General features: G+C 44.0%; 1 protein-coding gene across 2 annotated transcripts; it reads left to right on the plus strand.

The window, feature by feature from the left end:
• The first annotated feature begins 726 nt into the window (after positions 1-726).
• Positions 727-35,212, plus strand: FRZB (frizzled related protein). Of its 2 annotated transcripts, XM_054044559.1 has the most exons (6): positions 729-1,649; positions 17,477-17,524; positions 28,139-28,204; positions 30,697-30,901; positions 31,168-31,231; positions 33,801-35,212. In XM_054044559.1, exons 1-6 carry the CDS (start codon positions 1,190-1,192, stop codon positions 33,909-33,911), a joined length of 954 nt encoding a protein of 317 aa, XP_053900534.1. In that variant the 5' UTR covers positions 729-1,189; the 3' UTR covers positions 33,912-35,212. The 2 variants fall into 2 exon arrangements, with proteins under 2 accessions (XP_053900535.1, XP_053900534.1); XM_054044560.1 differs by lacking the exon at positions 17,477-17,524 and having other exon boundaries at positions 727-1,649.
• Positions 35,213-55,686: the final 20,474 nt, after the last annotated feature.

The following is a 55,686-nucleotide window of genomic DNA, read 5'->3' on the forward strand; positions in this document are numbered from 1 at the left end:
CAGATTTAAAAGTCACTATCACTGAACAAAAAAAACCTTCAGAAACAGACTTCAAAGAGAAACAGCAGAACGAAAATTCATTTGCAAATTTAACACCATTAATCTGGGCTTGAATAGGGATTGGGCGTGGCTGGCTCATTACAGAAGCAGCTTTTCCTCTCCTGGAATTGACACCTCCTTATCTATTATTGGGAGTGGACTACATCCACCCTGATTGAATTGGCCCTGTCAACACTGGTTCTCCACTTGCGAAGTAACTCCCTGCTCTCCATGTGTCAGTATATAATGCCTGCATCTGTAGCTTTCACTCTATGCATCCGAAGAAGTGAGGTTTTTACCCACGAAAACTTATGCCCAAATAAATCTGTTAGTCTTTAAGGTGCCACCAGACTCCTTGTTGTTTTTGTAGATACAGACTAACATGGCTACCCCCGATACTTCTGGCTTAAGAGTTTGTGGGTCTATGAGCTCCTACAGATCTGGTTCAAGAGGTTCTGTCAGGGTTGGCTGGGCGCTCCTGCTGCCCCGCACTTTCCAGTCGCTTTACAAGGACTAGCTTGATTTGGCTTCTCCCTCTCTGCCTTGCTGCAGCTCCAGCGAAAACTGAGAACTCGCAGCCTTCCCGAGGGATAAACAGGAGGCGGGGGGTGCGGGTACGGGACAAGCGCTGTCTTATACTGATGGAAGTTAATGCAGCCTCAGGTCATCTCGGCCCCCCTCCTCCCCGCCGCCCAGAGGAGCGGGGTTAAGGAGGGCCGGGAGGAGGAGCTGGGGCTCTCTGGCCAGGAGGTGGGAAAGGGAAAAGGAGCTGGGCTGCAGACAGAGCCCTCATTGCAAAGCCGGCCCGTCCCTCCAGCCTGCGGAGCGGGGCCCGGCGAGTCCCAAGCGCTTTTCCGCCCTGGCCAAACTTTGCCTGGGCTGCGCCCACGGGCCCTCCCTCGTGCTCGGCGCCTGCAGAAGCGGGGCGCACCCAGGGGCAGCTCCCCTCGATCCCCCGCTTCCGGCTGCGCCTTTCTCCGATCCTGCCGGGACCCCTAGCGCCGCAGGGGGCGGGCCCCGCTGCCCGGGGCAGGTGGGCAGCCAGAGCCGCTGTGGCGAGGGGCAGCGAGAGAAGAGGCTGTCGGGAGGCGGCTCCGCCAGGTCCGGGGAGCGCGTGTGCGAGGTCCCGACCCCAGAGCCCGGCGGGACCATGTTGTGCTGCGGCTCCGCCGCGCTCCTCCTGGCCCTGGCCGGGCTCTTCCTGAGCAGGGTGCCCGGGGCCCAGGGCGCCGCCTGCGAGCCGGTCCGCATCCCCCTGTGCAAGTCCCTGCCCTGGAACATGACCAAGATGCCCAACCACCTGCACCACAGCACCCAGGCCAACGCCATCCTGGCCATCGAGCAGTTCGAGGGGCTGCTGGGCACCCACTGCAGCCCCGACCTGCTCTTCTTCCTCTGCGCCATGTACGCGCCCATCTGCACCATCGACTTCCAGCACGAGCCCATCAAGCCCTGCAAGTCGGTGTGCGAGCGGGCCCGGGCCGGCTGCGAGCCCGTCCTCATCAAGTACCGCCACGCCTGGCCCGAGAGCCTGGCCTGCGAGGAGCTGCCAGTCTACGACCGCGGCGTCTGCATCTCCCCAGAGGCCATCGTGACCGCCGAGGGAGCCGGTAAGTGCCGCACCCCTCCTCTGCTCCCCTCCCTGCCCTTCCCCCCGGGAACCCAGCCCGCACCACTCCTCTGCTCCCCTCCCTGCCGTCACTCCCCGGGAGCCCAGCCCGCACCCCTCCTCTGCTCCCCTCCCTGCCGTCACCCCCGGGAACCCAGCCCGCACCCCTCCTCTGCTCCCCTCCCTGCCCTTCCCCCCGGGAGCCCAGCCGTCACCCCTCCTCTGCTCCCCTCCCTGCCGTCACCCCCGGGAGCCCAGCCCGCACCCCTCCTCTGCTCCCCTCCCTGCCGTCACCCCCCGGGAGCCCAGCCCGCACCCCTCCTCTGCTCCCCTCCCTGCCGTCACCCCCCGGGAGCCCAGCCGTCACCCCTCCTCTGCTCCCCTCCCTGCCGTCACCCCCCGGGAGCCCAGCCGTCACCCCTCCTCTGCTCCCCTCCCTGCCGTCACCCCCCGGGAGCCCAGCCGTCACCCCTCCTCTGCTCCCCTCCCTGCCGTCACCCCCCGGGAGCCCAGCCCGCACCCCTCCTCTGCTCCCCTCCCTGCCGTCACCCCCCGGGAGCCCAGCCCGCACCCCTCCCCTGTTCCCCTCCCTGCCCTTCCCCGGGAACCCAGCCCGCACCCCTCCTCTGCTCCCCTCCCTGCCGTCACCCCCGGGAGCCCAGCCGTCACCCCTCCTCTGCTCCCCTCCCTGCCGTCACCCCCGGGAGCCCAGCCGTCACCCCTCCTCTGCTCCCCTCCCTGCCGTCACCCCCCGGGAACCCAGCCGTCACCCCTCCTCTGCTCCCCTCCCTGCCGTCACCCCCCGGGAACCCAGCCGTCACCCCTCCTCTGCTCCCCTCCCTGCCGTCACCCCCCGGGAGCCCAGCCGTCACCCCTCCTCTGCTCCCCTCCCTGCCGTCACCCCCCGGGAACCCAGCCGTCACCCCTCCTCTGCTCCCCTCCCTGCCGTCACCCCCGGGAGCCCAGCCCGCACCCTTCTCTGCCCTTGTCTCCAGGAGCCCAGCCTGCACCCCCTCTGCTCCTGCTCTCCCATTGCCTCTGGGAGCCCTGCCTGCACCCCTCCCTGCTCCCCCCTCTGCTCGCACCCCTGGGAGCCCAGCCTGCACCTCTCTCTGCTCCCCTCTCTGCTCGCACCCCCGGGAGCCCAGCCCACACCCTTCTCTGCATTCCCCCCTGTACCCACATCCCTGTGAATCTAGCCCACAACCCACTCTGCTCCCCTCTTTACTCTCTCCCCCGTGTGCCCAGCACACTGTGAATCCAGTCCCCGGTTCTCATCCTTTCTGATCCCAGTCAACTCCAGCCTACCCCGCTTGTGATCCCCCTCTGATTCCAACTCCCAGCCCTCATGCATCGCTGACCCTTAAGGAGATCATCTCTGATCTCAGTCAACCCTAGGTTCATGGGCCCCCAGCCAGCTCCATCTGCCATCCCTCCTCTTCTCCCCTCTGACCTTTTTCCTACACCTGAATCTCCTCTCCTTCCTACACCTCTCCTCCCTTTCTCCTCTTCCCTTTGTAGCATCTCGCTTTCTCTTCCAGAACCTATCTCTATCCCTCCTTCCCCTATCTAGCGCCCACTCTCCCCCCCCTTGCTTTCCCATCTCACTCCATGGACACTGGTGACATCTGAGAGTGAGTAGGTGATGCTTGCATGTAAAGGTGCAGAGACAATGGACAAAAGTGCCCTGCAGTAATGTTATTCCAAACAGGGTGGACACTGCATCCACGTGTGGTTGAACATAACCCTCCCCTGCCACCTGTTCCTCCAATTCTAAACTTGTCACTCTGATCCTGTCTCCCATTTCCAAACCAAGCTCTTGCTCTCACTCCTATGTCTCCTACCATAGGCTAAACTTAGCTCTCATCTAACCCTCACGCCCATCCAACGCTACACCCTTCTGACAGTATCTTTATGCTCTTTTGTGTGAATAAGTTTCTGTTACCTCTAACTTATTACTCTCGTTTAGCATTTGTGTGGAGCTGATTGAGATTTTTGAGTGAAATTTGTTGTTGTTGAAAATGGCCTTTTTCCAAAACTGAAAAATTCCATAAGAAATTCTTACTTTTTTGAAAATTTTAACTTGAGTTTTTTTTTTATCGACATTTTTTCAATCAAAATTTTTATCAATGCCATTGCCGGGTAATCAACATTTCTAGTTTACTGAAAAATGGGTCTTTGGTAAATGAATACTTTCAACAACCGATTCAGAAACATTCTCTATTCCAAAAAGTAGCTTAATTTTTTTGTAAAAACTGTTGAAAAAATGAAAATAGGTCTCTTTCAAATCCTGTGAAATGGAAACAATTTCCCTTTTTTTTTTTTTTTTTTAGCTCAGCTTTAGTATTTTGTAAATATAACTACTATAGTAGGGCAGTAGCCACGCTATAAATGTACCCAATACTGTGTATACAATTCCCCATGCCCTCCACTCCCCTTTACCATGTCACTCAGACCCACTAAAACCATGTTTCCTTCTGGAATTGGCTGCACTCACTTTATTTTGCATAGACAAGAGCAGCTGCACATTTGTGCTTGTTGAACCTCATGCTGCAAGCTAGCTTGTGCTGATGGGAGCAAAGATGGCGATGCCCCTATTTCCATGACGGTGGCAACATGAGAGAGATTGTGGTGGCCACAGGAGGAGTGAGGCTCGAGTTAGGAGAAGCAGTTGCCCCTACCTGTTCCCATGCCAGCAGTAGCACAAGGACATGTGCAATGGCAGCTGGAGGAAGAGCAGCAGAAAGTAATTGTTGCATATTTATTTTAAGATAAACTTATAACAAATATTACTAGTTTTATGGCATACATAGATACTGGGCCAAAACCTCAGCTGTATTAGGGTTGCAGGCAGTGTGGCTGAAGGATGAGTGTGGTGAAGATGGCTACATGGTAACATGTACGTCTCCTGGTCCTGGGGTTAGATGAGGGTCAGTTTGGCCCCCAGCTCAAATTAGAGTAGCCTCAGAGCTGCTCTAAGTTGTGTCTGGCTGCAGTGGCCTCCCAGGAGATCATTAGAGGCTTCTAGAGCACAGCACACTCTCTGGCCCCATTCCCTTTCATTGGCCATGCTTGGAGCTGTAAAGGCAGTGTTGGTGATTGTTTCAGTGCCATGTAGGTGTTCCTCTTACTGTAGGAGAATCCCCACGTAGCCAGTTAAGCTGGCTTTCCAACTGCTTTGTGCTGCCAGAACACTGCAAAGCTCTCATTGGCTGGGCGCTGGCTTTTTTAATACAAAAAGGTATAACTTCACCCATCCCAGAGCAGCTACCTCTAGGATGGAACATAGAACCTGTTTAACATTGCACAGCAACACAATGTACTAGGACAAGCAATGGAGAAATAAACCCATTTATTTCCAATTGAAAGAGCTGAGATAAGCTCCATTAGGCAATATATAATTTGGGGATTTGGCTAGGACTGGAATTTGGTCAAGGCTCTGGCGCTAGAACCCTGCATATTTACAAAATGATCAATATCTCCGTGTTTATCTCATCAGAGAAATACACGTATCTCTGGTCACGCTTGGAAATACCATAGGTGATGGTGTAAGTTAACTATTGGTAAGTGGTTTGACTTACATGCCAAAGTTGGCAGAAGAGGATGGTGTAGTGAGAAAAGGAAGTTATAAGCTAGAGCAGGCTTGCACCTGTGCTTTATCTTACGCCTACTTACACTCTTCTGTTAGTTGCTCATTCTGTGGCAGCCCCATCTTTCAGCCCCTTTGATGTGTAAGTTACACCAGCTTGCACCAATTTGTTGATTCACTTATACCAACGTTGATGTCACCTCTGATTCTGACCCATAGCAAAGTGCTTTGGATGGAAGGTGCTGTATGTAACTCATTACTGTTATCATTCTTTTGACCCTTACCTTTCATTCCACTCCATATAAACCAAACCCCATAATTCCTCCTCCAACGCTTTCTCCATTTCCAGTCACATCTTATACCCTATTCCATTGCACTCTTCTCTTCATTTGCCTGTTTAACCTTTCTCATTCATCATTTCTTTCCCCTACCTGTATATTTGTTTGTTTCCATACCAATCTAGCTCCACTTCTACCTTTCAAATTACCATTTCCACCCCTTCTAACTCTCAGATCCCCCTCTACAACCCTTAACCAATACCTCAAGCTAACTCTGTTCCTTATACTTCCATAACTAACCCTTCCCCTCATTCGTTTCTAACCTGTCCTTCCTCTGTAATTGTACCCCACATCTAACTCCGCGTGTCTGGCTATAGATTTGTTGTTGCTGCTGCTTTGGGCTGCAGACCTGCTGGGAGGATTTCAGTGAGGCTGGTTTTGAATTCCAAAATTAGGAATAGGTTTGTGAATGTCTCATTTTGAAGCACATTTACAGACTCTTTCCTTAGCAGCATTGAGATACTTTCAAAACTGCCTTAAAAATGGATCCAAACTGAGTGAGGCTTGGCAAGTCAACAGATATTTGAAAGCAGTAGCATTCAAAACTGAAGGGAGGAAGTTTCTCTAAAATTGCCCCTGAGTTACCTATTGCTGAGGACCGCAGCAGCACAATAACCTCTTTGAATGATTCCAGTGTGAAATCCATGAACACTTCACTGACTGGAAACCTGATGACATTCTGATTTCTGGGATTTAAAAATTAAACCAGCATACTATCCATTGGACTGAAGATATTCTTCTGGGGAGGGGGAATAAATCCTCCCCTTTAAAAAATATAATGAAATATTCCTAATCTAGGAAAAGGTCAGAAGAAAACTGGTATCATCCTATTAGAGGATTGTACCCCAGTAGAAAACATCACTAATACAAATAACAGACTAGTTAATGATTTGTATACAAGGCATTTCTCCTAATTTTTTTCCTCTTAAGAATGCACTTTCTGCACCTAATATTGTTGTGAAATGCACAGTCAATGGAAATGGAAATTCACATTTATTACTGAAAAGGTTTTCATCATTCAAAATATTACCCACAAAGTAATAGGACTTTGCACTTCTATCATACCTTTTGTCCAGGGATCACAGATTTCTTTCTAAACTTTGACTGACTAAGATAAGTATTATTCAGTCCATTCTGTTGTAAAAGGGCAAATTAAGGATGGGGTTGTTAAATGACGTAACCAAGCTCATAGTCGGTGGCAGATTCAGGAATAGAGCCCCGGAGCCCTGAGTCCAATTCCTTTACTCTGCTCACCAGACCATACCTCCTCCCTTGTGAATAATTTACAGTATACAGACTCACAGTGTGAAATAACTATATTCTATCCCATTGTAGAAAATCTCAGTTTGCAGAGTTTCTCCCAGTTAATCAACAACATAGCAAATAGTATTTTTAATTAAAATAAAATTTTGGTTTTTTTACTCATTTTTGTGCATGTGGATTGGCAGTCAGATCAAGTTGTTAGACTCCTAGGGTGAGATCTTCCTCCTGGCTCTGGCTGGGTAAAAGGACTGGACTGGTTTTCTGTTTATCTTCAGAAAAGATTTCTTTTTGTTTGCTTTCAGGAGACTGATGTTCACGCATCAGGTTTATAATTATAATAGGAGAAAGGGAGGAAAAAGTGCATAATACAAAACAGTTTACATATAGGGAAACTGTGCACACTAATTAGCACTCAACATTCTCACCAGAAGAAAGTTAACTCTGGGCTCCATTCTCCCGGACCTGCACTTTTGCATAGTTTGAACTACAGTTGATGAAGTGCAGCATCTTGATACAGATTCTGAACAATGCACATTCTTCCTCACAGAGTTTATGTTGCACATGTCGTCAGTTGTCAAGTATGTAAATCAGTGAGTGTCTGTGTCCCAAAAGGTCAGGGAAGTGGCCCTAATTAACAAGTTAGATAAATCAGGTCTAATTGACTACTACATTAATGGGCATAGCAGCTTTGGCTTGTGCCAGTATCATTTACATAGTATATCACCGGGGACCTCTCTAAGCTTGTCACCCTAATAGGGCCCAAATATTTCCATGTGTGAACTGTCATTTGATCATTTCTCCACTCTGTGAAGAACAGAGAGGCTTTTCTTTAACATTGGTCTGGCAGGTCTGTCTTTCCCACCTATTTTTTCATTCCAGTAAACACATTTCTAGTGGCCATTTTAAGGAGAACTGTACAGTCGTTAAAATTAAAGACTGAAAGAGCCCTATTAAATCATCTTGTCTAGCTCCCTGCTCGGTACAGGGTTTTCCCATAAGGCAAAGTCCAACTCCTTTTGTCCATTTGAGTTCCCATGAGCCTGTGTTACCAGAGCTTGAAATATAACCAGACACCCAACTACTAAATCTACTGGACGGCGACGGGTACAAAAGATAATGAGGCTGGCTTGGGTGAGGGCTGGGGCGACACCCTAGCCTAGGGTTACCATATTTCAGCAAGCAAAAAAGAGGACGGGAGGAGCCCCGCCCCAGCCTCTCCCACTTCCCGCCCCCCCAGAACCCCCAACCCTCCCCCCATTCCTTGTCCCCTGACTGCCCCCTCCTGGGACCCCTGCCCCTAACTGCGCCCCAGGACTCCACCCCCTATCTAAGCCTCCCTGCCTCTTGTCCCCTGACTGCCCCAACCCTTATCCACACCCCCACCCCCAGACAGACCCCTGGGACTCCCACGCCCCATCCAACCACTCCCCCCCCCGACCGCCCCCCCAGAACTCCCAACCCATCTAAACCCCTCTGCTCCCTGTCCCCTGACTGCTCCGATCCCTCTCCCCACTCCTGCCCCCTGACAGTTCCCCCCCAGAACTCCCAGCCCCCCACCCCCCCGCTCCTTGTCCCCTGACTGCCCCCTCCTGGGACCCCTGCTCCTAACTGCCCTCCAGAACCCCACCCCCTACCTAAGACTCCCTGTGCATTGTCCCCTAACTGCCCCCTCCTAAGACCCCCCCCAACTGCCCCCCAGGACCCTACCCCCTACCTGTACCCTGACTGCCCAAAACTTTCTCCACTCCCTCCCAAAAAGCCCCCCCCCCTGAAATCCCGACCCCCCCCCCCCGTTTCTTGACTGCCTCCTCCAGAACTTCCCTGCCCCTTCTCCTGCCCCCTGGCCCCCTTACCCTGCTGCTCAGAACAGGGTGTTGGGCTCTGTGTGAGCCGGACACGTGGCTGCGCTCCCCAGCACAACAAAACCCGGTCCCTGGCCCTGCACAGTGCTGCCGGAGCCGGGCTGCAGGGGAGAGCTGCCGGCTCAGAATGCAGGGCGGAGCTCCTCTACAGCTGCTCTGGAGTCCAGCCCGGGACTTACCTGCAGCCCTCCCAGCCGCTCGCTCTGCTCTGCCAGGGAGGGGGGAAATCCCGGACATTTTGAGTGCTTTACAAATTCCCCCCGGACGCTATTTTTAGCACAAAAAGGAGGACATGTCCGGGTAAATCCGGATGAATGGTAACCCTACCCTAGCCAAAAGCCCATCCTTAGTTGCTGCGATGGGAGAGGCTGTTGTGATTCCTATCATGACCCTGCTTAGGGCTTCTGTCTTTCATATCCAGGCTATGATGTCAGACTGACTTAACGGCCAATTTCGTGGGAGGAGGAAGGAGCTGTTTGTGTCTTTTCTCTACTGTTACTCCAGAGCCCCCTACTTGTGGAAGGGATGATATGGCCACTACTGTACCATTCACTCAGACTCACAGTTACTCTGTGCCACTCCCATCCTCTGCCATTAACAGCTATTGCTTCCTTTTCTGAAGAGAGAGAAGGGAGTCATGGGTTTGACAGACCAGTCAGAGCAGAGCACCCCTGTACAAATGGAAGTAGGAGGCAGTCACCCATCTGGGACATCCCACCCTTAAATGGGGATATCAGGTTAAGCACCACCTCCTCTGATATTACTCCCTGAAAACCTCATATGAGTTGGGCAGTAATGGTGTCCCTAGCCTCTGTTTGCCAGAAGCTGGGATTAGGCGACAGCGGATGAATCACTTGATGATTTCCTGTTCTGTTCATTCCATCTAAAGCACCTGGTATTGGCCACTTTTGGAAGACAGGATACTGGTCTAGATGGACCTTTGGTCTGACCCAGTATGGCCATTCTTATGAGTCAGTGGAGAGGGTGGAGTCCAGTCTCCATACAGAAGGAGCTAGATGGGCAGCCACAGAGCAGAGGGTCTCTATGTAAGCTCTGAGCAGATGAGCAAAGATTTGGCCCTTAGATTTGTGCTATTCCTTTATACTGTTGTAAAAGAGAAAATCACCAGGTCTGTATTTAGAAGACACTGTCACTTTAAATACACCAATGTTTATAGCTGACTCTGAAGGCCAGTGTGAAATTGTATATCTTTGATTAGTCTTCAGGATCAACCAAATCAAGACAATCCTGGAAGGAGAAGAAAATGATATTTGCAACGTGTTTACATTCCAGTTGTCGGAGCAGAGAGTGCTAAGGTCCAAATTTACATCTCTGGCCTTTGATTTTTGTCGCCAGCTTTTGCGCATGTAAGCGATTTTACGCACAGATGTGGGGGTACACCATTTTGTATGTGCTAAATTGCTATTGTGTGCACAAGTGGCTCTACCATTCATGCCAGTCTTGTTATCCCATTTGCTTCCTCCACCCATTGTTGTCTCTGTGTTGTTCCATGTTGACTTCCTGCTAGTTGAATGCTCTTCTCACCTCAGTTTACCAAGCAGTCACCCTCTGTTCATTTAGGTCCCTCTTAAAACTCACTTATTCTGCAAAGCCTGCAAGAAGTGAGTTTACAAACATTTAAAAACAAACAAACAAATGACCAGGTCCTCCCCACCACTGGATTACTCAGTGTGACCTGCCACCTGTGTGTCATGCTTTTAGATTCCAAGGGCTTGAAGGCAGGAATTGCCTTTATTTTTGTATACAGTGCAGCATCAAATATGTTGTCAGTGCTAAAGACCTGACTGAAGAAAATACCGAAAGATGTGCTTATGTCTATCCCTATTTATGACAGTGCTGAAGTCCCGAATAGGGATGCTTTTCTGAACAAATCGTAACAATAAAATGAGAGCAGATAGAAAGGGGCACTTGCAAAATAAGAGTTGGTTTAGGCTAGCTGAACATTTATCTCTGGAAATGTCCAATTTATAAAATTGGAGATGTTTGTGTGAAATGGCAGGAACGTAGTTGTTTAAAAAAAAGAAAAATTTTGTGTCATGGTGCACCTTCAGGATATGGAAGTGTAACTTCATAGATCTGGATATTTTCTTTGCCGAGTCTTGAATTATGCTTCAGTCAAAACAGTTGCCTTGATTGGAGTAGGCTGATTGCGATGCTGTTTTGAATATTTCAGAGAAATAATATATTTAATTCTTGGCTTTACTTGCATCCATCATGAAGGGGCCAGGTCCTTAAATTATTTTGGAGCATGCTTGTAGCATTTATAACATATTCTCCAGTGATACGCTACTTCGTTTCCATATGGAAGCTGAAACCATTCCCCTAAATGGTGGCCCATGTATTGCCTATCACATCAGTGGACTCTTGAGCAGTGTTAAGGTACGTGTGAATTTCTGCATTTGGAGAGAAGAGTAGACCAGAGAGTAAATCAAAGGAAGGGCTTCCCCAGGCTAATTAAACTTTGTCCATTTAGCCCAGAAGAGGAGCATTGTAGAATGGACATCCAGTATTACAAGGAAATAAAAACATGTCTTGAAGGTGTGTGGTGCCCTTGGTGAGATTGGGTGGGGGGAGGAGGGAACACAACTACAGAATGTAAATCAAGTAAAACAAATGCTAGGATCACTTTACTAAGGGGCACCTGATCGGAAGTCTGAGACTCTTTGCTGTATCGCGCCCCCTCCTCCCCGTTTTTTTTTATTTTTAAGGGATTCTGTGGTCAGAGTGAAACATATTTTGTGGCTCATTGGCTAGGTGGAGAAACACTAGCTTCAGTTAAGTCTTCCTTCTCTCCTCCCTATGTCCCTCTAGGTGTGTAAACACACACAAAGATATGTATCTAGCAGCAGTGCTGCTGCCGTACCCCCTGGCTTGAAGTAGTAACAACAAACACCAAATCCATGGTTCCATCAGCAGCACCCCCACTACAAAAATTGTTCCATCACCCCAGTACTAGCAGCACTTAAAACATAATTAAAAGCAGTAACTGTTCATGCTCATTATAACTCTTGGCAAATGTTATTAGCTCTGTTATTTCCAATCCAATTGTTTCCAGACTTCAGCTCAGAACATACTTTGCACAGCTCCATGGACTTCAGTGAAATTGTACAAGTGTATAAGTTAGGGCAGTATTTTGCATGTAACAAATCACACATTTCTCAGGGAAGACTGTGTACATGTCAGATTTGTCATTTTTAAATTGTCATTTTTTAGTCCTCTGCATAAAAAATGCAAGTAAACCATTTTCTTAGTTTCAGAAAAAATATTCACTTATAAGCTGAAAATGTACATTTCCAGCCTTACAAGAGACATTTTGAAAAAGTTATGAGCTAAAGAAGAGAGAATTCTAAACCTTACTAACAGTGTTGCTGCTGGTGACCGTAGACTGCCTCTCTCTAATGCAGGGGTAGGCAACCTATGGCACGCACGCGAGCTGATTTTCAGTGGCCCTCACACTGCCCGGGTCCTGGCCACCGGTCCGGGGGGCTCTGCATTTTAATTTAATTTTAAATGAAGCGTCTTAAACATTTTAAAAACCTTATTTACTTTATATACAACAATAGTTTAGTTATATATTATAGACTTCTAGAAAGAGACCTTCTAAAAACATTAAAATGTATTATTGGCATGCAAAACTTTAAATTAGAGTGAATAAATGAAGACTCGGCACACCGCTTCTGAAAGGTTGCCTACCCCTGCTCTAATGTATCTCTAGCATGAACTGTAGGAAAAAATGACTTTTGTGGTGTATGTATTGATAATCTATGTGCAAAGTCAAGATTTGTGGAATTAAGTGCCACCTAAGGCTGTGATCATTTTAAGTGAATAAAGCTAGAAATTTTTAATTTTCATATGAAATGCAAAATTCTGCTGGTGGATACTGCTGGTGGATCTTAACACACAGAGCTGCTGTTCACTCAATGGAAGATCTAAGCAGAATACCGGAGTCAGGATTCACTATGTGAATCTAAGGACAGATCTCCTGTTAGCTTGAAAGTTGTTCTGTCATTTTTAGTTCAGAAATGACATAGTGGTCTATCCTAAAATACTTGTACAATGCAAATATTTTGCAGTTGAAGATACATTAAAGAACAACAAATATCTGAAGTAGATAATTACTACTAAATTAATTCACATTGAGGGATTTCTTAGTCAGCAGTGCTGAGGAATGTTCCCATCTCATCAAAGGAACTGAAGAAAGTCCCCAGACAACAACCCCTCAGTTTGACTTTGCTGTTTCCAGCAGAGTTCCTGAAATGGCTTCTGTAAGGCTGCTCAATGTCATTTTAATTGCAATAATAATCAGGATCACAGTATGCTTGGATTTCCTCTAGCCATCACAGGTTGTTTATTCACAACAAAGTTTTCTACCAAATCACCTCTGTCTGTCTCCCTTTTTCAAACCTTTCCTCCCACTTTTTGGCCCTTGAATTTTTGTCTTTTGTTATACTCTTTTTCAGTTATTTTTATAGTTTTCTCTGAAAATGGATTTGGTAGAACGGGCTGTAGGAAAGATCAGGGATCCTTATAACAAGGCCGTTGTTTTTAAAAGCATAGCTTTGTCGGTTTCTGGCAGCGATAAGGGTCTGCATTTATTCAGAGAAGATTTGTGATTTGTCTGTGCTTTGCATGTCTCGAACATAAATGAGATTAGACTTTTCCTTTGGAATTCATATACTCTTCATTTACTATCAAATGTTATATCAAGACATGGTTCTATTTATTGATATATTGTCTTATGGAGGCATCTACTGGCTTGTGTTCTAAAATGGGGCATAATTCTTGTTTTTCTCTAAAAGTTGTTAGCAGATTGATGTGAAATTTCACACAGGGTTAATTTTTAGGCCTTTTGAATTTTTGATGCAGTTTTTGTTTGGTGTTTCTTAACAAATTTGTTAATAGAAAGCCTTTGAATTTGGGCTTGTGCTAAATTTTTCCCTTGGCAGGCCTGCTGTTTATCAGAAATTTCTGTACACAATTGTCTGGACAAAACTTGGTAAAGAGGTAGATACTGAGGGCCACAGAGAGAGTGTTTTTATTTGTTTATTTTGGTTCTTTTTAACAAATGTTTTAAGCCATTATTTGCATTATGAATAAAAGTTTGTGCACAGTGCACATAAACTTAATGGATGGAGGCTAGGTGCAAACTAAATAGATTGGGTCAGGAAACACAGAAACCTGATTATTGGGGCTCGGTGTACTAAAGCTTGATTGACAGGGAATGCTGGGTGCACAGAAGCTTGACTGACGGGGCATGGGGAAGCGCTGGGCATCTCCAAGTGTGACTGGTTGACAGAGATGGGAGAGCTGCATGCAAACCTATTGGATGAGGACCAGGAGCACATAAAGCCGCCTTTATGAGAAGCTAGACTGTTGTGTCAGAATGTATTCTACAACAGAGGAGGGATCAAATGTTCTCCCACTGTACTTTAAGCCCCACATATCATCCCCCCCCACACACTTATCCAATGTCCACCCCTAAATAAGCATTAAATAAATTGAGATGAATACACAAAAATCTTCCTTGTGAAGCAGTTAGGGTTGCTACACACACAACGTGCCTCTCACAAACTCATCAAAACAAGGAAATGAAAAGTTAAGCCACCTAATAATATAGTTTGTATCCTCTTCTCCTCCTCCCATAGACACACATCTTACTATTACCACAACTACACACACCATAGACCATACATTACAAGCTTAACTCTGCCCATTAGGGTTCCCAGACTTTTGCATCACCCCCTATAATTGCCCTTCTACACATAACCCTTTCCCAAATTAACCTCTGCCAGCACAACAAACTACTGCACCAAACATCCATAACTATTAGCGCTGGGGGAGGAGGAAAATAAACCGGTAAATGAGAGCATGCCAAAGGCTGAAAATGGAGCTAAGTTAAGATGGCAGGGTATGACAGGTGTTGTCATGCTAAGGTGTACTGTGTGTGGAGGTGTTAGGTGGCTTAATTTGTCATTTCCGTGTGGTTTTGGGTTTGTTACGGTTGCTATGCACAACATGCATAATTGTTTCTCAACCCCAAAGTTTTTTTTTATATATTACTAGATAACAGGGCCAGATCCTCCACTTGTGTAAACTGGTGTAGCTCTGCTGACTACAGTGGAGCTAAACTGATATATCCCAGCTGTGCATTTGGACCACAGTTCCTAAAGCTATTGAAAAATATTCCCATTATGAAATTTATCCTACAGAGCAGATCCAGTGGCAGGATCTAAACTAGTGTTGTAAAGCGTCATATGAATTTACTGTGTTGTGTAAAGATTAATAATAAAATTCTCTGGGATCTGTTTTTTGAGTGGGATTTAATTTTTGAGGGGTTCTTCCACTTCCATTTTAAAAGACTGAAGGAAGTGGAAGTGTTTGTAATCCAGACGTGTCGCTGCAATCACTATACTAAAAAATGTTTTTAATGTGGAGATGGGCTCAAGCTACAAATTCAGATCCAGATCTCAATGTGAAGTGCAAGCACCCCGAACGTTCAGGCAACGTTGGATCTGGGGCTTTGGTTTAAGGAAATCTTCATTTCTTTATTTCGGAGAGTGTATTTTAGTGCTGCTTATTTTTTCTTCCACACCCCCTCCTTGGGAACAAAGACATGAAAAATGCTGCCCATGATGTTTCTTTTTCACTTTCTTTGCTGGCCAGATTCTCTCTCTCTCTCTCTCTCTCTTTTTCCTTCCCTCCGTCCCTCTTTTTGATTCTGTTTCTGTTCCCTTGTTACCCATTATGAAACAGAAAAGTCTGCAGGACAGGGAAAACCAACAGAGGTAAGCTATAGTTCAGGCTGCTGTGAATGTGTAAGGAAGATCCAGTTTACGGGCGTTTTGTAGATTTCTTTAAGAGGTCACAAGACTTCTAGTAATGGAAATTCCTGAGGGGAGTATCAGACTGGTAGTAACAATAGGAGAGTCAGAAACAACTGCCACAGGTCCAAAGAGAGGCCACGATTCAACGTACTGAATGAGGAAACACAGCTAGGTCCCAGACTACGTACTGGAGTATGGAAAGATGAAAAATAAGAGGAAATATGATAGCTCTATATAAGAAAATAGCAGGCTTGAAGAAGGCCATATGAATTATACCTTTTATCCTGTCCTATAATAAAAGGTTAAGAAAATACTTGATAAAATTAAAAGGACACATTTAAATTGGATAATAGGAAACACTTTTTAAAAAGCCACGTATAATTGATTTGTAGAGTTCACACCTATAGATGCTATTTGAAGTGAACAGCTTAGCAAGAAAAGTCTCAGATAATAAGAATAGTAGCTGAAATTTTACTGGTTAGGATAAAAATGACAAGTATTATGCTTCGCAGCATAAGTTGTAGTTGAAGAATAAGCTAACGTCAGGAAGAAATTTCTTCCCTAATGCAATACTGTAAAGTTAAATGCATTATGGGGGTTCAGTACTTCTGTATGTGGCAAACCGTTTTTGGCCATTGTCAAGGAGAGGATTCTGCCCTGGAATGCTAAGACATTTCCTGTACCCTTATGCATACTACACTGATACAGATGTTTGATGCTGAAGTCTCAGGTTTGCCAAGTTTATTTACTGAAATATTTATTTTAGTGAAATAAACCAGTGATATTTCAAAATCTACATTCATCCTGCATGTCTTTTATGCACCTATGTAAAGTATATTGCATGCTGTATAAGGTATAAATATGCATTAAGGAAATTAGATAGATAGATATATACATACATACAGCCAAGACTTTTTAAAAAATGGGTGCCTAAAGTTAGGCTTCCAAATCCATATTTAGGCACATGCACGTGTGCACACAAACACGCACATATGTCATTTGTAAATAAAACTTATGGCCCTGACATTGCAGTTGAATTCATGTAATTGGACCCTTGCACCCATACTGAGCCTCATTAACTTCCATGGGGCTCTGTGCAAGCAAAACCACATTGATCCAATTGCAAGGTTGGGTGTCTGTCTATGTTGCTGTGTGTGTGTGTGTGTGTGTCTATATATATATATATATATTCCTTCAGTTTTTCTTCGTTGTAGAGAATAACATGCAACAGCTAATATATTTTTATTAACAAGACATGCATATAAATCATGTAAACTTTGGTGTTATTTAAAAATAATAGATTTGAAAATAAGAATATTAATTTGGCACATATTCTCAATTTAGAATGCCCCCAAATGCAGTTCTTTGGAAATTGGGCATCATGCACTCCCCCCTACCCCTATTCCTTATCTCTCTCACAAAATAATCAGAAAATTTTTAAGGGCGGAAAACTGAAACGCTTATTTTGGCTTTCCCTTCAGTGACATGATTGTGATTGGTTTGTTTTTTGTTACTGAGGAAATCAAAGTTGAATTGTCCTCAGGCATCCAACTGAGTAGAGAAGCAGTATATGTACATTTCAGAATTGCTCCAAACCCATGTCTGAATTGACATGTATTTCCATTCTTGTATAGATCCTGCTACTCTGTCACCAAAGGAAATGCGACAGTTTCCATTGTGAATTATAAATAATGTAGAGTCTGCTTCAGCATGTAACATTAGGTGCCCGCTAAAAGACAAAATTCATACTGACTTCAATAGGAACAGGAGAGGACTCTAAAACATCGCAACCTCTTTTTCATTAATAGGGTCTTACATTTTAATACACTAAATATTAGAGAAAAATTAAGCAATTTTAATGTGGCTGTATTGAAATAATCCAATATTAAAAATACTAACATTTCTTTACATATTTTACGAATCCATACCAGATTTCCCTATGGATTCTAATAATGGCAACTGTAGAGGCTCCGGCAATGGTGAGTACATTTTTATATATAACTGTTTTAATAAGTTATCTTCTTTCAAATTCTTTTAACTTTTAAATAAGACCAGTACTTAATGATGCATAGATTGCTGTGTTGTCTCAATTTTTTGTACACTGTATGTTTGCTATGAGAGTTACATGTGCAATAAGACATTCAGGGAGGATGAAAGTTGGATTTAGGTGGTGGGTAAGCCTCTCTGCACAGAGGTGAATTTTACTTTGAATACTTTTCTAGGGTCTGATTCTGATGCTTTTATCCAGGCAAAACTTCCTTCAGGTCCAAAGGACTTTACTGATTTCAGGGGAGGTCTTGTCTGTGTTAGGATTGAGCCCTTATTGTGCTTTCCACTTTCATTGTGTCATTCCATACTATAGAAATATGATTTGGTTTGTTGCTCAGATCCTGCAACTCTGGAAGTCCTCTTCCTTCTAATTATTTTTTCACACAAGGTGGAAATTCAGTGTGCAGAAGAACATTTGTTACTTTGAATCATTGGCCTGAACAGGTGAATCACATATTACATTACAGCATGCTAATGCAATGGACAACACTTCTCTTCACATTTTGGCATTGGAAAGAAAAATCAACAGTGCCACATATGTTAGACACAGTGTGCATTGTTCAGCATGCAAATCCCTAGTGAATCAGATTCCTTACAAATTACTCTGATGCTTCTTTGTATGATATAGGGTCCAATTCACTACTGTGTCCAGTTTTATGTTGCCGGACCTCTATTAATTTACTGGAATGAAACAGTGGTGAATCAGGCCCAGTGTATATAGCACTCTGCTGAAATGCCAGCAGTCTCTTTTTTCAGACCTTTAAACTGTAGAGCAAAGTAGTAGAATTTTCTTGTACAGTATATAAAGCATATACCTGAGTAAATTGTCATTTGAATTAGTCACGGGTACATGGAGGTCAGACTAGATGATCATGATGGTCCCTTCTGACCTGTAAATACTATCGACTTTATTTATTTATTTTTTTGCTTCAGAAATTTCTAGAGTTGTAGCAAAGATTTAAAAATAAGTTGTTCTTCTTGTTGTTGTTTTAATGCATCTTATTTTATTAATTGATTTATTAATTTCAGTCAAATGGGGTTAATCTTAAGTAGCCTGTTTGGGCTTTGTTAAGAAAGGAAAAGAAAAATTGTTTTGTTTTACTTTACAGCAAAATACATTACAAATCTCTGCAAATAATATTTCTGTGTAATTTTCTTCTATTAAGTTTAATTAAATCTACCAGCAACCACCATTTTTGACATTACCCTGGAGGTCAGATGAGCTGATCATAATGGTCCCTTCTGGCCTTAAAACTTATGGGTAAAATACTGACCCCATTAAACTCAAGAGAAAAACTCCCATTGACTTTAATAGGATCAGGATTTCACACTATGAATCCATGAATTTTCACTCCACTGAGCCTCCCATTGTCTTGTTTTTGTGTCAGAACTGATTTAATCCCTTTGAGTTGACCACGATTCTTAAGTAATACAAGGAAAAAGAAAATTGAATTGCCCCATATGGATAGATATGATATAGAAGTATTGCCTGAGAATTAGAGCTGGGGAATGGCAATCAGAGCTCCTGGATTCTATTACCATTTGTGCCAATAACTTACTGGCTACTGGTCAAATCACATGGGCCAAAAGGTTCAGACTTGGGCATCTAAAGTTAGGCAGCTAAATCCACATTTAAATTACTAACTGCATTTTTGTAAGAGGTGTTAAATAACCACAACTCTCAGTGATAATCAGGCTGTTTTAAACACCTAAATCTGGATTTAAGTGAATAACTGTTGATGCCCAAATGTAAAAAATTTTCACTTAACTCTAATCCAAGCAAAAATGATCTTTGCATAGTCTAAATGCAGTTTTGTGCTTAACAATTACTGTTAAAAGAACATAATAGGATGCATGTTTGTTGTGTCTCACTGATTTTCATACCAGATATGCTCAGTTTATAAGTAAAAAGATTTTTTTAAAATAATGAGTCTGGCAAAATTGTGGGATCTGAAGGTCAAGCTGTTAACTTTCCTTGTCATGTTGCACCATCAGTAATGAAATATTTTGCTGGCCAAAAATTGCTTCAGTGCCAATCCCATTGTCTTCATTGTGGTCACCCAAATTTAACTGCTTGGAATTTAAACAGTTTTGTTGTGATGTAGCAAGAAGAAATAGAGTCCAGATGAAATTATTTTCTGTTGGCTCTGTTAGACTGATAGGAGTGAAAAGCAGTAAAAATATGCATTACTAAAGAAAGCAGATATGATTGTGAAAACACCCAGGGAGCAGCTCTGAAGAATAAGCTGAATATTTTTTTTAGTGTAGAATCACATTTTGAGTCTCAACATAGTACATTTTTTTTCAATTGACAAATATAATTTAATCCCACCAGAAAAGAGCATTATTTTTTAATATTTGCTTTGTTTATATGTTCAGTAAAACAGCTTTTGTCCTTTCACCATTGTAAATAGACCCTTTGTAAGTAGTATTACAATGAAGTGTGTTTAAAAAATTCAGGACTGGACATTCTGTACGATGATAAAGGATATTGCAAATAGTTGTGTGTATTGTTGCCTGTAAGTAATGTCAGCCTGTTAAATCTACTCAAAGCAGCTCTTATCCCTGGCAAAGTCAATTGGCAAAATCTTGCCTCCAAGTCTGCATATAAATAATTTTTTCCCTTCCTTGGCTAGAAACTACATTCTTGTCTATTTCATCAGATGATCTTAAAGTTGCTTAGAAGTTTCTCCAGATTTTATTATTATTTCAGTGAAACTTTTGCCAGCTTTGAGTACTTACATTAATCAGTAATACAACCAGATTTTATGGGAGTGACATATTTTATATATTTTTATTTTTAAGAGCCCAAGGTACAAATGTCACATAGGCCCCTAACTCCCACTGACTTTTTCTTAAAGATTGAATGTTTCATTGCATTCCCAGTGGAGTTAGGGGTCTAGCTGCCATTTGGTTCCCAGTGCTCTAGGTGTTAGAGGGAAGGTAGGCAGGGGCATTGTCAGTAGCTCTAGCAGCTCCAGAGGAGAATGGCTAGATACAGTGTGGGCAGGGTCACGTCCCATACGCCTGCACAACAAGGTGGGGGATAACTGTCTATTGCAGTTACACATGTATAGAAAGGGGTGTTTCCCACCATGCTCCCCTAGAATCTAAGAGACATTATGCCTTTCAATAGCATAATTCTTCTAGGTTCTCCTCCGAGGTGTGTGCATGTATGTATTGTGACAGACCCAGACCAGTGGGGTACAGGAGTCTGGTAGAGGGCAAATATACTGGTCACTGGATGAGTAGTTTTCTGTTCCCTGAGTGACCAGAGCAGGGGCTGCACTAGAGTAATCAGGAACCTGCTAGAACCAGTTAAGGCAGGCAGGCTAATTAGGACACCTGGAGCCAATTAAGAAGCTGCTAGAATCAATTAAGGCAGGCTAATCAGGGCACCTGGGTTTTAAAAGAAGCTCACTTCAGTTTGTGGTGCAAGTGTGAGGGGCTGGGAGCAAGAGGTGCAATGAGCTGAGAATGAGAGGGTGTGCTCTTGGAGGACTGAGGAGCACAAGCGTTATCAGACACCAGGAGGAAGGTCCTGTGGTGAGACTAAGGAAGGTGTTTGGAGGAGGCCATGGGGAAGTAGCCCAGGGAGTTGTAGCTGTCATGCAGCTGCTACAGGAGGCACTATAGACAGCTGCACTAGGGTTACCATATTTCGAGCCTCCAAAAGGAGGACACTCCACCGGCCCCCGGCCCCACCCCCAGCCCCGCCCATGCCCACACCCCAACTCCGCCCCTTCCCCAAAGTCTCCGCCCCCTCCCCTGCTTCCCGCGAACATTTGATTCGCGGGAAGCCTGAAGCAGGTAAGGGGGGTGTGGGGGGAGGAGGAGCGGCCCAGGCTGCCCCCCCCGGCGTTTCCAGCCTGGGCCGGCCCCCAGCCGAGCACCCCCTGGCCCCGCCGGCCCCCGGACCTCCGGCCGAGCATCCCCCGGCCCGCTCAGCACCCCCCGGCCCGGCCCCCGATCCCCGGCTGAGCTCCCCCTGGCCCCGCCAGCCCCCGGACCCCCGGCCAAGCATCCCCCAGCCCGCTCAGCACCCCCCAGCCCCGCCGGCCCCCCAGCCCGCTCAGCACCCCCCGTCCCGGCCCCCGGACCCTCGGCCGAGCACCCCCTGGCCCCGCCGGCTCTCGGCGCTCCCGGCAGCGCCGGCACTCTGCCTCGCCGGCCCCCGGTCCCCCGGCAGCGCCAGCGCTCAGCCCCGCCGGCCCCCGGCAGCGCCGGCCGGCGCTCGGTGCCCCCGGCTCCCCGGCAGTGCCGGCACTCTGCCCCGCCGGCCCCCGGTCCCCCGGCAGCGCCGGCCGGCACTTGGTGCCCCCTCCTCCCCGGCAGCGCCGGCACTCTGCCTCGCCGGCCCCCGGTCCCCCGGCAGCGCCGGCGCTCGGCCCCCGGTCCCCCGGCAGCGCCGGCGCTCGGCCCCCGGTCCCCCGGCAGCGCCGGCGCTCAGCCCCGCCGGCCCCCGGCAGCGCCGGCCGGCGCTCGGTGCCCCCGGCTCCCCGGCAGTGCCGGCACTCTGCCCCGCCGGCCCCCGGCCCCCCGGCAGCGCCGGCCGGCACTTGGTGCCCCCTCCTCCCCGGCAGCGCCGGCACTCTGCCTCGCCGGCCCCCGGTCCCCCGGCAGCGCCGGCGCTCGGCCCCGCCGGCCCCCGGTCCCCCGGCAGCGCCGGCGCTCAGCCCCGCCGGCCCCCGGCAGCGCCGGCCGGCGCTCGGTGCCCCCGGCTCCCCGGCAGCGCCGGCACTCTGCCCCGCCGGCCCCCGGTCCCCCGGCAGCGCCGGCCGGTGCTCTGCCCCGCCGGCCCCCGGTCCCCCGGCAGCGCCGGCCGGCGCTCTGCCCCGCCGGCCCCCGGCAGCGCCCGGTCCCCCAGCAGCGCCGGCGCTCTGCCCCGCCGGCGCTGGGCGCCCCCGGCCCCCGGCCCAGCACCCCCGCCCGCATGTCCTGATCTTCCCGGACATGTCCGGCTTTTTGGGATTTCCCCCCGGACGGGGATTTGGAGCCCAAAAAGCTGGACATGTCCGGGAAAATCCGGACGTATGGTAACCCTAAGCTGCACTCCACAGGGCCCTGGGCTGGAACCCAGAGTAGAGGGCGGGCCCGGGTTCCCCCCAAACCTCCCAATTGACCTGAACTGTGGATGCTTCCAGAGGGGAAGGTCTCTGGGCTGTTTCCCAATCCATATGGTGAATCTCTGAGGCAAGAAAATCCGTCAATAAGCGCAGGACCCACCAAGATAGAGGAGGAACTTTGTCACAGTATATGTGTGCTTTTGACCTTTCCTCACATAGTTTCATCCCTGCAAGAGACATCAAATCAATCAAGTCTTTTTATACACACATCATTTTTCCACTGAAGGCAACATGATCCAGCGTATAGGGCACCATAATAGGAGTCAGGAGACCTGGGTTCTCATTCGAACTCTACTGATAACTTAATAACTGGCCTAGCAAGTCACTTAACTTCTCTGTGCCTCAGCTTCTCCATTTCTAAAGGGGATACTAATGGCTCCCCTTTTGTAAAACTTTCTGAAATCTACATATTGAAAGTGCTGATAAGTGTTATTAGATAGTATCATTCAGTGGGATCAGGGAGAAGCCCATTGATTATATTCTAGGACAATAACAGTAAAATATTTTCCTTGAATTAAAGCAGTTTCTGAGATTGTTATTGTTTTAGGAGTGTTAACCCACAGGTAACATTGCTGTCAATTTCAATCACCTTGTGTTTTGCTAGTGTGGTGGAATAAAGTTCTGCAGAGAAGGGGAATTTTAAGGGATTGACATTGTGTGTTGTTAAGTAACTCTTCTGCATACAGGTCTGATTTTGTTTTGTTTTGAAATGTGAAACTAGCATGAATGAGGGTTACAGAACTGGTCCCTTTTATGAGCACCTGTTTTGAGACTGTTTACAAAATGAGCCATAATTTGGCCTAAGGGCTGGTCTACACTGGGGAGGGGGGGATCGATCCAAGATATGTGTCGAAGTATCTTGGATCGAATTAGCTGGGGTCCAGACGGCGCGGGATCGATGGCTGCGGCTCCCCCGTCAACTGCGCTACTGCCGCTTGCTCTGGTGGAGTTCCGGAGTCGATGGTGAGCGCGTTCGGGGATCGATATATCGCGTCTTAATGAGACGCGATATATCGATCCCGGATAAATCGATTGCTACCCGCCGATACGGCGGGTAGTGAAGACGTACCCTAAGTGTATATGAATTCACATAGGCTTAATGAAAGCCAAAAATTACTTCTTTTCTGCCTTATTTTAAAACAGTAACATAGAAAAGCTCAACTCTGTAGCACGCGCGTGCTCTCCGTGTGTGTGTGTGTGTGTCTATATATATTTATATAGATATAGATTTCTGAGGATGCATTTTTGAAATTCAAGAGAAACATTCTTCTCTTCCTTTGAAATGTTCTTTTTTCCTATATACACTATTTTCTATTTTTAACTATAAGGATACATTGAAGCCAAAGTAAATGATAAACTGAGAACCCCAATAAATAACACACTAACTTCCTAATTTTTTCAAAGCACAAAAATACAAGTTTATTTTTTGGAACTGTTCTTTTCAGATTATACTGAAATATCTGAAATGGGCACTGTTGTTTTAGATCTTAAGTGTATATAAATCAGCTGTGTTGGGCTTTACTGTTTTTAATATTGAAGGATGCATACATGACTTGGGAGGCAGTGTCAGATGTTTAAAGCATGAGTGTAAGAGTCAAGGCACCTGGGTTCTGTTCCTAATTTGACTACTAATCTGCTCTGAATTATGTGTTGCTTCAGCTAGAACCGCAAAACAGATCAATAAGAGGATATGCCTATTTCTGGAACATGATCTTTCTAGTAAGAGTACTGATGCAGTTGTTACTTCATAGGATGTTCTTTATGTATTTCTGAATAGAAGTAGAATGCCGTGTGCTTAGCAAACAATTCTCTATTGGGCACAGCAGAGCTGGGAGGGGAGAGGCTGGATGGGGGTGGGAGGAGCCAGCAGGGAGCGGGCTCTGAGTATGGCTCTGGATGGTACTGTAAATTTGGTGGTGTGTCGGGGGGTGTTTAAATTTCTCTAGCTTACCCCAGCAACTGTCAACAGCAATCAGCTGCTCCACTCTACCAAGTCTCAATAACTTCCACTACATCCAAAATAATGAAGTAGCTTGATTTTTTTTTTCTGCTAAAATGATCAATAGTTAACTCTTCAGATAGCAACGTTATGAGTAAAGGCTCCAGACTGAGTTAGCAACCTATTTGAAATGAATGAAGTGTACCCACCTGTATTATTGTTTCCAGCTGTCTGCAACCTCAGGTAGACACTGCTGCATGGGTTTATATTTTGAATTATCTTTGCAACCGGAAGGGCTGGTAACCTCACTGTGATAATGAAAGCTTAGATTCTAGAGCACAGTTGTGTAGCAAATTCAGATAGAAGGGCAATTACGTGGCCACATATTGATTACTGTACACAGGGATCTGCATATTCTCTATGAGCTGAATTATACTTTCCTTTGTGCTGGGTATCTAGAAAGGGGAGTGATTACAAAGAGCCCTTCCCCAGGGTTCTTGCCAAAAAAAATGTCCTCCTCACATCTCCCATCCCAAGCCAATGATCTGCAGTAGTGCATAGGGTAGTTTAGTTAGCACTCCACAACTATTTATTATAATTCATGCAATTTTCAAGTGTTAATTTACTTACAAGAGCCTTCCTTTATTCTTTCCCTGAATGAAGTAGAAACATAGGAACTGCTCTCACAAAAGTCAGTGTCAAAAACTCACATTAGATATCATGATCATATTGAGACAAGTAAAACACAGATTATAAATGGAAGAGTATCCAAACAAAGCTGATTACCTTGTTCATACCAATATTTATAGTATATACGTACAAAATGTCATGTCTATCTCATCCATATGAGTAAGGTTTGCTGGATCAGCACCTTAATTTGCTCTTTGTTTTGCCTTTCTGGTGTGGGATGGGAAGTGAGATTGATTATATTTTAGCCATATATTTCTTTAGGGCATTAAGAGGATTCTTTTTAGTACATGTTAGAATAAAAAGATCAAATGCAAAAATTTCAGTGATTAGAATTGTCTGAGCACTAGTCAAAAATCTCCAGCTGGATTCTAGTTCAGTCCTTTGTAGAGTGTGTAGGCCAGTGAGTGGGCAGACGTGCCAACTAAGGAAGGTAAAATAAAGCTCAGTTGATAGTTCAGTCCAAGGTCATTTCTTCAGTGCTGGTTTTATTAACTTAAAGGAGATTTCAAACCAGGATCAACACAATACAAGACACTTGCAACATCCAGACAAGACCTTTCAGCAGGATGGTAGGTGAGAAGACTGACTATTCCCTTCGGTAGCCTTCCTGGATATCTTCTAGGCCTCATATTACATGGCCACAGAACCAACCTTCACAAGACTTTGCCAGAAGCATTCCTTTATATAGTAGCCACTAGGAAGTTATATGACGCTGAGTCATCTGACATTTCTTAATGATGTGCCTGGTCTGGAGACTACAAATCCCATTAGCCCCTGATCTTAAAGGGATTATGTCCCTGTAACAAATGTGCTGGCCGTGCTTGTGCTTTCACGCTCATACTCTTCTATAGAGAACTGCCATAGGGAGTCTACAACCTGCCCTCAGTTTTGCTGGTGCATTTATTCTGGGTTTGATGCAGTATAACTGAAAGCAGAATTTAGTCTGTGATTGATAGTTGATTGGGAATTTTCCATCAAAATGATTTCTTGATGGGAAATGCAGTTTCTGCAAAAATTTTCAGTTTTCTGTTGGAGAAATCAAAATGAAATATCTCATTTTGAGTCGGTTTGTTGAACTGGCTGAAATGTATAGTTTCAAGTCAGTTCAATATTAAATTTCATTTCCCTAATGTGGTGCATTGCCTCATGGGAGCTGTAATTCCAGCCCCATTCTCTCCTATGGGCTAGGCTCCCTCCGAGACATCATCTCCTGTGATACAATACAGTCTTCCCTCTGACTGGCTGAGTGGTGAATCATGGAAGTCCCATGACTGCAGATGCATCATGGGAGATGTAGTTTGGCCAGGGAGTCTGATCCATAGGGGAGAACGAGGCCATCTGACTCCTGAACTACAGTTCCCATGAGGCAATGTGCCACAATAGGAAAATAACATAAGAAACATAAGAAAGGCCGTACCGGATCAGACCAAAGGTCCATCTAGCCCAGTATCCTGTCTACTGACAGTGGCCAATGCCAGGTGCCCCAGAGGGAGTGAACCTAACAGGCAATGATCAAGTGATCTCTCTCCTGCCATCCATCTCCACTCTCTGAAAAACAGAGGGCTAGGGACACCATTCCTTACCCACCCTGGCTAATAGCCATTAATGGACTTAACCACCATGAATTTATCCAGTTCTCTTTTAAACTCTGTTATAGTCCTAGCCTTCACAACCTCCTCAGGTAAGGAGTTCCACAAGTTAACTGTGCGCTGCAGGAAGAAGAACTTCCTTTTATTTGTTTTAAACCTGCTGCCCATTAATTTCATTTAATGATCCCTAGTTCTTGTATTATGGGAATAAGTAAATAACTTTTCCTTATCCACTTTCTCCACATCACTCATGATTTTACATACCTCTGTCATATCCCCCCTTAGTCTCCTCTTTTCCAAGCTGAAGAGTCCTAGCCTCTTTAATCTCTGCTCATATGGGACCCGTTCCAAACCCCTAATCATTTTAGTTGCCCTTTTCTGAACCTTTTTTAGTGCCAGTATGTCTTTTTTGAGATGAGGAGACCACATCTGTGTGCAGTATTCGAGATGAGGGCGTACCATTGATTTATATAAGGGCAATAATATATTCTCAGTCTTATTCTCTATCCCCTTTTTAATGATTCCTAACATCCTGTTTGCTTTTTTGACCGCCTCTGCACACTGCGTAGACATTTTAAAAAAACTATCCACGATGACTCCAAGATCTTTTTCCTGACTTGTGGGAGCTAAATTAGCCCCCATCATATTGTATGTATAGTTGGGGTTATTTTTTCCAATGTGCATTACTTTACATTTATCCACATTAAATTTAATTTGCCATTTTGTTGCCCAATCACTTAGTTTTGTGAGATCTTTTTGAAGTTCTTCACAGTCTGCTTTGGACAGACTGTGAACAGGCTCAAAACAAAACATTTTGCCATTTCCAATTTTTTAAATATTTTCTTTCCTAAGAGTATTGCTATTTCAACTATTTGTTCAGATTTGGGATGAAAACAAAGGTTGAAACATCAGAATTTCCTGCAGGACAGAAATTCTGATTTTCTTTCGGCTCCACTCTGATTTATTTGTAAATATCCTTAAATCAGCAATGTGATATTCACATTCACTGTTTTTGTGCACAGGAGATTAATACCCTAAGGTTATTAATAAAACCTGAATGTATAAATAAATTAATTATTGCCATCTGATTGCCATCAATATCTGTTTGATTGTTTTTAAAGGCAATGGGGGGGAGGATGGCAGAGTTTGTCTTTGAATCAATGCCTTGTTCTTCTAAAGCAAAGGTTTTCTGTTTTGCAGAGCGTTGCAAATGCAAACCTATTAAAGCTACCCAGAAGACTTATCTTCGGAACAATTATAACTATGGTAAGGACAGCTGCATGGCTAGATATCAAACCTTTAAAGGAATAAATTAAGTTTTTCAGGGAACTCTAAATTTAGTAATGCGACAGGAAAAAATTCCACAACGATGGGCTATGGCCTAAGCGTGTCATCAGTTCACACTCATTTGTACTAAGAAAGCTGCTCGGATTGATTGTATTGAGTTAATTCATTAGCAGTAACTACAAAAAGAGAATTTTTTTTTTACTTCATGTTTTAAGATCAAAACCTGATTCACTCATGGAAGGATGAGGCAAGGATGGGTCAGTATTGTAATAGGACGTCATTATATTTGTAGCTTTTGAGATTAAAATGTTCTGTAAACAGTTTTTTTTAAACAATATTTAAACATTAACGTGCAAGCCCAGTGTATGTCATTGTATAATGTTGCTGTGTTTCATCCTAAATCCCAGTGAGGTATGAGATGTGCCACTTCATTGGCTCCAGGAAAATACTAAGTGTTTATACATTGAAAAGTGTCTCTAGTCTTAAAAGTGACTGGATAAAAATGACATTGTGGGAGTCTATCTTTGATCTCTCTCTGATTTCTAGCTCAGTTTACAAACAAAAAGATGTTTTTACTAACTATCATCCCCGCAAACACATCCTGGGATCTGACATTGAAGTTAGGTTCTTTCCTTCTCCTACATCATGGCCAGTAATGACGCTCCTGTAGGCCAAGTTATGCTATCGGTAACACCTGTGCGATGACACCTCCCCCTCACGCCCCCCCGCCCCGTCGGGTGTTCAGGCTATGTCCTGAGCTGTCCAGATTTCCCTATTCTTCGAACATCCCCCTGGGTCCAACTCTGCAGCCTTTTTCAGACAAGTCTTTCTTACACAAATAAACCTGATGAAGTCAACAAGTTTTCTTGCATAAGTAAGGATTACATATAGGAGTCAGAAATGTAGAATTGGGCCCTTGAAGTCTTAATATGTTGATCTGCAACCTGTTACTCATGTGAGTAGCTACTATTAGTTTCACTGAAGTCATTAAAAAGGGTTTACATGACCAGGACATAGTGAATACAATTTTATTGTTAAACCAATGTTTTTAAGTACATATGTATACAAATGGTATCCACTAAGTCTGCAATAAAATAAATCCTAAAAAAATATTAATGAACTCTCATATTCATTGAAAAGCAGGAAGGTTATGATTTTCTGCCTCCTTTAGCGGTTTTATATGTAGTGGTGGTTGGTGTGAGTATTCTCCAGTGGAATACTGCACCTGCTATGGCAGAGATTCACTGAGTGTGCTACATTTATAGTTTGAGAGCTGTTTTGGAGAGAATGAAGGTGACTTACCACAGGCTCTCTTTATATTCTGTTATACCATTCCTCTCTTTAGAATGTAAAGACCTCTGGAAACACATTAGAAAGAGTGCCAAAGTAAAGTAGGCTTTTGTGGTAAAGTCTTAAAGTGGATTAGTTTGGGTAAAATTTTTCCTCTGTATAACTCCTGTGAGTTGTTGAATAGTTGTGTGTAACTTAGCTGAGAGAATGCTGAGCATATCTGTGGGTGGAAAACCTGTGTGTGTGTGTGTGTGTGTGTGTGTGAGAGAGAGAGGGGATGGATTAATGGATTTTCTCTATTTTTCATTACATCTCTTCCATTTTGCCTTCTCCCTCCCCCTCCCCCCCACTAGTTATAAGAGATTAAGAATCTAAGGAATTTGGATGTAAAATGGAGGAAGATTCTATGATTTGAAAACAGTACAAGATGTAGTACTCCCTGGAGTATGACCTCTGGATTTGCATGCAGTGTCAGCTCATTGGTCACCATGAGAGACCTGAAAAATTGCTGCCCTTGGAAGGCAACTTTCCCTAATATGCAGTTCATGGGAGAATGATAAGATCAGAGAAGAAACAATTAGACAGGTCATTAGGTCAAGATCAGGAGCATTGGCGTTCATGGAAAACAGAGCAGATTGGTGCTGGGTCACTGGAGGAAGAGGAGAAAAGGGAAGGCCCTGTCATCCAATAGGGATAATGATACAATAAAGCTTTCAAGTATATTCTCCATTTTGTGAAAGGCTGTGGGTGACAAATTAAGAGTCTGTACTGGACCTAAATAAGAGAGAAGTTGTTGTAGCATAAGATGAATGAACAAGGAGGAAATAGTATGAAGTATGAACTACATATTTAAAACACAGAGGGAATAAAAGAAAAAAGCTAAAAAAATATATCCCAGAGAAAGTAAGGTGAAAGGCCCATTGCTAAATTATTCCCTGCACAGAGCACTTACATTGCTATTCTATATACTGAGCTACCTGAAATATATATGTTACTCTTGGTAGAAGAGAAAGTGAAAAAATAGGGGGAGAGAGGAATCTCTGGGCAAAATCTAGATGGAGTTCAGTTGAGCTTTTGATAAAGGAGCACACAAAAGACTAATCCACCAGGTCACAAAGGATGGCATGGGAGTGACCTATATTATTTGCTGCTGTTAACTACACTCTGTTACTTTTCCCCAGTCATTCGGGCTAAAGTGAAGGAGGTGAAGACTAAATGTCATGATGTCACCGCAGTAGTTGAAGTAAAGGAGATACTAAAATCTTCCTTGGTGAATATTCCTAAGGACACTGTTAACCTTTACACAAACTCTGGCTGTCTATGCCCCCCACTCAGTGCCAATGAAGAATACATTATAATGGGCTATGAAGATGAGGAACGCTCCAGGTAATTTGTTCTTTAAAGAATTACTTTCCCTGCTCTACTTGCCCACCCATGAGACCTCATTTTGAAGCCACCATTGTTCCCTCTGAAGAAAATTGGGCAAAATTTTCTTCAGAACTTTTGAGGTACCTGGTCTTGTCACTGCTGAATGCCATGAGGTTCTCTTTCTCTTCTCCCCTTGAACAGATTCTGTTAGTGTTGTGTATATTGCTATGTACAGCATACACATTCCTCAATAATAAAATAACTAGCTTATCTGAAATGTGTAGGTTACTCTTGGTAGAAGGCTCCATAGCTGAGAAATGGAAGGATCGTCTTGGTAAAAAAGTAAAGGTAAGACAATGTTTCATGATCTTAGTAACAATTGACATTGGAAACAGTGTTTGTATCTCACCTTTAAGAAAAGAGAGAAAATATATGAGGCCCAATTCTACACCCATGAAAGTTAACGTGTCAGATTCTGATTCCATTACACACAGGTAAATTTGGAGTAACATAACTGAAATCAATGGAGTTACTCCAGATTTATACAAGTTTAGCAGCAATTAAAACCTGAATCATTTATTTCAATCAGCAGGAGCTGAATTAAGCTCTACAGCCAAATTCTGCGTTTAAATGCATACACGCAGCTTTTATTCAGTTCAGTGGGAACCATCTACACACAGCCAAGGGCAGAACATGGTTTCACAAGCCACCTTCTTACCTCATTTACAAACTTGTGCGTCTCAAATTTTAAATGTTTAAATACAGTCAGTTCTCATCTAAATTGTGCAGACTTGGTCTGCTCCTAGACTTAGCTCTTCATCTAAGGAAATGTTTGACATATGTGAGGGAGGAAAAGAACGTGGGAGGAATACAAGTGTGGGAGTTCCTATCTGAAAGAAAATAGAGAAATAGGGAGGAACTGGAGCAGACACAAAAATGATATATGCTCCACCCTAATATCTTGTAATTCCTGGAATGATTGATTGGGTAAGCTAGGCATCCACACAGACTTTGGCCCCTGAGCTTTATCTTTCATATCTGACACCCGTCAGACCTCAAATGGTTTTAGTGACCTTGGCAGCATTACAAAACATCACTTTACATGGAAAGCATTGATTTTAAAAACAATTTCTCCAACATGTTGATTTGACATAAATAAGGTTCCCCACATCTTTTTGCATGTGTGTGTCTGTCTCTTTCCCCTTATTTTCTTCAAGTTTTAGTGATCATTGCAGAGAAAATCCTACTTTTTTATACAAATTGAAATTCTTCTGTGTCTAGCTGTCATCCATATTCCTTTTATTAGCCTGGGTGACCTATTTTAAATTCTCATCTGGTAGATCCTCCTCAACTCCATTGCCAGAGAACATGTGATAATTCATGTTGTTCTCTGGTACCACTTTAGTTCTGGTTTCCTGATACTAGTGTAACTTCAGTTACTGGCGACTGTTACATCCCTGATAGTTTCATTACCATCTATTACTCCACACGCAGTTCCCTCGTGCCAGCTCTGCTCTCTGAATCACTTGATTGCTTTTCTATCATGGTTTCCTAAAAAGGTCCACAGGTGGCTTTACTTACATTTAAAAAATTAAAAAATAAAGCATAAGCTACGTTTATGCTTGTCATTGTATCATGGTGTCTGATCATTCATTTTCATGTTAATATGATCTCTTAGGCAGCCAGCAGTTCAAGTCAACTGTCAAGTTGTTTAAAAAAAAAAAAAAAAAAAAAAAAAAACCACCAAAACCACACACTAGTTTAAAAACCCCAAAGAACTGAAAAAGATCCTTACTCATGTTTCTAGTAAGACCTGAGGACAATAACCCCGCAAATAAATTATGTGCATAAGTTTGTTCTTGGACTGCTGAGCACAATCATGGCTTTGAGTTTGATGAAGCTAGTTGCATGAGTAAAGTTAAATAGAAGCTATTAAAATCTAATGTGCTTTTCACAGTGGAGTTTGATTACTACTTGTATTTCTTTCAGCTTGGATATGGACACAATTTTACTATAGTTTATAGTCACTTTCTGATTCTCAGCACTGCAGTGGTTGGGTTGCAAGCATGTGGAGGGGAATGTTTAGTTCCAATCTTGGGGGGGAAACCAAGCTTGTTTTAATTGAAAGAAAAATGCATTAACATTTTAAATCATTCATTTTGGTAAAATAACTTTTTCAAAGTCTGTTTTGACCATAATCTACCCTGGCATTCATAATTTAGGTCTGTGTGTGTAATGTCACTCATCCCCTGACTGTGTAAATAACATGCTATGCATTTGAAGGCATGATCCTGTGAGGTGCTGAGTGCCCTCAACTTCCAGCTACTTCACTGAGTGTTGAGAGGGCTCAACACCTCTTAGGATTGGATCCTTATCCGCCAGGCTGAGTCGTGTAGATTGACTACTACAGAGCCCTGCTAAAGTAAACAGGGTTTGTGCAAATCCGCTTGCAGAATCACGGCCTTAGTAAGTAGCTAGCATTTGAGCCTTTAAAAGGGCACATCTCTACCAAAAAACAGTTAAAGAAACAAAGGTTTAAGAAATATGGTCACTAGACCGTGAGAACAAGGACCTGTTTTACCCTGTAATTTGTTGATTTGATACTGTAATATTATGTAGCTACACATTTAGGTAGCCACATTCCTGTCACTATGCTCTGCAGTCTGGGGCAGAACTCTGACTTCTGCTCATAATCTAAGTCACACATTCACTATTATTTTATAAAATCTCTGGCGTTTTCTCTTCTGGTGGGGGTAACAGCATCTTTTAGAAATATTACCGGTACTTTGCAGCATTTGAGTGTAATTTGTGAACTAATTTTGTAAAAATATCTGAGTTTAGGGTATTTTGAAACACATGCAGTTGTAGTTCAATTTTTTTCTTCCATTTATTAGTTTTGTTTGCTTACATTGTACAGCGCTGGGATCAGAAACTCCGTCATCCTGGAAAGGGCAAAAATGAGCCTGGACAAAGTGATTCTGCTCAAAAGTCTGGCAAGAACAGTAATCCACGACAAACACGCAACTAAATGTGAAAAGCTATATAAAAATCAATGGACTATATATTAAGACTTGCATTGTTGGAGCAGCAAGGGAGAAATTGCACTATTGCACGTTATATTCTATTGTTTACTACAAAATCATGTTGTAGCTAATTAGTTATTTTCCCTCGTTTTCTGCCTTTTTGGGGGGAGCGGGGGTGTAAATCCTGAAAAATATATATTTTCTCTCAGTAATAACTGCAGAAAACTGCCCTTATGAGATAAAAATAGGATGACACATTTACTGAAGTTAAGACATGGTGGTGGTTTTATCAGTGGGGCCATGTTGCTTAGAGAGAAACTTCAACATAGGAATGGGATCTGGCCAGACCAGGACCTTTTTTAAAAACAAACAAAAAAAAAAAAGTGACTTTAACCCAGCTTCTCTGCTCCTGTCCCTTTTTCTTGCATGTTTGATCATGGCTGCAGCAACTGGGTTATTTTAATATATGAGTTTTAGTCTGAAATATAATGGCCATATATCTACACATAAATTAAGAATTATATGGCACTTCTGGAAAGACACTGAAGAGCAAAATACATTGTTAGCAGCAGCAAAGTGGTAAGGGAAATTTAGACTGGTTGAAAACCAGTTTAAATATTTAGCTCTGCAGTTATCTAACAACAACAAAAAACCTAATCAGCATTAAGGAAATGATTCATGTTAAAAGTGGTGTTCGAATCAGCACAACCCTTCAATTTGCTTACTCTTAAATAAGCCACTATGTAGGTTTAAGTCTAACTTACATCTGTCACAACAAAAACACATGGGACTTCTTAAATGCTTTAATCCTTGTGGGAAATGTATAGTTCTGTTAACTCACAACATAATTTACGGTATACTTGCTCTCATAATGGCAGTTCCTTCCCCTTCCTCCTCCCCCCCCCCCCATCGTAGGAGTAGACTGACTTACCAGGCCTGCTTCTCAGTATAGGTCTGCACTTTATCATTTTGATTTTGTGGTGTTATTCTTATTTCTGTGCCTACATAAACAGCAGTGTTTAATGCTCAGTAAAATATGTTTAATAAAAGAATTATAGTTGTCAGAGACCTTATCCTGACTTTTGCACCAAATGAACGTTTAAAATCCATGATTTATTATTGTCCACAGTGTATGCCAGCGCGCAAAAAAAAAAAACCTTCATTTTCTTCCTTCAATAGAATTTTTTAGTCAGTGCCAACCATTTGAAATCATTTTTTTAAAAGTATAATGATGTAAGTAGAGTACCAGGCTTCTGAGCTATGGTGTACAGAAAATAAAACATTTATGATGCAAACTGTTACTGCATTTTTAGTTGGAAGTACTGAATTTCTTTTCCTAGGACACCCGTATACAGTATCTCATGGTTGCTGTTCATCCACAGGAAACACCACCACTGAGTTTAGGTAGTTAAACGTTACTGAATTGAAATGCAAATAAAGCAGTGAAGATATGAACACTTTAGAAATATTTTCTAATAATTTAATGTTTTCATTAGTAACCAAAGGTTAAGCTTAGAGCTCCATTGTGCTAGATACTGTGCAAACACAGAGACAAGGTTTTGTATTTTTTAAATGAAAAGTAACACTACAGATGGGGACTGGATGTCACTGGAGATTAGCAATGGGATGTGAATAGAGTTGGCCAGGAAACGTTGCGTCATCCCTTGAATATTTGGCTAAAATTAGGACAAAGTGGAAATCTCAATATCTAGGAGACGGTGAGGGTGGGGGGGAGGGGAAGCTTCCCTTTGGGTCAATTAAAATGTATGCTGTCTATATGCTGATTTCAATCCTTTATCTTCCTTTTTTAGGTTAATTAGCTACATTTCAATATGAAAAATCAGTTTGAATTGGAAAACTAGAATTTTCCATTTTGAAATTGTCAAAATGAAATGGTTACACAACTTCAAAGCTCCCCCAACTTTTTTTTTTTTTTTTTGGTGAGTTAAGATTAGTTAAGTCTGAAGCTGAGCGGTTTTGGTTTTAACCAGTTAGCATTTTTCAGTGGAACCATTTTGTCAAAAATGTCCTGACTACAGTTCTAGATATAAAGCCTTCCTTGTGTATCAAGGTAGCAGATTTCAATACTATTAAGAGTTGGTTGAAAAATGCCTCCCCTCCCTCCAGAGTTTTAGTGTTTGGGTGGAAATTTGAATACCAAAATGTTTCAATTCAGAACTGCCACACTGGTGCTTCTTGGGAGTTGTAGTTTGTATGGTTGATGTTCCCTTTCTCCTCTATAGCTTGGGCTCTCTGGCTGGTGCAATATAGGAGAATTAAATCCAGCCCATAGAAGAACAGGGGGACATGAGCCAACCGACTACAGCTCCCATGAGGCACTGTGGCAGCATTTCCAAATCAAAATATTTTGGTTTTCAGGCATTTTGGTTTGAATGAAAAATGTAAATTTTCTTTGGAAAGCAGGCACTTTTAATGAAAAAATTGTTTAGTTAAAGTTTAGAAAGAAAATGTTCAACCAGCCCTACTATTATGCAATGGCTGTTCAGTGGACTTCATGGAATGAGCCTAGAGGTATGGGGTGACTTCTCACATATGGCATGGAAATCCCTGCACTCTGCCTCTGTGTCCTCAGAACTCCATCACCACCATACAAGTGGCATTTTGATTTGCTTGGTCTCTTCCCTTTACATGCCCCTTCTTGCCCTCCCCACTCCTTCAATTTGAGTAATTTGATTCCTCTTTCAAGAGTAATCATGGGATCATAGGACTGGAAGGGACTTTGGTAGGACATCTAGTCTAGTCCCATGCACTGAGGCAGGACTAAGTATTATCTAGAGCAGCGGTTCTCAAACTAGGCCTGCCGCTTGTTCAGGGAAAGCCCCTGGCGGGCCGGGCCGGTTTGTTTACCTGCTGCGTCTGCAGGTTTGGCCCATTGCGGCTTCCACTGGCTGCGGTTCGCCACTCTAGGCAAATGGGGGCTGCAGGAAGGGTGGCCAGCATGTCCCTCGGCCTGTGCCGCTTTCTGCAGCCCCCATAGGCCTGGAGTGGCGAATCGCGGCCAGTGGGAGCCGCGATCAGCCGAACCTGCAGACGCGTCAGGTAAACAAACCGGCCCGGCACGCCAGGGGCTTTCCCTGAACAAGGAGCAGCCCTAGTTTGAGAACCACTGATCTAGAGCAGAGGTAGGCAAACTTTTTTGTCTCAAGGGCCACATTGGGGTTGCAAAACTGTATGGAGGGCCGGGGAGGGAAAGCTGTGCATCCCCAAACAGCCTGGCCCCTATCCGACCCCCCCCACTTCCAACCCCCCCAGCTCCTTGTCCCCTGACTGCCCCTGGGACCCACCCACTATCCAACCCCACTTCTCCCAGTCCTGACCCCTATCCACACCCCTGCCCCTTGACAGGCCCCCCGGGACTCCCATGCTTATTCAACCCCTCCCCTGACCGCCCCCCAGAACCTCCACTCCCTGTCCAGTGCCTGCCCCCAGGCACCCCCCCCCGCCCCTTATCCAACCCCCTGACCCCCTTATCATGCCGCTCAGAGCTGCATGTCTGGCAGCCGTGCTGCCCATAGCGCTGCCTGTGTGGCTGTGGGGGAAGGGGAGACAGCAGGGAGGGATCGGGGTTAGCCTCCCTGGCCTGGAGCTCAAGGGCTGGGCAGGACGGTCCCACGGGCCATAGTTTGCCCACTTCTGATCTAGACTCTCATGAGTGCCTCCTATCAGCTTGGTGTGATGCTGCAATCTTTTCTTGTGGCACCCATTCTAGGTTGTCAACCTCACTAGTCAGGTCTTCAGTGGCTCACCTCTTTGGCCAAGTCACTCAGTTCTGTAGTTCTCAACCAGCGGTAACCTGGGGGTATGCAGAGGTCTTCCAGGGGATACAATCAACTCATCTAGATATTTGCCTAGTTTTACAACAGGCTTCATAAAAAGCACTAGCAAAGCCACTACAAACTAAAATTTCATAGAGAATGACTTGTTTATACTGTTCACACCAAAATTGATATTTTATAATTATATGGTAAAAAAGAAAGCAAGTGATCAGTAATAGTGTTGTGACATTGTTGTATTATGTCTGATTTTGTAAATTTAAGTGAGGTGAAATTTGGGGGGACAAAATACAAGTTAAATTCTCAAAAGGGGGGCAGTAGTCTGGAGAGATTGAGAACCACTGACTCAGTCAATATGGATGAACCTTTCCAGGGTCTTCAAATCCAAAACAAACATGAGCAAGAGTCTTCCAATCCCTGGTTCAAGCTGGACTCGGCCCCTCATTGGATCCTTTAAATCAAGCCCCTGCTCAGGCTTCTAAAGGAAACTTACTCTCTCGCAGGGCTTAGAAAACAGTTTTACCAGAACGGGCAGTCTACACTCACCAGGGCCTTCAGCCCTCTCTCTGGGCCCCTGATAGAGGGTCACTTACTACACTGGCGCCTCCTACTGGGCATTTTGGGAATTAGCTCCCCTAGCAGGTGCGCTCTGGGGTGGTGGCTGCTCTCCCATCGTCGCCTCTGCCTGCAGATCCATTATGACTCCTTCCTCTCGGCGTCTGCTTTGTGGCACAGCCCTCCAGCTGTGTCACCATCAGTTCCCCCCGCCCCCCCCCCACCTCGCTTCCGGGGGACTCCAACAAGAGTCCAACCACTCCTTGCAGGGGCTTGGCAGTCTACAGCTGGGTCGCTCCTCCAGTGGCTAGTGCGGGGGACCCAGGCCCACACACTATTCTGGACCCCTGCAAACAGCAGCTTCCTGCTAGCTCACTGTTATTCCCTGGGCCACTTCCCCACAGCCTCAGTTCCTCCTGCTCCTGCCTCTGGCTCCAGCTCCTTTGCCCTCTTCCCAGTTCCTCGAGCCTGTAAGTCCTGGCAGCCCTCTAGTAAGCCAGTCTTCTCCCTAGGGCTCCCTGCAGCAGACTTACGCTGGTTTGCAGTTTCCTTTTATATGGGCTGGCTGGGCCCTGATTGACTGGTCAAGCTACTGCCCTAATTGGCTGTTTCCCCTGCAGCCATTCCTTTAGCTGCCTGTAGTTCAGCCTCCCTTGGCTGGTTTTAACCCTCGCAGGGCAGGTGCCATGTCACAGCCCCTTTAAATCTAACCCATTTTTCTTGGGCCTTTAAAACTAGCCATAACCCCTTTTTTTAGGGCTTAGGCCATCCCAGCCCTGGCTGGCAGGGGGACCCAGGCCAGCCCACCCACTATTCTGGGTCCCAACCCAGAGACCTTGTACACAGCAGCTATATGCTACTTCCTTTACTTGGTTGCTGCTACATTCCCTGGGCCTCTTCACGTCTGTTCATTACTGGCTTAGGGCTAGAGCGCTCAGGTCCTCTTGCTTCCAGCTTCAGCAAACAGAGCCCATCCCACTCCCTTTGGCTAATACAGTGAACTCCTCAGCCCCTAGAGCTCCTTTTATCTAAGCCTGCTCAGCTCTGATTGGCTGCTTCTAAGCAGCCTAGGGTGGCCAACTGTCAATCACACAAACCCAAACACCCCTGTCCTGCCCTACCCCTTCCCTGAGGCCCCATCCCTGCCCTTCCCCTTCTCCAAGGACCGGCCCTGCTCACTCCATCCCCCCTCCGTCTGTCACTCGCTCTCCTCCACCCTCACTCACTTTCACTGGGCAGGGGGTTGGGGTGTGGACTCTGGGCTAGGGCTGAGGGATTTGGAGTATGTGAGGGAGCTCTGGGCTGAGCCTGGTGCAGGAGGGAGTGTGGGTGCAGGAGAGGGCTCAGGGCTGATGAAGGAGGGGATGGGGGCTTCAGCTGGGCGGCTTCCAGTTGGCAGCGCAGCAGGGTTCAGGCAGGCTCCCTGCCTGGCCTGGCCCTGTGCTGCTCCCAGAAGGCCAGAGGGCTCCGTGCACTGCCGCCACCTGCAGGCACCACCCCCAGAGCTCCAATTGGCTGCAGTTCCCAGCCAATGGAAGCTGCGAAGTCAGTGCTCGGGGTGGGGTTAGCGCACTGAGACCCCCCCTGGCTGCCTCCCCATGGGCTGCACGGATGTGCTGGCCTCTCCCAGGAGCGGCGCGGAGAAGGGCAGGCAGGGAGCCTGCCTTAGCCTTGCTGCACCACCAGCTTTTTAGTGGACTAAAATCTCCCGGTTTGGCTTCAGTAGCCCCCAGGAGGTAGAGCCTGATTCTGGGAGACTCCCGGCAACCCTAACAGCCTCTTGAGGCAGGCCTAGCTCCTTCCTGGGGAGGGGTGTGATAGAACCATGGGGCCTCGAAGGGTCTGGTATACCCCATCACACCATCACTGACAGGTGTTTGTCTAAACTGTTCTTAAAAAACCTCCAATGATGGAGATTCCATAACTCCCCCATCCCCCCATGTGATTTGTTCCAGTGCTTAACTTCCTAACTGTAAAGGTAGTTTTTCCTAATGTCTAACTTAAATCACCCTTACTGCAATTTAAGTCCATTAAGTCTTGTCCTGTCCTCAGTGGATGAGGAGAACAGTGTATCACTCCTCTTTACAAGAGTCTTTTATGTATTTAAAGACTATTATGTTCCTACTCAGCTGTCTCTTCTTAAGACTAAACAAACCTAATTTTTTCCATTTTTTCCTTGTAGGTCATATTTTCTAGACCTTTAATTGTTTTTATGTTGCTCTTCTCTGGATTTTCTTCCCATCTTTCCTAAAGTGTGGGGCTCAGAACTGAACACAGTTTTCCAGTTGAGGCCCTGTCTTGCTGAGTAGTCAGCCAAATTTGTTGTCAGTCAAATTATAATTGTTTGAAAATCTCCTCCCTCTATTCTAGCCTCAGCTGTGGTAGCTCTGTGGTAGAGGATAGAGACCCTGATTCAGTTTTTAAGTAATTTTACATTGAGTAAAAAAATCTATGAGAAGGGGAAGAGTGAAGTGAAGGAGGTAACTACCAGGGCCAGCTCCAGGGTTTTGGCCGCCCCAAGCAGCCAAAAAAAAAAAATAAATAAAAAAGCCACGATCGCGATCTGCGGCGGCAATTCGGCGGGAGGTCCTTTGCTCCTAGCGGGAGTGAGGGACCGTCCACCGAATTGCCGCTGAATACCTGGATGTGCCGCCCCTCTCCGGAGCGGCCACCCCAAGCACCTGCTTGCCAGGCTGGTGCCTGGAGCCGGCCCTGGTAGCTACTGAGAGTTCCATTTTGGGCAGGACTGGACTAGGTCCAGGTTTTACCAACCAGCTTCTTGTGGGCAATCCCAGCTTCTGGCTTGGGCCCTAGCATTTTGTTTGTAATGGCTTGAAACATCAGCCTTCATTCAGCCACTGGTAGGCATTGTAATGAGCAGGTGGGAGACCATGTTGAGGCTGGGATTACCTCTAATTGCCTCAGCTGTTTCTTAGAAGTTACTAAAGAGGGCAAGAAGGAGCTTTCTCTTCCCCTGGCCAGAGCAGGCCTACTCTTTTTCTCTGGAGCAGGCTGGAAGGGGAAACAGGCCCCAGGGTCCACCTCTCCATCAAAGAGGACAGCTACCATCCAGGTAAGAGGGAACCTTTTAGGGATGTGTGGCTTTGTGAGAGGAATGATTATGATGGGGTCTCAGTTATGATAACTTGAAGATGCTCCCTATTAACTGAGCTGTAATGTCTTGGGCTGATGAGCACCTTGGCCGGTGAGTTTATTTAACCCAGGACATGGTTATTAGTTCCGAAACAGATCGTGTGCACGAGTTTTCTAATAGAACAAGTTCTGGTTAGCTAGCAAATCTGAACTAATTAATGGTGCTTACATGGTTTATTTATTTCCCAGGACCCAAGTTCTATGTTGTATCTGTACCAATTGAGGATAATCAACATCTGAAGAGAGCAGGGCCTGCAGTGAAATGTGTGGGTGATATAACATGAAAACCTGAACTTGGGTCTTGCCAGATAGGAAAGTAGCAGTTGATTTTCAGCTCTTCTGTTGCAAAGTGTATTAATCTGTGATATTTAAGTCTGCACATGTGTTCCCTATGGGCCATTCGCATCTCTGTGCACAGCCTGAGGAAACAGGCTGTGTGTAGATGTACTCTCTGGAGACTGCAAGGAGAAGGAATTGTCTTTCTGAGGCTACAGCACAGCAGTGCAGCTGCTCTGAGACCCTTACTGTAGCCTCCGAACGGAAGTAAATCCCCATGTCTGCTAAGGGGGACTGGCCATCTACATGCTGGGTAGAAGGGATGTGTAATGCAGCCTTTCCTCTTCTCCCTAGACCAGTGGTTCCCAAACTTTAACAGCCCACAAACCCCTTTCACTAAATTGTGAAAGCTCGTGAACCCCCTCCTAAAAATGAATATTTTCAGGGATTTAAGATTAAATTTCCTCAGTGTGATGGATGCCCCAACTGCCGGGCCCTGCTCTTCCTGGGGCTCGGGCTGCCAGCCCCACGCGGAGCATTGAGGTTCAGGCTAACGGGACTCGGGCTGCCTGCCCCAAGTGCCCGGCCCCGCTCTCCCTGGGGCTCGGGCTGCCAGCCCCACGCAGAGCGCTGGAGTTTGGGCTGCCGGCTCCCCCGCTGACAGGGGTGGAGCTCTCCCTGGGGCTCGTGGTGTCTGCCCTGCAACTGGGTCCCACCTGCTGTCTCCAATGCCCAGGGTCCTCTGTCCGCCATTAGTGAAATTTTTCTGGCGAACCCCCTGTAACGTTCTGCGAACCCCAGTTTGGGAACCACTGCCCTAGACCCTTCCGTAGGGGGAGCAGAAGGAAACCATGCTCAGAAGATGAGCACGGCCTGTGTCCCCTGCAGTGGAACCACTTAGGGTCAGGCACGACTGTTAGGGCCCTCGTTAGGGCCACAGAGTGGAAATGGGATTTTTCCGTAATGATCAGGGATTTTATTTTAAACTGCTCATTTAAAAATATTAGTTTTCTGATTACCTTTCAAACTTGAATTTGTTTGGAGAAAATATCTAGATCATGGTACACAAGGACAAATAAGTACAGATAGGCTGAATAAGCTGACAAAAATGCATGTGACAGCCAACTTGGACCATACGTTAATTGTGGAGACTGTGGGTATTTCACTGTGTGACACACACGTGTGATTCAGTGCCATGGGATGTATAGGATGATTGATTAAAAACCAGGCCTTTCCCACATCTGTTTTTGATTATTTCAGGAAGCAAATATGCAACTCAAATCTCTGTGGATAATTAGTAGGACATGTTGCTTACCATAAGGGAGCATTTCCTTTTACAATTCCACAGATGAGAAGGCAGGAAGAGTAAACACTTTAGCATTACCATTCACAAGCATGTCCTGGTTTCTGGTCTTGACTCATGGTTTTAATAATTCTGTACAACAAGCACAGCTGTTCAGTGCCGTATACATTAGCAATAAGAAAATAATGGCAGACTTCATTTTAGTCTACGTAATGCTACTCACATTTAACCCTACTCCCAAGGAAGTCAGTAGCAGCGGAGCCAAGTGCCATACATTGAAACACAAGCTCCTTTCATAATGCCCGCCTTAACATTAATGGAAATAGCAAATCTCATTTAAACTAGGTTCCTGCTCTTTCTCGGAGACATTGGCAATACAAATCGAAAGACCGAGGGGCTCAGGCTTTCAAACATGCCTCCATTTTGAGTAGGAGAAATATCACTAGGCTGCCAAAAATTAGCCCCACAATATGGGGAAGGTTCTATCACCATTTTAAAACACAGAGTAAGATTCCAAAGGGCAAGAACATAAGTTTACTTAATGAGGTGTCAAGGGGCCAGGCTTTTAAAGGATTCTAGTGAGTCAAACTTGAGGAAATGTCAGCTGAGTATAAGACTGATGGCAGGGAAGGAAGCCTCCCTACTTTGAGTTATAGCCTGGGCAGATCCAGTGTCTTCTCTGAGGAACCAGGCTGCTAAAGCGCCAACCTTTGGGGAGATGTCATTATGATTATTGACTTGCATAACAGCTGTGGTGTGCATGGCACCGTCCAGACCTATAAGATGGCACAGCCCCTATCCTGAAGTCTAAATTAGGCAGATAAGGCAAAGATGGTAGGAGAGAGGTAGAGAGAGAGAAGAGTAAACACTGAGAAAATAACACAGCTGTGGAGGCGTAAGCCACAGGGGAGATTTACCAGATGCTCCTGCTTCCCTTCACTCAGAAGATATAATGTAAAAAACATTGATACACGGTTGCCTCATAATCTCCAGTCATACAGCAGTCCTAATGGTCTAAGAAAATAGTTGGAACTTCTGGGATCTATTCTCAGTTCCCTTGAAAACTTGCTGTGTAACTTTGGGAAAGATGCTATGCCTGTCAGTCCTACTTGTCCACCTGTAAAATGGATATAACAATACTGATCTACCTCCTGAGGGAATTCCATGCCTCTGTAAAGCATTTTACAGTCCTTGGATGTAAGGAATTTATATTCAATTATCATCATTGAAAGGTCACAGTTATTTCCAATTCTAAGTATTAGGGAAAATGAATATTTCAAACACAACTTTGTGCTCACTGTTGGCAAAGGTTGACTCTTTAAATGGCAACCACTGTATTCTGAAGTGCAAGACATTGCTATTATTCCCCTCCCTGTAGATGCGTAATAAATCTATGTGAGAGACACAAAATAGAAAAATGCAAACACACCTGAAGTACAGCTCCCCTTATTGATAATAAGCACCTGGTCCATACAATTATGCTAGGTTCCAGGGTGTTCTGAATGTTCACAGCAATAATGAGGGAGACCAGGAGGTTGTAATGCAAACAGAAAGTTCATTTTCTGACAGTGTTACCCATATATGGAGATATACCTATCTCATAGAGCTGGAAGGGACCCTGAAAGGTCATTGAATCCAGCCCCCTGCCTTCACTAGCAGGACCAAGTACTGATTTTTGCCCTAGATCCCTAAGTGGCTCCCTCAAGGATTGAGCTCACAACTCTGGGTTTAGCAGGCCAATGCATAAACCACTGAGCTATCCCTCCACCCCTATGATGTCCCTGGCACAATTCTACTCTCACTGAAGCAATGGCAAAAGCCCCTTTGACTTCTGACTGGATAGGATCAGGCCCTGATTCTCAATCTGCTTTTGGCTTGTCTGCCTTTCTCTGAACAAATTCTTTGTCTCCTTCAGGATTCCTGAAGAGAAATGCCTTTGTCCTCCCCAGCTGAACTGTAACCTTGCTGGATTTCAGTCCCATTCCTCTGAGCATTACATTGACTAGTTCATCATTCTTCCCACGCTTCCTAACTGCTGGAGAGCTTTCAAGCTATATTCCGGCTATCAAACCATCTGATATGATGCTTTCCAGATACAGTAAATCTCCATTTTCAGCTCACAGTGTAGAAATTAGTACAGATGACAATGTGGATGAACCACGGAAGAAGTGGTTGCTTTCTTCCATAGAAGCATCTATTCTACTATGAAACATGAGAGAGGGAAACTAGAGCTTCCCCCCAAGAAGTCCTGGCTCTTCTAGTGACTCCCTATCTAGAGTTGGGTAACTTTCTTAAGTGTTCTGCCTCAGTTTCCCTATCTGTTAAATAGTTAATACCTACCATACTGGGGTGCAGTGTAGATTAATGTTTGTACAGCAGTTTGTAGTTAAAGCACTAAAGTTTCTACAGCACTTTGACCCTATAAAGTGAGATATATGAGCTAAATATTTTCATCTGCTCAGATTGGAATCTTCCTGAAAAGCCTTTAATTTGGGGGGGGGGGGGAACATCTCATTTACATTAAGAAAGTCTTGTGTAATGTCCTGTCTTTCATTAATTCAGTGTACACTATTGCTTGTGGAACTTTGAAAATCCTAGAAATCAGGAACTGACCACATAATCAGCAGGCCTCTGAGAAGGTGACAGTGAGATCTAGTCATCATCTTTCATCCAGGTCCACAAAACTTAAAAAGGGGGCCTTTAGCCTATGCTGGCTCTGACCTGACTATTTTATGTCTCTTAGATACCTGATTGCCATAGAATAAATGGGCCAGATCCTCCGTTACACCAGTTTTACACCAGTGAAACTGCTGAAACCAACAGCTACAGCAGCATAAAAATAGTGTAACAGAGAGGAAACTCAGGCCTCTCAATGTTAACACTCAATGGAAAACCAAACCTCTGAGTTTAAATTAAAAAAAAAAAAAGTCAAAATAATTGTCATATCTTTGAAATTATACGCAACATTCGGGTCCAAAGGTTTCTGAGGTATACAATATATTGTACAAATGTATATGTATGTAATATACAGAAATAATGACACACACACAAACAAAAGCCCCCCTACATTAAAAGAATGTTAAGGTTGAAAAGTCAAGGACTCAGAAGTTAGGAAATGCCAGAACTAAGTTTGCCTGTGCAAACTTAATTTGCTCCCTTGTGCATATGCATTATGATATAGTGTTCATATATACTTTTTCCATAGGATCTCTGCCTCATTCAGTGCACAGTGAATGAAACAGTGTTGTGTAGTGAATGAGGCTGTTTGATCCCTGCCTAATTTGTTGCAGAAGTTGGAAGGTATAGTTGGTTATGAATAAGGCAGGTGGCTTTAGAAAAAGAGAATGGTATCATGGTTAAGGAAGTTGAATCTTACCCTGGAAAACTGGATTCTATCCTTGCCTTTTCCATAAATTCTCATGTGATGCTGGGCAAGTCACTTAAAAAACATTTTTAAGTTGTCTACTACTTGTGTGTTCTTCATTTTCTGAGTGTCCAGCATGAAACAGCCAGTGCCTTGCAGGTTTACAAAAGTGTTATACGTGCACAACTGCAAATGAAGTTGACTGGAGCTGTGCTTTGAACACATAAAATGCTGTACACATGCTAAATTCTATGAAAAATCAGATCCTAGGTGTGTCAAGTTGGGCACCTAGAATTGGTGGATGCTTTTGGCATTACTCTTTGTGGCTCACTTCCCCAGCTGTAAAATAGGGATATCGTCTAGTCTCATGGGGGCTTAGTGAAGCTAGATTGATTAACTTTTGTGAAGCACTCAAATATGATGGTGAGAGCACCTGAGAAACACCCAAGAGGAAATTAGTAATTGTCTCGAATGGTGGGCGTTAAATAGGCCTGGAACCACACTTTGAATGTGGACGATAAAAAGAAATGTTGACTAACTATCCATTCACTGAATGTCCTGGGGTGGGGGGAGGCACAGTATGCAATCATGTAATTAAAGACTGTATCATAATGTATACACACATATATGGAGATACATCTATCTCATAGAACTGGAAGGGACCCTGAAAGGTCATCAAGTCCAGCTCCCTGCCTTCACTAGCAGGACCAAGTACTGATTTTGCCCCAGACCCCTAAGTGGCCCCCTCAAGGATTGAACTCACAACCCTGGGTTTAGGAGGCCAATACTCAAACCACTGAGCTATCCCAGCTCATTGTCTAATTTTTCTCTCCCCTCCCCCCCCAATCACTCCAAGTCTTCCCACTCCCATTACCTATCCCCACTGGCTCCCAGTCTCCTTGCACAGCCAATCCCAGTCTTCTCCCTACCCAGCTCCTCATCCAATCTCAGTCTTCTGTATCTTTCCAAATATTTCAACCTATAGTACATGCTCAGCATGGAAAATTTCAGCCCAAATGGTTAAAATCTGGCAAAGTCATAAGCAACTGAAAGCAGGGTATTATAATAAGAAATGTTGGGGAACCTTAAGTATAGGCATCTTTGCCAGCTCCTCCTCTAATAAGTAAACATTGGCTGCCATGATGCCCAGGGTAGTCAATTTCCCTTTGTATGAAAGAAACAGCACAAAATATTTCCATAATACTTGGGAAAAATCAAGGCTTCTAATATATGTGAGATCTTTGAGTTTGCCAGTTGATTTTTAACCCATTATTATGTTAGCACATTAGCTTTTGTTTATAGTTTTGCTGTGTGTCATTGGAAGTAGGGACAACAACCTGACTGATCTTTAAAGGTAAAATACACTACCCTGCTTTCAGAGAAATTCCTAGTGATATTACTGTGGGTGCTGTGAAAATTGTTCCGTAGCAACAGGCTTTCAGAATATGCTCATGCATTCCAAATATTTCTGGAATTACCTGGAAAGCAGAATAAAATATTTTACCCTAAATGCCCCCAAGGTTAATCAGGTCCTTTCTCCACTTAAATGTACACAGTAAAACTATAAACAAAAGTAAATATCCACATTTCCCCCCATCATTATGGAGAAAAGCCAATGGACAGACTCAAAGGCCTTGAATTTTCATGTGGAATCCACTGTAACCCTCTCTTGTCCATTGTTGGGTCCTTCTTGGCTTTTGATGTCACTTTTTAATGATTTGAGTCTTGCAGTTTTGTAATTAGTTTACATTTGAGATGCCACTGAAACTTGGCTCACATATATGATTAGTGCTTTGTGAGCCCTGCTGGTTCAGCTCATGTAGATTATGCAAAATAAACCCAGTAGCAGACAGGGTTTGCAGGGGTTTTCCAACAAATCCACTCCTGCTGATTTGCTTGGTGGTAGAGGTTCTTGAGGGGCCTAAGGGGTGGCCTGGTCCCCAGTAGGGTATAAGGAGATGGGACACAATTTCTTCTCATTGCCAGCTGCTGTACCACTGACAAGGGATAGGTTCTTCAGTGCTCCAGAGTCTTGTGTAGGATTGCTACAAATTATAGGACATTGCTCAGAGCATGTAATTACACAAGGAAAAATGAGGTCCTATCTGCCCCTATAGCAAATGTCAGAAAATCAGGCTACGCTTTCCTGCTTCCACTAAAGACCCTTATTTATAGTATTGGGCAAGCTAGTGACCCTATAATCCGCCCAAATTATACAGCAAACATTTCCCCTCTTAGTTTTTAAAATATTGTACAAATTACATACAGTGCCTAGATAGAAAGTATTCTATGTAGTGATCAATAGATTTTAAAGAATGTTTCCATACTAAATAACTCCCCCCAAACCCTCTTAGTGTTGGTGTGTATTTGTTTCTGCCTTTTAAGCATTTTGAAATTTTGTAAGTATATTACAGAAGTGAGATTAATGATACAAGATGTTGCCTTTGAGTTTTTTCACACCTGTTCTTTTGGCTTCCGATATTTAAATTCAATTGACTGTAAATGACAGCAGGGGTGCAATCCTGGTGTTGGTAAGAAAGGGGTTAACCCTTCTCTGGCTGACTGGAAGGACCAACCTTAGTTGCTAGCCTTAGTGCAGAGATTTTGCAGGGTAGGAGGACTGAACCAGCTGTGGGGAAATCATTAATTCCCTCCACATGCTATAAGAGGCATAGTTGCCAACATGAAGAGTTTTGCCTGGGAAAATTCTCCTAATGCTCCAGGAAACAGTTGGACAGATTTATGTGAATTCAGGTGGATTTTAGGTTATTTTAATCTTGGAAGAGTGAGAGGAAAAGGCAAAGAAAAATTACCTGAAATTAACCAACAGGTTCACAAAACACTAGCTTATTTAACAAACTGCCCTCCTGTCAGAGGGGGCTATGGCTCCCTGTGCCCCTTCTCCCCACCAAGGCTCCATCTCTCCCCTAATGGCTTCTTCCTTCATTCTGCCTATGTCGCCCCCACCTTTCTTGCCCTCCAAGCCTCCACTGAAGTACTTTTAATACAGCATCACTCTGCCTGCCCCATGTGTCCCCCCACCACTTTGTGTCTTCTGCCTGCCACATCTGTCCCCCTCTTTCTTCCATTTCCCCCCGAAGGTCAGCCCCTTCTATGTTTGCAGCTCATCTTTTTCTATCCCCAATGCCTTCTGCCCACTTTGCCGTGCCCATCATTCCTGGGTCAGGGCAGATCTCCTCTTTGCTCTCCTGGTGCTGTGACCAGCAGCTGCACCTTAACTCCAGCCCTCCTGCTTAGTCCAGCTGAGAGGACACAGACAGGGGCATGACTGAGAGCTGTTGCTGGGAAGGGAAGACTTCCTGCCCTGATCAGAGCACAGCTGTGCTACAGCTGTCAAGAGTGCTCGGAGTAACACTGGCCAGAACAGCAGTTCCCTTGGAATGAGTTTGCAATCTCTAAGGAGCAGTTCCTCAGTTAACATAAAAGGTCATAGATCCACTGAAGTCAATGGACCTGTGAGAGTTTATACCACATGAGGATCTGCCCCAGGAGTCAGTCCTCCTCAAGTAGGACTATTGACAGTGGCCAAAGTACTGTAGATAGTTGGGGACTAAGTTTGGTAGTGCAGGTCAGGAAGGAAGGCTTCTCTAGGTTGGAAAAACATTGTAGGCTACAATTTGTAGCTTACAGGAAAAAACATGGCAGGTTTCCTTTTTTTCTCCCTGTAACTTGATTGCAGTGAGCCACCCTTGAACTGAAACTGGCATGCTTTATATCAGTGCTCTGGATGAGAGGAGCTTTATGTTTGCGGGCAGAATGGTCTTTGCATCTACTTTTCTGTTTTACAAAAATAAAAAAAACTACACCACAAAAGTATACACCTAAGCATGCAGCATCCTTTCCTTCTCTGACAAGCCAGTCACAGATATTTTAAGTGCATGCCCACACCCACCACCACCAAAAAAATCCATTACAGTAGTATAATTTATCACAAACATTTTTATCTCTTGGGTACTTTGAAGGCACTTACCATGTTGTGATCTTAGCACCATACAACAAAAAAGCATTGTGGGTACCCACAGAAGGCTGTAATCTTATTTTGTGATAATTTTATCACTAATCAGGGATCTTTTCAAAAGTTTTATATAATTATTTATGCAAACTTAATACTTTGCTGTCTGCAGAAGTTAGTTTAACACACTTCAGGACATGACATAGTTCTTAAGCCCACGAGCAGTCCCATTGACTTTAAAGCTAAATATGTTCTTAAATGCTTTGTTGAATCGGGTCTATATTTTATGCTGAACCAAGAAATCCTCTATTAGTTGCCTAATAGAAATGCTGTAATGGATTTTTAATTACTCTCTGATTTTTAAAGCAGACATACTGACAACTGTTAAAATGATGGGGACAATTTTATGGTACTTTTAAAAATCCTTATTAATGTATATTACATTTTTAAAACATGCTGCTAAAACCCTTGAAAACAAGAAAAAGCTCTGGAAAGCCGCTGCTCCTGCACAAAAAACTACTGTGTATTTAATCCTTTCAGAAAAGAAGCCTGATTTACATTTAACGTCAGTATGTGATGACTCCCATATGCTCCATAATTTAAACAACTGAATCTGTTCATATCTCAGGAGTGTTTATTTGGGCTCGGATTCTGAAATTGGTTCATATCAGGAGTTCCATTATAGGATATACTGCAACTCTGTGTTGAAGATGGTTTGACTACACCCATCTCACAGTAGGTTCAGGTACAGGGTCAGACACTGTACACACCCAATTAAAAAAGAATCTCTCTGCACAATCTATACCTGCAAAAAAATCCTTTTGCTGGCAGAGCTATGATGGCAAAAAATCACATTCCTAACCAACATAGCTATTCTGGCAAAACTTTTGGACCAAGCCTAAGTAGATGACAAGAGACCACAACATTATTTCTTCTAATTACAGAGAAGTAACTGGTATCTGAGATGCTGTGTTTTAGTAACTAACTTTGCAATGCCTACTCTATTTGGTACTTAAATGGTTACTATTTCTCGGTTTGACGAAGTGTCCTGGTAGCACTTTGAGCAGTCCCATTAGTTTGGAAGTTGGGCCTACCAACCCAGTTTACTGAAATCAAGACATAGAAACCAGAGGAACAACGTAAAAGATGTCTATGCTGACGGTCCTATATATATATATTTATCCTTTGGAGTGGATTGAAGTAATATTTGAGTTCTGTACATAGGTAAATTAATGTGTATGAAATGCATTTAGAAGTGGAGCATCTGTCTGACAGGACTTCATTTAGCAGAGCCAACTCCAAAGGATGTATTCTCCTGTCAAGTCATCTGTCCCCATTAAGACCAATAGGTGCTGCACCTGTGCTTTGGGGGAGGTTATTATGCTCATGTTAAACATATACAGGTCAAATACTTAATTTTTAAATTAGTGAAAAATGCAAATTAAACCTTGTAATGCTGATGAAGACCAGGGATGCTCCTCCCCCCCCTTCTCATTAATCTATTTTAATAAACGCAACCAGTAAAGGGCTTTCCTGTTTTTCCACTCCTAGTGGTTTTTATATGCTAATAAAGTTAGTCTTATCTATATGGCACAGTTGACCCTTCCTTCTAAGTCATTTCAATCTGTACAGCCCGCTTCTGCATGCTAATTGAACTGTCAACAATAAACAAAGGAAGGCAGACACTTTAAGCTACGACTTTAAACTACAGAATCTTAGTTGGAGGCTACCTGCTGTTTCGTCCAAGTATGCATGAGAAGCAATTAGGAAAAGTCCTGCATAACCCTGCAGTCTGCTAACTCAAGAATAATCTGTATGTCGTGAACTGACAAAAGACGCACAAAACCCCTGCAAATCTTCTCAGGACAAAACTGTGTGGGATTGTGCTTGTAACAATGTGTGGCCCAATTAATGGAAAAGCACTTAACTGAAAAGTTATATTGTCCTGTTGCCTTTTGCCCTATAAACTGGTGTCTTGCCTTAAGCATGAGAACCCTTGCTGAATACTTGTTTTACCAAGACAAGAACACAATGAAGTGGATATGAACCAGCCTGATAACTTTACCAATCCTGGGTCAAGTATTAATGCTAAGAATTTATACTGAATGAATACGTACCTCTTTGTCATATCTCTGGCTGTGGTTGTGAAAAGGTTACTAGATTCCCACATGATAGCACAAAGGGCCTAGTAACACTTCTTGGGGGAATGTATTACCCACCAGCACAACAGCTTCCTTTTATAACAAGAAAGTATAGATAAAATAAAGAAGCTAGAGCAAATCTAAAAGGACTCTATTCCCCAGTGTAATTGCTGCACCTATACTATACAATGATTTCACTTACCCTTCTTCACCATGTTAAGTTTTCTGAGTGCTAAACTACAGAATGAAGACAAATGCAACATAAGAAAATATGGACCACCCTGTAAAAGACTAACACACACAAACCAAATGAGGGGGATCCAGTTTAGAAAAGGGACAGTAAAACATAGAAGGACAAAAGCCTCTTGGAAGGGGGATTGAGAGAAGAAGTGTTAAGGTGATCTTTGAAAGTGAAATGAGATGGATTTTAGGGGAGAGTGCATGCAGGGTGTATGTGAAGGAAGATGCCCATCTCAACAAGGCTAGAAGAGCAGGCCTCTCACACTGCATTACGCTGTTAAATGTCTGATATGGCTGATTGCTTGACCCAGTCGTCACTGCTCCTCAGGCTTTGTGTCGCACGGTAACTTTGGGCATCGGTACTTGAACTGTTTCAGAATAACAGCCGTGTTAGTCTGTATCCGCAAAAAGAAGAACAGGAGTACTTGTGGCACCTTAGAGACTAACAAATTTATTAGAGCATAAGCTTTCGTGGACTAGTGGGCTGTAGTCCACGAAAGCTTATGCTCTAATAAATTTGTTAGTCTCTAAGGTGCCACAAGTACTCCTCTTCTTCTTTTTGCGGTACTTGAACTGTTCACTCTGGCACTGCTGCCTTGGCTTCGCTGTGTCCTGAGGCAGCACTGCCGGGGGAAGGGAGACAGGAGCACCAGGGGAGCCAGCCTCCCTCTTTGTCCAGCGCTGGGCTGCCTCTGCCCCGTCATGAAGCCATAAGGGGAAAAAATAGTGTCTCTTTATAGAGTTGTTTTATCTTCTCTGGGACCATGAACAATGAAATCATAACTGTATAGTTACTGCCTGATGTCACTGCAGGGCAGAGCTGAAGTTGTCTGGGTACCCCAATTATTCAATCCCACACTTGACCATATTGGGGTTTCTTTTAAGTTTACCCATAATTCTGCAGTTCCTCGTGCTTGTTTTTGTAATTTATTTTACCCTTAAGTTTTGGACTCTCAACTTGAACTTTATCTTAACAAAGCTTTTTGTCTGGGAATTCTAATAGGCTTGAATATACTACACATAAACCTGAAATGTAAAGGCCCAATTCTATATGTATTCAGGAGAGCACTTCAATGGGACTCTTAGGCTCTGATTCAGGAAAGTATCTCTATTCAGGAAAACACATATGAGTTGACTTCAGTGAGATTATTCATATTCTTTGCCCAGAAGTATCTGAAAGATTGGACCCTTGCATAGTGATGGCCTATGAAACAGATGCTTTAATAAACACTACTGAGAACAGAAGCCATTTATTCTGAATTTGAAAGTGAATTTCATAACACTTCCTTTTGCTAAGGAAACCGTTTGCTAATTTAATCCAAATATATTCAAAATACAAAGAAACCAGTTTAGTAACTTTTCATAAACATTTTTAAATTTTAACTGGACATTGGGTGCAGCAGGAATCTGGGTTTTATAAGGTATAAGCACTTTTGCCAATATTACACTGCTACCTCCTGATTGTACCTTTTCAGTAAAGTACAAAATGGCTAATTCATGTTAAGAGAGTTATTTATGCCATTCCAAGGGCAGACCTTGGTAACTTCATTGTAGACAGCAGCATTCTTTGTTCCATCCACCCAAAAAGCAACTGTAACCAGATTGGACGTTTTCCTGCATGCCCCTATTTTTAGTAACTCAAGGATATATCCTCTGAAATGCCTGCTACAGTCAGTTTCTGTCTTTCTTAAAGTAACCAGTTAGATCAAAATGTTTTCAGCGTAGTTAAAGTCTTGGTCAAACAACATGTTGATTCAAACGGTAAGGCTGCTCAGGGTTGGAAGTATTTTGCATACCACTGTTACAATGATAAAGGCACTATTGCAACAGTATTTTTTTAAAAAAATTCCAGAATGTGTTAGTAATTATAAGTCGGATCTTTAGAAACAGGTTTTATTTTGTGGGTTTAAGCTGGCTGGTATCGAGCATAAGTATTTTACCACTTTGCAAACGTATGAAACAGAGAACTGTGGAAAGGTACAATTCTTGATTTACATTTTGAACATCAAGGTTCCGATCCTGCAAACTTATTCATCCTTACTCATGCCTGTAGTTCCCATTTGACTTCACTGAGGATACTTGCAAGAATAACATTACTGTTATACTAACCCTCATATTTGGTTAATTTATGGAGTCTTTCATTAAGATTATTTTATCAATGTGATGTGCCATGCCATTTGTTACAGATCCGAACAGCAGCAGTATCAATCTCCCAGAAATGTAGGATTTTACATTGGTTACCTTTCTTAATTTGTCTGATTTTTAGAATCCAAGTTTCTTGTTAAATGAAGCAGAGAGGACCACTCAGTAATTCTAAAAATATTCAAATAAAAAATCGGGGACGGAAGGGAGGGAAGTCAGCAGTAAGCAGAAATTATACCTAAAATATTTCAGCTAATTAAAGTCTTGTCCAAGATTGAGCCAGTGCTCTGGCTGCTGGGTTCAGTGTAACATTAAATCCTACCAGCTGTGACCAATTACTGGGCCTCCCAATGGTAATTTAAAAAAAGTAGTAATCACAGTAATTTGGTAAAATATATTTAGTATGGCATGAATATGTTGCACTGACTGCAATAACATTTTAAGGTATTATCTTACATTATAATGGCATATACTTAGTTTCTGCATGCTCTGTTCTTTATATTCTGTTGGGTCATGTGTTTTAATCGGTGTTAAAGCTCTGTACAAAAATAGGAATTGTTTGTCATAGGAATCATAAACATTTTACTGAGCTTGCAGAATATCTTTCCTGAATGAATACTCAGGAATAAATGCCAGGAGAAATGTCTAGTCTCATAAAAAGCAGCAGGATTAGTTAACAATTAGGTAACATCTTGATTTCACTTCTTTAACTGCTCTCCCACCCTTAATACGAAGCTGTATTCAAAGTAAAATGGCTTATGTGCACAAGCAATAGGACTGTGAAAGTTTAATAGACTTTAGATTTTTCTCTTATTTCACAAATATTTTTATTTTTATGA

This window comes from Malaclemys terrapin, chromosome 11, assembly GCF_027887155.1.
Source record: "Malaclemys terrapin pileata isolate rMalTer1 chromosome 11, rMalTer1.hap1, whole genome shotgun sequence".
Taxonomy (NCBI): Eukaryota; Metazoa; Chordata; order Testudines; family Emydidae; genus Malaclemys; species Malaclemys terrapin.

Coding starts and splice junctions, on each gene's coding strand:
- FRZB (XM_054044559.1), top strand. CDS start 1,190: ATGTTGTGCTGCGGCTCCGCCGCGCTCCTCCTGGCCCTGGCCGGGCTC. Junction 17,525..28,138: donor CTGTAGAGGCTCCGGCAATG/GTGAGTACATTT, acceptor TCTGTTTTGCAG/AGCGTTGCAAATGCAAACCT. Junction 30,902..31,167: donor GAAGATGAGGAACGCTCCAG/GTAATTTGTTCT, acceptor TGAAATGTGTAG/GTTACTCTTGGTAGAAGGCT.